The 60,948-nt window shown below is 33.7% G+C and overlaps 1 protein-coding gene and 2 pseudogenes across 1 annotated transcript; all 3 read left to right on the top strand.

Annotated features, from left to right (window-relative positions):
• Window positions 1–11,781: 11,781 nt before the first annotated feature.
• On the top strand, window positions 11,782–13,496 carry LOC115985694 (annotated as a pseudogene).
• A 14,393-nt stretch (window positions 13,497–27,889) lies between these two features.
• Window positions 27,890–29,641, top strand: LOC115985693 (annotated as a pseudogene).
• Window positions 29,642–54,417: 24,776 nt separating this feature from the next.
• On the top strand, window positions 54,418–58,224 carry LOC115986656 (receptor-like protein kinase FERONIA). Its single transcript, XM_031109886.1, has 2 exons — window positions 54,418–56,169; window positions 56,785–58,224. Exons 1-2 carry the CDS (start codon window positions 54,528–54,530, stop codon window positions 57,768–57,770), a joined length of 2,628 nt encoding a protein of 875 aa, XP_030965746.1. The 5' UTR covers window positions 54,418–54,527; the 3' UTR covers window positions 57,771–58,224.
• Window positions 58,225–60,948: the final 2,724 nt, after the last annotated feature.

Here is a 60,948-nt window from a genome sequence, read left to right as displayed (position 1 = left end):
GAGTATAATATGGGCATACAGGACGTCGGCAAGAACGCCCACAAGAGAGACACCGTTCCGCCTGACGTACGGAGGCGAAGTAGTCATCCCGGCCGAAGTTAGACTCACAAGCTACAAGGTGCACAACCATGATGAGAACAAAAACGACGAGGCCATGCGACTACAGCTCAACCTAGTGGACGAGATCAGAGCAGCAGCAGAACAAAGGCTCGCTAGGTACCAGGACCGCATGGCCAAACACTACAACTCTCGGGTCCGACACAGAGACTTCCAAGTTGGAGACCTTGTTCTTAGAAAGGTCATGGGCGCCGCTAGGGACCCTACCCAAGGGAAACTCGGCCCCAATTGGGAAGGTCTTTACCGAGTTTTGTCATGGCAGAGAAAAGGTACTTACCACCTAGAAACGTTGGAAGGACAGAAACTACCACACCCATGGAACACCGAGCACCTACGAAAGTATTACCAATAAGAGCGGCAGCATGAAAGACCAACCTCTTTTTTATTTCAGTAAATTATAGTTTTACTCCTCAGATTTATCATTTATTTTAGTTTTTTACAACAATACTTTTTAGCCAAAGGGACAGGATTTGCTTTTAATTACTTTTATTTAAATGCATGGCAATAAGAGGAGTTTATTCAGAAATTGCTGAAGTGTATTTTTTCTATGGTCCACTAAGTTCACGGCCAAAACGACCAAGTCCATAACACATGGACTAAAAAAGCTGACGAACCAGCGAAGGTGTCAAAGACATCAAGGCTAAGGCCAAGAAAATAACGGTCTGAAAAAAAGCCAAAGCTAAAAAGCTGACGGTCCAATAGATGAGATATCATCAAACGGACCATGCCTTAAAAACTGACGGACCAGCGAAGGTGTCAAAGACATCAAGGCCAAGGCCAAGAAAATGACGGTCCGGAAAAAGCCAAAGCTAAAAAGCTGATGGTCCAATAGATGAGCTATCATCAAATGGACCATGCCTTAAAAACTGACAGACCAACAAAGATGTCAAAACATCAAGGCTAAGGCCAAGAGAATGACGGTCCGGAAAAGCCAACGCTAAAAAGTTGACGGTCCAATGGATGAAAATATCATCATATGGACCAGGTCCTAGAACCAACGAACCTATAAGATTAACGGTCCAATAGATGACGGTCTGACCAAAAAATGAGACTTTACCTACAAACGAGGTTCTCAAACCAACAAGCCTGTAAAGATGACGAGCTAATCAAAAAAGGCTAAAAACATCAATATACATGTTCAAAGCAACGGATACCAAGTGCCATGAAAAGGGCAGATAGAGTTACAAGTAAAAAGCCCAATAAACACAAGGGCACTTAAAAACATTGTTCAAAAATTAAAATACATGGCCAAGATTAAGTGGCAAGAGCGTCCTTAGAGACCCGTCAGCTTTATCCTTGGCAATTTGTGCTTTATCTGAAGACTCGGCAGGAGTATTGGTGGCAGGCTGGGCTAAAACAACTCCGGCATCATTAAGCAAAAAGTCCAAATTGAGGGGTTCGTCATCTTTGTCAACAACAGTGTTGCCAGTAGGAGTCATCGGCACGGAGGCATCCATGGTAATTCCAGAAAGATCCAACTCCGGATAAAATGACGCTACTTGCTTCAGACAATCATCGAAACCAGTGCCATAATAATCAGCACAGGAATCAATGAATGACTGGATTGTCTTGAATTTTTGGACCGCGTCAGTCCCAGCCATCTCTACTTGTGCACGTAAAGACGAAAGTTCCTCCTCAAGCTTCTTCTACTGTTGCTCAGCCTCTCCTAACTTCTCCCTCACATCCTTCAGATCTGCATTTAAGAGACGGACGGCCTCCTTATATTGCGCCTGCTGATCCATCAGGTTGGAGTTATGTCTCCTAACCCGAGCGACGACGCCTTCTTTGGCCGCGCACCGGTCTTGGAGTGCTTTAACACGAACCAAGGCCTGAAAGAAGTACAATCGTCAACTATTAACCAAGGCAAGATCAGGTTATTCAAGGTAGGAAGCATACCCGTGCTATATCAAAGAAAGCTGACGCTCCCAGATCCTCTGTCCCCAGCTAAGCACAAGGATCTAGATCCGTCTGTTTTATAAGGGATTCTACCCCTTCAACAGCGTAATCCTTGTGAGTCAACAAGCAACGAGGCCCCTCAATGACAGGACCGGAAGAGGTCATCGCTCCTTTCCCAGCACCGTGACTAGACTTGGGGGGCGACTTCTTGGAGGGCACATCCCCGGGACTGACGGCCACCTTCTTAGAAGGAGGATCATCCTTTCCGTCAGCCTTCCTCTTAACTGAACCCTTCAAAGAAGAATGAGGGGTTGACACTCCTTCTTTTCCCTTGGCCTTCTCTTCCTCCTTCTTACAGGCAGCGGCGGCCCTCACCCTTTGCTTCGCAACTTCCATCTCTACGCAAAATAAACTGACGGATCAGTAAAGCAGACGGAATAAATAAGCCGACGGATTAAATGAGGCGTCCACTTACGTTTTCGGGAAAATTCTTCCAACCTCCGAGCTTCAGCCGTCGGCTCTAGACCCCCACAATACAGATGGAGAGTGTCTAGGGTGATCAAATCCCTACACTTCCGTTGCTCAAGCGGTATGCCAAGTATCCGACGGATGAATTCCCTTTGTTCGTCAGATATCTCCGGACGAGCGCTAGCTGAAACAAAAAGGAATAGACGGTGTTTAAAAAAAAAAAAAAAAAAAAAAAAAAAAAAAAAAAAAAAAAACTCCCCAGTAAGTGAAAAGAGACGGTAGAAAGAAAGAGAAGAGGCGACCTGAATCCCTAATATAAGCCCAAATGTTATCAAAATAACCACCGGGCAGCATATCCCACTCATCCGGACGGCACACCCAGTCCGTCCCCTTAACGAAGAAAAATCTACTCTTCCAATTCCTATTTGAGTCTGGCATATCGGACACTAATCTTAAGCTTTTCTCACGATGAGCAAAATGGTATGTCCCCTTGGCAGATACTTTATGCTGGGGTCTGTAGCAATAAAAGAACTCGTCTAGCGAAAGATGACGGTTCCCCCCACTCAATCGACCCCAAAGGATCTCAGCACCAATGAAGATCCTCCAGGCATTCGGAGCAATCTGGCTGACGGACAATCCCAAGAAATCCGCCAGCTGACGATGTAAAGCCGTCAATGGTAATTTAAGGCCTGCTGCGAACATGGCATCGTACATCCCCACATCAGCAGTCTTCCCTGTATAACACCTCTCGTTTTTTCTAGGGAGATGGATAGGAATGTGGTCTGGGATTTGGAAACGGATACGCAACTCATTAAAAACTCTGTTGCTCATCTTTGGAAGGAATTTATTGACGGCCCACTCCTCCGGAAGGATGAAGGGACGGTTACCTCCAGAACTCCCTGAAGTTCCCTCACAGGACTCTTCGTCACCTTCATCCCCATTCCCGTCACTACTAACCTCCTTGTCACCTTCATCCCTATTCCCGTCACTATCAATCTCCTCGTCATCTTCGTCCCCGTCACTGACAATTTCCTCGTCTCTCCCCCCGACCTTAACCTCACTTAACACTTTCTCCCTAACTCCCTCGACATGGTCTTCTACGTCAATACCAGGGGATTGGGCTAACGTTTCTTTTCCTGACGACTCAGAAAAGCCGTTGGACTCTTGACCTGAGCCAAAAAATTCGTCGTAGCCCGCTCCATCGCGGACTGACGACTGATCACTCGACGCGTCACTTGACATCTAACTACCTACAAGTGACGGATCCACTCTAAGTGCCTAGACTGACATCCTCAATAAATAAAAAATAAATAAAAATATTTCAGGCAAAAGTAAAAAAGCAAAGAAAAGGGAAGAAGAACTTACAGGTGAAACAGGTCTTGAATGGATGAAACAACCTTGGAAGTGACGGTATTGATAACAGCTGACGGATCAAATCGGGAGTAAGGGCAACAGGTTCTCTCTTGAAAAGTCAGCGAGGTTGAAATGGCAAAATGAGACAAGGGACATGGTATTTATATAAGAGGGAAAATGCACGGAAGGCGAGGCGACACCCGTGCTTGGAAACGAGGCCAACGATTTCGCGCCACGTATCCTTGCATTTAATAGCTCACGGCTCGAGGAGTCATTCATAATTGGTTTTTTCGTCTCTAAGAACAAAAGGACGGTTAAGTCATAACTCCACATGTTGACGGTGTTAGGCGTCAAGCACGTAGAGTAGGGGGCAACTGATGAGGATAAAAGATGAGCCTAGCCACGCGGAACATAAAACTGACGGGTTTAGTGCAATCCTTCGGACATAGTAGACGGTGTTATAGCTGACGGTCATAGGGTCAGCTGGCTCCAAGGCTGACGGCATTACTAGACCGACGCCCAAAAAGCTAAAGGAAGTAAATTGAGGCTGACGGACCGAGCATAAGTTTACCTGCTACCCACGTTACGTATAAGAAATTGTCTAGCTTCCCACGCTAGATAATATTCAAGGGATCCTTATAAGGAAAAGATCCCATAAAATACGCTCAAGATGACTCCTATAAGGAAAAGACTTCTAAACCAAGGAAAAGAGGGGTAACCCTCGCTACTATAAAAGCCTAAGCACCCTCACAACCCAAGGTACGCATAATTTACCCTCTCTAGCACTCTAAAGCAGTGAGAATAGTTCTAACTTGACCTTCGGAGGGTGTTTGGCCGGTACCACACCGGTACTCTCTAGGCTCTTCCTTTTCATTGTGCAGGTGCCATTTGCGACGTACGAGGAACATGTGACTCATTGGTGGTATTATTTTCGGCATCATCACAGAATAAAATAATTTAATTGCAATTGACCATATTTTGATTGTTTTCAACGACATAGGCAGAAGTACACGAAGTTGCGAACCAAAGTACAATTCTACTTCGAGAATATCGCTCTTAACATTTTCTGTGGTTTAATAATTGGTCTGTCATTGCTTCTCAATCTTTCCATCTGCCACTTTATCAACTTCTATAGTTCTACTATTAAGTTAATGGAAATGCCTCATGGAACTATGCACACGAGAACTCTTATGCGCGCTTGTGGATATTAGTAGTATGCACATAGGGAACCCTAAATAAATATCAATTTGTGATTGAGATTGCATTTATTTCAAAGTAATATGATTTTGATTAAAAAATATTTTCAAGGAAACAATTGTTTTATAGTGATTAATTGCATTCTTGAAAATGTACTGAAAAACATTTTGAAGTGCTTCGTTTGTATGGAACATTTAAAAAATAAAATAAATATCAATTTGTGATTGAGATTGCATTTATTTCAAAGTCAAATGATTTTGATTAAAAAAATTTCAAGGAAACAAATTGTTTCTAGTGATTAATTGTGTTCTTGAAAATAATATGAAAAACATTTTCAAGTGCTTTGGTTTGTATAGAGCATTTTTTAAAAAAAAATTATATTCAAGTAAAATTTATTTCCTTTGTTTTTCTTTATAATAAAAAAGTAAGCAATATCATTCTGAAAAAAAATAAATAAATAAGCAATATGTTGAGCTTTGAAAGTGTGCAATTGAGAATAAGGCAAGAATCATGAGGTTCTATCTACTGTGGCAAAGGATTAGAGTTAAAAATTGCAGGATATTTTATTTCTTAATAATAGACTAAATCAAAAGAATAACTTGAATAGCATTTCAATTGTTTTTCTTAAATTTCAAATCACAATGTTTAGAAAAACAACTTGAATAACATTTCTTGATTACCTTTTCCTAGTCCAATCTCAATGTTTAGAAAAATATTACCAACGAAATCCTCTCAAACATTTAAAATAATTTTAAGTAGTTCATTGGAGAAAAATGTCTTATCTTAATTTACAACAACAACAAAAAAAGACCATTATTTAGACAAAAATAAAAATATGCATTTTTGTAGGAAAAGTAATGGCACTCCCTAATCATACAACGTTACATTTTGTCGATTTTTCGGGTAGCATCCAATCTCTGGCCTACACATATAAATAACTTTTGCATCTTAGAAGACCCTTGTGCAGCATATATTTGTAGAGTATATATACAGTGGAACACAACAAAAAAAAAATGAAAAAGTGAAATAGATGATTTGTACTCTGAAAAGCTATGGCTTGATTGATAGAATATACAGCATTAAAAAACAGCACCAAATTACTATATAGTGCAATAAAAATGACAAGTTAGTAGTTACATTTGGATAAGGTTTTTATCAATAAAGAGAGAGATAGTAATTATTTAATTTTTTTAGCTTAATAATCTACTATGAAAGGGATGACCTTAAATGGCCAGCGAATTCCTGGCATCTTTAAATGGGAATTCTAACTTTTAATTACTCTTTCATTGATACAAAAACTTTGTTAGGAAACACCTAATATGTCCTCTTATCTTCGTCAAAAGCAGTTTAATTTTAATGCCAATCGGAGCACAAGAAGCTACTTCACCCAGAAGGCTTTGCAAGATATGGAATAGAAATCGAATCACTTTCCGAACTGGAATCTGCATAAGATGAAATTAACGTAGTGTTGAGGAGTTCAATTCCGTAGCCCAATGTCAAGGAGAGATTTGAAGTTCAAAGAGTTATACCAGTCCTGGAACAGAGGACCCAATTTTGAGCAAGGGTGTCAATACCGTACCAGAGACTGTACCGGTTTGACCAGCGGTACGATATATTTCGGATACCGGTCAATACCAACATACCGTTTCGGGTTTACCACTATATATATATATATATATATATAATATTTAAAGCCCATATATATATATATATATATAAATTCATAGATTAGACTAATTTGTAATCTTAAACCCCATACAAACCCAAGCCAAAGCCCAAGACTATACATTTGTATCTATAAAAATGAATTAAGAATTAAGTTAAATTTAAAATACCAAGCTTATCTCTCAATACTTTCACACGTGAACTACCAATACTTTCACACGTGAACTACCTAAGGGCTTAAAGAAAAAAACAAAAAAAATAGAACAACTGACATGTGATGATGTGAGAGGACTTTTGACCGTTTTAGGAGTTAAGAAATAATTAAAAAAATGAAAAAAACTGACATATGAAAGCTACTTTTGACTTTACTCATCACTTTTGCAGGCTATCAACTTTATTGGGTGTTTAAAGAGTTTGAAATTCAGGCTATTTGGCATACATTGGACGCAACCAAGAAAGAGGGAAGAGAAAGTAAATTTGAAAGAGAGTAGGAGAACGCCGGCTAAGAAGATCGATCTGGAATTTGAGGGAGGAAAGATCGTGCGCTATGAGTTTGACAAACAGCGAACGCCAGTGAGTGGAGAGATGAGAGAGTGAGAACGTTTTTTTTTTTTTTTCTTCTTCTTCTTCTTCTTCTTTTCTTGTTTCAGTCCGGTATGCATTTATCGGCCGAAACAGCCGGATTTCGCCGGTACGGCCGGTACACGACCGGTACGACCGGTATTTTTTCCGGTACGAAATAAAGGAGGTATCGGTACCGGTTTGCTGGCCGATACGATATATACCGGCCGTACTGACCGGTACGGTACGAAATTAACATCCTTGATTTTGAGACCCATTCTTTTTTCTTTTCTTTTTTTTGGCTGGGTAATTGTTTATGCAGGGGATAGAACCCCTGAGCTGGCGATCACCAAGTGAACCGGGTACCACTTAGGCCAGAAGGTCCGGTGGTGAGACCCATTCATTTGCTTCAACAGAATGTTATATATCAATCAAATATGGCAAAACTGCACCAATGAGCTAGATAATAAAAAGGTGGGAGGATAGAATACCAAGGAATGATAGAAAGAATATTACTGATTAAAAATTGATAGGGTAGAGAAGAAAAAAGTTGAAGGATGAAAAAATGATGTAAATTTCGTTTTATTTGGTTAAAGGTTGAAAAGAAGAATGAGAAAATGCAATTTTAATTTGTATAGACTTTTTGTTTTGCTCATGGGATAAGAAAAAGTAATAGTTTCCATTATTTATGGATTGTGCTGAAGGTTTCAATTTTATTACAACAATGCAATAGCTTATTGGTATTTACTACTTAATTATTATTAAGAGGAAGTTGCAACCTTGAAGCTCTCTCTCTCTCTCTAGAAATGAAACTATATGAAAACTGCATCATCGAAATGAGTCATGTGCAATAAGCCTTGAAAAAATAACAACAGGCTTAGGCTGGGTTCCATTGAGAACGCTAAAAAGCACAGGCCCTAGGTTTAAACATTTGGTCCTATCCACTGGGGTAGGCAGGTCTTCACACAATTGAGCCTGAATATAGGTTGAGACAGGCAGGCTAGCAAAATGAAAATGAACAGGCCTATTTGTGAGCAAAGACTTATTTATATCATAGATGTGTGGATATGACTGGAGCCCACAGTGCTCATCAAAAGACAAATTTGAATATGAGCTTGACTGCAATTGGCCTTTTGTGGATTGCAACTGATTTCATTGCAAAGGGGCTCATCCATAGGCCCTATGGAAGAAAAGAAAACTGATTAAATTGTCATTGTAAACTTATTAAAAGCATCAAATTTATTTTTTTTGTAAAATAGTATGTATTATACAATAATGACTATAAAATAATGATTTGTATGTGTAATACAAGGAGTTTCATAGAGAACATTGTAAGTAAATAGTTTCGTCTATATATATATAAACCCACACACACATACTTGCCAACAGTTTTTTATTCTCCCAAAAAAAAAATTAATTTTAATTTTCTCTCTCAAATTTATCATTAATTAACCAATTGTTTCACCCAAAAAAAAAAAAAAATAACACCAATTAGAAGAATACCTAAAAGTTTTCATAAAATACCAAAGTCGAGCACTGTTAGTTATTAATTTTTCACTAATTAAGGGTTTCAATTCTCACACCTAAAAATTAAAGATTTTGATTATTATACATTCACTACTTATTTGCATTAAAATATGGATATTTTCGCATTAAAATGTGGATATTTCTATACTAAATATGAATATGTGTGTCAAATAGTAGATATAAATAAGTGTGAATTAATATATAACCACTAGAATATTGACAAGTTTTGTCTTTTTCTCACTGCTTGTTGCTCTGGCATTAAAACTTGTAGCTGACTGGGCTACAGTGGCAACCCCACCTAGGACTACGTTGATTTACCTTCTTGCTCTAACCTCACTACCTGAATAGCAGCAACATCACTCCAGTCCACGGGCTTCTACCCTGGCTGTCTTGGCAGTGGCTTTGAGTGCTTCACCAATAGAGATTGCACCACAACGCCCACCACCATATTGTTCAAACATGGTTGGTGGCGCCAAGGGAGCTGGCTGACTGTATTGATCAACAACCTAGACACATCAAAATATTACACATTTCTATCAATTGGGTACCAAAAATTTATAAAAAAAAAGTAGTCGTGCAAAAGAAGCAACAGAATTACATTGTTATGCACAAAATAAGAAATGGAGAGCAAAGGCATACCCTTTTCAATGTGTGTTACAGGGTTTAAAAATCAATCATAACCACATCTCATTATTTAAGAGTAGTTGGAGGAAGGTGTAAACGAAAATAAATTAGATTATTTTCTATCATACTCACGAAAACGAAAGCTACAATCAAGGTGACACCCCACCTAAAAATAAAAAATGTTGTTTAGCTTCTATCGGTATTCCTTGCATGTAATAACATAGATTTAAAAAAATAATAATTTGATGGTTAGCATGGGAGCACGAGTTGGAAGCTATCGGTCTGGCCAAATTTGAATTTTATTTTCGATTTTTACCCAGGATCTCAAGCTGTTGTCCAAGACAAATCTGGCTGAGAATATACTTCCATGCAAAAAAATAAATAAATAAATAAAATTAATACCCACAAAGCCCAGAATTTCTCTATATGGACTAGACTTTCGTCCAAAGGTTTTTATATTTATTTAAAAAGTGGGCTTAGGTCTTTCTCGTTACATAGGATGGCTTAAAAGTCTAAAGTTATCACTTCATGGAATGGGTTTAAAAGCCCAAAATTGCCCACTACATGGAATGAGCTCAAAGCCCGAAAATTTGTTCCTTAATATAATGGACTTAGATCCTCCAAGTCTCAACTAACAATGGGCTCCACCTAACCTTGTCTTCACTAGTTTTCCGGATCCCACAATTATCACCAATTGCATCCACCATAGAATGGCATAACCCAATGCTTCCCAAAAACTCCAAAGCAACTCATAACACTCAGAATGGGTGTGGTTTGTGTTTGGGCAAAGAACATCTCAAAGGATATGGAATTGGAGAGGGAAGAGTATGAGGAAAACTAAGAGAAATGTATAAAGGATTGTAGGTATGTAATCTCTAACTCTCAAATGGATTTCTAGGGTTTTCTCTTTAAAACTCTCATTGTTCTTATTACAATTTCGTGAGTAATGTGGACTTATATAATGTAAGTAAAGAAATAAGGAAAGGCACACATAAAACAAGCTAGCAGTGCATCTCTTGAGTCAGGTTGTGAGTTGGCCAAGTCGCGAGACACTCCTAAGATGCCTTTGACACTGAGACCTTTGAACTTCCAGCATGTGCTCCTCACATGACCTTTTGCGATTGGCACCACTCGCGAGCCAGTCATGAGACAAGTCATGAGATGTCATGTATTAAAAGTTCTTCACCAAATTCTCACACTAAACCCATTACATTTAATCCCACAAAAATACAAGAAAATGATTGATGAATAACAATCAAATTTGATACAAAATTAAAGCCAACATAACATAATTGAAAATCACAACTTTACAGAACTAATCACAAGTGAGGTAAGTGTCACAATACAAAGCGTAAGAGAGATCAATATTAAAAGGGTAATTTCTTCTTCATTTTTTTTTTTTACATATAAAATTGCCACTTGGCATACGCATCAGCATCATTGCATTACTTTTATCTTTCCATTTGGCACCTCAAATTTTCCATTTGCTAGTTAACGACGATGACCTTTTTGATACATGAATAAAATATTAAGGATTAAAATGAAGAATTTGAAATGATAGGGACTATTTTAAAACATGGGGCAATGGTTGATGACTAAAAGTGAATTTTTTTTTTTTTTAAATTAATGAAGTGCATATGAGTAAGGCTTGAATCATCCTATGATCACATGAATAATCATTTATTTTAATTCATATGATGGCATCTTTACTTCGCTATGAAATGTTTGGTTGCTTGTGTGTTGCATGACATGAGTAATGTGTTAGGTGTACTTATGTGAGTGAAGTCCCAAATTAAATAATGATAAGAAGAATAAGTGATTAATACAATATAGTTGAGATTACACTCATTGGGATTAGGCTTTTTGGGTTAAGTGATGTCTTTATATATTATATTAACTACTTAAAGAGACTTTCCAAGATGCTTATCTCTCAAACATAATGACCATTAATTTCAAGTCATTGATTCTAGACTAAGCATTTTTCAATGTAATCTTACATTTTTAGAATTTAATTAAGAATCAAAGCAGTATATTTTCCTCAAGGGTGGCTCTACCCTTTGTTCAGGGCCAGGGGGTTCAAATGAACCCCCTGACTTCCCAAAAAAAAAATATATATATATATATATGTATTTTAAATTTTTTTTTTTTTTTGTAAGTTTAATAATTTAATTTATTCTTAAAAATATTTTAGTCGTGGAAGTGGTGTTGGCTTTTTAGTCGTGGCCGCTCTAGTGTGTTTCATGGTTCTCTATAAATTAAAGAAGACTGAGCGTTATGGTTCTCACCATCCACTAGTAAAGTGGTGGTGTTGGTCTAGGCCAGATTCTTACAAAAGAGAGTTCCCAAGGAGAATGGCTTCATCAGCCTAGATGAAATCAAAACAGCAACCAACAACTTCAATGAAGATCTAATTGTCGGTGTAGGTGGCTTTGGCAATGTTTACAAGGGTCTGATTGAGGAAGGTAATGAATAATACCATGATTACCTTTTAATTTTTAGTTTTTTCCTGAATTAGTCCTAATTGCAATCTAACTGCATATAATTTAGATTAGTGATACTATATTTTGCAGAGTTGTTTAATAATTTGATCAAATCTGACTTGTGTCGAGTTCCTATACATATTGGACATGGTCATATATGAAGGGAAAATATTTTCTTACACTCATTTTACGTACACTATTTTACATAATATCCACAACCAATGTGCTGACATACACATTTTAGAAGATAAAAGAATTATCCTCTTTTAAAACATGAAAGTGAGTATCATTGCCCATATATATAAATTGTTTAATGTAACCACCGTGTCCTATTTTAGGACGTCTTCACGTCTTATAGTTTCCAAAGAGCATAGAAACTAGACATAAGTCATACTCTTTGTTTGTGCACAATAAAACCAAATAAATGTGCTAGAAATAGTCCAAATTTTATCATATAAAATTTACAAACTGTAGTGTTCTAATAGATTGTTGAAATTTACAAACTAATGTGTTCTCATAGGTTGTTAAAATCCACAAATCACATTCATTACCACATTTATTGGATTTTGGAAACACAATAATACAATATTTTGTCCTTTAGGTAATATAATGGTGGCAATTAAACGCATGAAACAGGAGTCTCAACAAGGTGCTCGTGAGTTTATGACAGAGATCAGGATGCTTTCTAAACTTCATCATGTGCACCTTGTGTCTCTCATCAGATACTGCAATGATGAGGGTGAGATGATACTTGTTTACGAGTACATGACAAATGGTACCCTCTACCACCACCTCTATGACACCCCTAATGATCCCCTCACCTGGAAATAAAGGCTCCAGATATGCATAGGAGCAGCATATGGTTTACACTACCTATACACATGTACAAAGCACCCCATTATCCACCATGACATGAAGACAACAAATATTATATAGGATGAGAAATGAGTATCCAAGGTTTCAGATTTTGGGTTGTCCAAAATAGGTTTGGATAACACTATCGTTAGTATCCTAGTAAAGGGGACATGGGGGTATTTGAATCCAAATTATGCAAGACACCAACAATTAACTGAGAAATCAAATGTGTACTCATTTGGTGTAGTGATGTTTGAAGTGTTGTCTGCCCGGAAAGCAATGAACCAAAAAATCCAAGAAGAGGAACGAAATTTGGCAAGCTGGGCTCGAAAATGTATTGAGAGAAAGACCATCAGTGAAATCATTGATCCATATCTAACGAACAAGATAGTGCTAGAGTGTTTCAAGGTATACGTGGAACTTGCTGAGAGTTGTGTAAGTGATCATGGAATCGAATGGCCCACAATGAATAATGTGATGGAAAAGTTGGAGTTTGCATTAGGGCTCCAAGAGTATGCAAAAGCAACCAAAGATACCGATTCAGAAGTGGTATCATTTCGTGTTGCCACTACTAATGGAGCTCCTTGGTACAATAGTGTTTACTATGGACAGATGTTGGAGTCAACTAGCAAAACTGAGTTAAGTACAATTAGAATTGGATTAAGTTACCCTGGTCTTGATTCTATTACTATTAGTATCACAAGTCAAGATGACTCCTCGGCTACTAAAAATAGTAGTTTTTCAGCTTTATAATTATTGTTTTGTCTTTCTAAAAGTCAGAAGTAGTTATGTTATGGAGATGACAACCGGATTTGTAATATTTATTACTAGGAATAAAAAGTGTTGTAATTGAACAACTAAACTTATTCATAGGTTTGGTTGTGAATTGTAAAATAAAAATAAAACTTAAGATTTATTTTAGAAAATATCTTATTCATACAATTATATTTACTAAAAAATGATATTTTTTAAATTTAAAAGAGAGATAAGTTATGTTTTATGATTTTTTATTTCCATAATTGTTAGGTGAATAAGGAAAGTTTGTTTATTTTAAATTATCATCTTAGAGGAGCATGATGCCTAGTTAAAGGAAATCTAACACCAAATAACATTTTAAACGAATAATTAATTTTACACAGAGAATTAAATAATAAAATAAGCCATAATGGTTTGCTTTTGTGAAAGAAAAAAACTTCTACATTTATTTACTAATATTTAAATTAAACTAATTATTAAAACAACAATTAAATAAATGGTTAAAATATCTACAATAATTTCTTCTAGGTTGAATATTTTATGGTTCCTATAACGAAGGTGGTATGAACCTTCATTTCTTTTCATCTTTTAGAACATTAGAGCACTAGTATTTGAGAATGCAAAAAAGTGTCTATTTTATATCTTCAAAATCTACTTTATCTATTTTACTATCTCATTTTACAACTCATCCAATATCTTAATTTCTACTTTTACACACACCTCATTAAAATAAAATAAACTATACCAAAAAATAATATAAAAAATTTGGTTTCTCCCTCTTCTTTTCCATTTGTCTACCTTTTTTTTTTTCACTTTTTCCATTAAAATAATATTTTTGTTTTACATCCTTGTGAACAATTGGTAAAAAATAAAAAATAAAAACCCACCCCAGATGTGGGGCAATTTGGTCTTATTGGTTGCTAAAATAGCAACTGGGGTTTTTTACACCCCTCCAATGCTAGTGCTTTGAGCATTGAGGGTGTCCCCCAAATTCTATTTTTAGCAACAAACACACCCAAAACCCACTTTATACTAGTGTGTATCACTAAAAAAACTTGCCACTTTGTTACTGTTGGTTATTACTTAGAGCATTAGGATCCGGGTTTTTATAATAATTCTTATTTACCATTTGAAAACTTACTTTTTCTATTATACCATTCAGCTTTATAATACACCTAACATCTAGTTTTTATTTTTCCATACAACACATTAGAATAGTATAAATTACACAATTAAATAATATAAAACTATCTATCTCTCTTCTCCCTTCTCTCTTCTCTCTCTAATCTCTCTCCCTATCTCTGTCTCTCTCTCAACCACCCACCACTAAACCCAAACCCGAAACCACTAGGATGTGAAAGAAAAGAGAGAAGTCTAAAAAAGGGTGTTGCATCTAAATGAAAGAGAGAAAGAAAGATAGGTAGAGAGAGAGTTAACCTGGGTGAGAGAAAAGAGAGAATGTGAATCAAAATAATAGGATTTAAGTATACAACTCAGCTATAGTGAGTTGTGGTGGTGGTATTATAGTGAGTTGCGGTTTTTTGTTTTCTGTTTATATCTAAGTTTTGGTATGGGTATGTGATAATGGGGGCTACTGCTAGTTGTGGTTATAGTGGTGGTGATTGATTTTTTTTTTTTTGGGATATGTGGTTTGATAGGTGGGTGAAGAGAGAGACACTGCTATGAAGTGAGAGAGGTGGTGAGAAAGAGAGAGAGTGTGTGTGAAATTAATTAAAAAAAAATGAATAATATTTAATATGATGTGGAATATAAGAATCGAATGTTAGGTAAATTGTAAAACAGATAAAATAGTCTTTAAGTGTAAAATAATTTTTTTTTTTTTTACAACCTCAATTGTAAATGCTCCTAGAGTAAAAGAAAATATCAAAGTAATTGATCGGTGCATGACTTTTTGTCTAGACGGTGCGAGATATAATTATCTGTTTATTTAAAAAAAGTATTTTCTTTACAACCTCCATTGTAAATGCTCCAAGAGTAAAGGAAAATATCAAAGTAATTGATCGGTTCATGACTTTTTGTTTAGACCGTATGAGATATAATTATCTATTTGTTTATCTGTTTCAGAGATTTTTCTATTAGAAGAAAGATAAACCGTGACCGCAATAGTGGGCCATACTTCATAGATGAGACATTGAATGCGGAAAGACCATCATGAGACCAAATTAAATGATGAGAAACAATGGGAAAAAGAACCATTGACTAGGCATATGTTGTACTCTCCTCCAGTTCCAAGAAGTCTAGCTCGAAACACTTTTCCAATGGGCCATAGCCTAATTGTATTCCATCCTGACATGTGGTGTGAGTGTGAGGTCATGGATTCATTGATCTATCAACTATTTGTTTCCCGTTTCTTGATTCTTCATGTGAAATGTTTCACATGACACCTTCTTTTTTTTCTTTTTTTCTTTTTCAACATGAATATTAGATAATCATGTTAGGGAAAATACTAGTGCACCCGAATTATTATACACAAGTTTATACATACTCATAAACTTTTATTTTTTATTCTTTATCACACATACTTGTAAACTTGTGTATATTAGGGTGTGTATAATAAACATAATCCATTATATTATACAAATGTGAAAGAGTATGGAGATGGTGTAATATGAAATCATCTGAGCCTAACTCAAAATATCAATAAATGATAGTGTTAAATCAATAATATAATAAGTAAATAATTAGTTTTTTTTTTTTTAATTATAGCAATTTCATAAACACAACAAAATTTCACAATATCTTTACAATAATCTTATTTTGAACTGTTGTTGGTTTGGGTCTAATTTTATTTTTATTTTAACGTATGGTAAATTGACATCTCAACTTGTTGAAAAAATATTATGAGATTTTTTATTATAATAGTAGGACTCTTTACATTACGTGTTTAGAAATGATGAGTCAGTTTGTAAGATAATAAAATTTAAGTTTAAATATACATTTAATGTCTGTTTGGGTCCGGTATTTTGTTCATTTTTTAGCTTTTGTGCACAAACTTTTAAATCCTTACTTTTTCTTCACTCTTTTTCAAAATACAAGTGTATTTTGGCACACATTTAGTAAATAAAAAAATATAAAATAAAAAATAAAAGGCAAAAAGGCAAAAAGTAAAATAAACTGATCTCAAATGCACCCATAATCCTTAACTTTTATCATGTATTTTAAGATGGTATTCATCTATTGAAATGTTTCTTTTTGTTGTTGATTCTTCCTACAATATGGGCAATACTATAGATATAACAAAAGGTTACAATAATTTCATAATATTTTTTAAATTAGGATGCCAATTCATACATGAGTCCATCACAATTTCTAATTTAAATTAGTGGCTTGCTAATTGGGGAATGTTTTTAAATTTTACCTTTTCTTTTTCCTTTTTTCCGTGTACATTGCATTCTATATGCATAGATCTTTTCACTCAAATAACACCAAGAAAACTTTTAGGCTTTCATCATAGACATTCATTTCTTTGGTCCCCAAACCCATCCCATGCCCCATTTCTTACCCATACACTTTATAAGTGATTATTGCTTTTATGAATGGTCATTGTCCTCACTTGATAGGGGTGGCTTTCAAAGCTTAAAATCGAATAAGAGATGAGGATGGATTAGGAGATTCCCTTTCCAAGCATCTACCTCCAACTCCAACTTATATGTCATTTCTTTTCCACATTTAGAAATTAAAGCTTCCAAACAATTTTGATGAAGTTCACGTATAAAGGTTACATTATTGATGGGGCCACCCTATCTACAATCAATGGATAGAGTTAAACTTGGTAAATGATTTGGGTCAAGCAAGTTCAGATTTGATTCAATTGGGTTTAAGGTAGAAATCAGTTAACCCTAAATGGGCTTTTAAAACCTATTTCACTTATTCGATCTTTCACAAATCAGATTTTCATGTATATTTTTATTTTCAAAAATTTATAAATTTTTTAAAAAGTTTAAACATATTCTATTTATCTTCTTTTTGATTAAAATAAGAGAACAATGACTTGAAATAATACATAAATAATATAGAATAAGAAATAAAGTCAACAGAATAATGACCAGAATTTTAACTTTTTACCAAAAAAGAAATAATCATGGTAAGATTATATGTGGATTGCATAGGACAGTTTTTGTTTAAGCCATGTAATTTAAAAATATTTTTAAAAAGACAATAATATCTTATTATAAAAATAATAATTAAACACTAAAATTATACAAATTCCATATAAAAATAACTTTGACATATTTAATATTTATTTACATTATAAATAGTTTAGCATTTTTATGTAATATGAATCACTAAAGAATATTAGATATAAAAATCGAAAACAAATAAAATAAACGAGTAATTGAAACTTCTTGCTATAGTTCATGTAACATACATATTCATATTTTTGTTAGAGAATTTAGAAAATAAGTTTTTTTAGCATGCATTTTCACTTCTTTTTTTTTAAGGTCAAGTAGAAACAATCTCACAAAATGTGGGTGTTTTCAATGGCTGATAAGCAAGAGTGCAAGACCAAAAAAGTAGAAGACACTCAACTGCCATAGAACATCCCAAAATGCCAAATTCCTAAATCTTCAAAATCCTAGATAGTGTAATTCTAGAGATTAGTGAAGTTATGGGGTTCTTAACCTAAAAACTGAATGAACTCATTTACTAAACTAGATCCTAGAATTCATTGAAACTCAACCTCTTTATTTTTTCTTGAAATTTAAAATAAGTATTTAGTGATGGAAAGTTATTTACAACAGCCATTTAAGTATCTTTTGAATGTAAATATATTTCTTCTACATAAATACGATAAAATTTAAATCAATGACATCTGTTTCATAATGATTTTTTTTTTTTTTAATCATTTAAGCCAAAATATCAATTGGTATTTGGTAATTAAACACTAATTGATTTTGGTGTAAATGAGTTTTGAACTCAAATATCTTATTCAATGACAAAAAAATCTTACTAGTTAAATTTATTAGATTCCAAAATATCATTGGAATACTGTTTGAATGGCAAGTGGCACATGCATAAACATAATTGCAATATAGTATCCAAAAGTCTCGCGTGCAGCACAAATTCTCTATTTCCTTCCAAACATTACTGGACAACTTGCTTAGACTAATTATTATTTTTTTTGTGGGAGGGGGGGGGGGGAGCGCTGAATAAATTATTTCAATAGAAGAAAAAACAAAATACATATCAAGCATTACAAGCATTACAAGGACAAAAGCCAAAATGGACTAACACATCTTAATCTTTAACAAAAACCTAATTATATATATTATGAAATGGGAATAGACCCCAAGCATTACAAGATGCTGCTTAATAAGCTAGATTATGAGCAAGAGAATTAGATTGTCTTGGGGGGAAGGAAAAATACCAAGCAACAAAAGAGTTAAGCATAATTCTAATATCATGAATAATATTAACAATCTCTCAATCTTGATGGATTTCTTGATCGATTGCCTTCAATGTGAGCTAGGAATCCTCTTCAAACAAAACACAGTTGAAGTTAAGTCTAGATGCTTTAGATATAGCTAGAATAGCTGCTGTACATTCTGGGCATAGAATACTTAGTTACTGGTGTTTCAAAACATGTCCAACCATATAATTTGTTTGAGCTGGGTCCACATATTAACATCAGTGATACATTTTTCCGAATAAGACTATAGTCTATATCTGTTTTATTTTTTTTATTACGATTTTACCAACATGTACTTTTTCATGTCTTTATTTATCACGTGAAATGTCATTTCGAACTTTCTTGTGAAGTTTTTTCAAGTCTTTCACACCTTATTGGACTTGGTTTGAGTTCAGTGTCAGCATTAGACTGTAAAGATGTCGTAAGGATTTAGTTTGAGTTCAGCATATAAAAGCAGGGGTGTTCACCGAATCATAAAATCTGCACCAAAATCACCTACAAAATTAGTGGCAGCTCCAAGAATATTTTTTAGGGGAGTCATTCAAATTCGTGTTGAAGAGGTTGATAAGGACCTCTTTGTAAATATATATATATATATATTTTTTTTTCATCTTGATCATTATGATAATAATGATGAGATCTTTCGTATCCTATGATCCAAAGGAAGGAATTTTTTTTTTTTTTTTTTAAGTCAACACGAGCTCTTTTAGATAATAAATCTTAGTAAGGAGATAAATATTGCGAATATGTGACTTCCTTATCAAAAATTAATTCATAGTATTAGCAAGAGAATTAAAGATAAACTATAAGTTCATTGTGCATATATTTTCTTAGTATAATGAAGATATTAATTATTATTACTAAGATTAAATCTTATAAATTATCTATTCTCTATTACTATAATAAAGTTATTAATTATTGTTGTTAAGTGAATTTTAATTATTATTACTTAGAATACTCTAATTCATTATTTATTAGTTTTTGTTTTTACTCTTTTCAATTATTTTATTTAACAATTCAACTCAATTGTGACAACTTACAGGTCTTTGTAATTCATTAAGAAGAATTTTGCTGTGTTTTTTACATTACTCTATCAAGAATTCAACGCAACAATATAATTAGTAAAAAAAAAATGTCTTCATTCTCCACTATCTCATGCCCCACTTCCATTGCCTCACACTTAATTTTCTTTTAATCTTTACACTTTACAGATCATTTAATTGTCTTTTTTTTGAGATTTAAGATCAAAAAATTACTAATTTTTGTTGCTAGACTTGCTATTTTTTTTCCTTAGATTTTAGATCAAATTGGTTTGATGTTGGGTTTTTTCTTTTTGTTTAAGAAGACCAAGATAAATTTTACATTAAATTGATTTGTTCTTTGAACTTATTTTAGGGGTTTTAAAATTTTATTTTAAGGTGTTCAAAACAAAAATATTTTAAAATATTATATGTAAAAAAAATAAATAAATAAATACAAGTCAAGGGGTTCATTTGAACCCCTTGAACACCATGTGGCACCACTATTGCACAAAATGGAATAACTGAACAGCACCCTCTTTATATATTAATATATTTATTTATTTTTAATATCAAATATATTATTAATAGTTTAATAACCCTAGTTTTCAAAAAAAAAAAAATTTATAACTTTAGCTAGTGTTGACTTGGAAAGCCAGCCCAAAATAAAGAAAAATTAGCTCAATAGTTTAAAACTTGGCCCAAAATAAAGGGAAAATTAGTTTTGGACTGGGTAGGAAAAGCCAAATATTTGAAAAATATATTGATTTCAAACCATTCATATCGCATCTTATAAGGCGCACCACACATGTAACTGCAAAATAAAATAAGGTGCAATACAGTTATGGTTTTAGCTAAACTATCAACTACACTGCATCGCATCGCACATGTGATCGCAAAAATAAGATGTAGTGCAGTTATGGTTTTGGCTAAACCGCACCACAAAATGCGGTGCTCAAAATATAACTTATTTTTTGACCAAATAAACTATTTTTGGAAAATAAATACCAAGAAAACTCTAGGGCATGCATACACATACACGCATGCTCAAGCTCTACATGCGCATGATTCATGCATGCGTACGCATACACGTGCATGCGTGCACATACTATGGTTCTAGAAACTATGTAAGGCAAGTTTTTTTTCATTTAAACTAGGTTTGGAACGAATCCCTTATCGTTTAGGAGCCACCTCAAACCCTTAATTTTCAACTATATAAAGTCATAAATGATACATTTTCAAGGAGGACAAATTCTGGTGGTAAAACACATGAGATTCACTAAGAAATTGTGAATCAAAGAGAGAGTTTTTCATAAAACATCTTCAGGTCAAGTTTTATTTGATTGGAACCTTATTTGGTCATGATCTTAGAGTTCTGAAGTTTACTAACTTATTTTAAATTGGTTGTGACTGGATTGATTTAGGCGAACGATCAAAATCAAGTTCTACATAGTTCTAGTATTAATGTAAAGTTTCTAACTTTGGCTCTTCACTTTTTCTTTTGATTTTGTGTTCTTATATATGTTTTATTTGTTTTAATATGCTCGTTTAGTTTAGGTTTACTTTATGTTTGTGTTCTAAACTTGTTAGGTTGTTAGATTTTCTATTTTCTGAGTTTTTCTGTTCTAAGTTTTTGGGATAGGGTTTTGGATGTGTATGCGTGCGCATGATTCTTGCATGCGTACGCATACTCGAATTATGCATACACATACAGTTGGGGTGCGCACGCATTCCCTATGTATGTGCACATATACTCAAGCCTGGAAACCCTAATTCGTTTTCCATATGTTGTTTCCTTTGTTTTATTCACATGTTTTAACCATTGTTTAACCTGTTTTGTCTGTCTTTGAGTCTTTGTCTCTTCGTTTTATCTTTGTTTTGCTTTGTTTTATCTCTTTGTTTGTATGTTAAGGATTGTTTGAATATCATGAACATGCATAAAATATGAACATGCATTGATGCATAGGTGCTATGATGTAGTAAGGTAAGTCATGCATTCACATGAACATGCATTGGTTTGAATATAAGTTTGTTTTGATTAAGTAACATGAATATTCTTGGATTGAATGCTATGCCTTTGATGTTTGGATGTCATAATATTCTTATTTGATTTTGCCATGTGATGTTTCTGCCCTTGGAGATTTGTGTTTGTATGCATTGATAGATGAATGATAGGTTTGGGGATGCTTATGCCATGTTGTGTGTCGTAGATTCATGCTAGTGTATGTGTGGGTTAAAATGACATATTAAAATTTTCTTTAATGAAATTAATATTTGGAACACAATAAGTGGAGGTCAACCCACAAGTCGGGTGGGATTGGGTGCCTAACACCTTCTTATCCCCATACCTAAACTTCGGACACCTGTTTTGGTAAAAGATCAGTCCTTCCACAAATGGTGCTATATTTATGGTTCTTATACCTAAATTAGGTGGCGACTCCATTTACACCCTTAGCCATGGTCCACCATAGGCCAAGGCATACTTCCCAATCGTGAGGATGACACCACATTGCGGGTGCTTATGCCCACAAAGGTCATTATGTGTTAGCTAAGACTCCTAAAATTCTGTTCCACTCACATTTAATGAGACACGACATCGTTGGCCAGGTCGTGGCCACGTGTCAAAACATTCAAAGGTTGGACGTGCTATGCCTCTCAACGTGCCCTTTGGTTTTCCAACATTCCAATTTTTGGGACATCTTTTAAGCTCTTTTTTTGCCTATTTCTTCTTTCCTTCTTCTCTTTTACTTCCTCTATAATGTTTCTTCCTCCAAGCCTAAGCTTCTTAGCATCCCTTCTCAAGTACGACTCTCCTCCTTCCCACACTTTTTTCTTTGTATATGCATTGATGGTAGATTATTTTAATATCAGGCATCTTTTCTCTTTTGATTCCTTCTTTTTTTCTTGTCTTGGAGCTTTTCTTGAGTCTTCGAGTGGTCATTGCCCGAGGGTTAGGCTTTTTGCATCTCAAAAGAGTGCTCTTAGGCTGGTTTTGACTGAGTTGTATCTAGGGTTGTCCAAGTGAACCGATGACCCATCGGAACCGACCGACCCGGCATCAGCTGAACCAAGGCCAACTCGTTTAAAGCAACTCATGACCAGCGGCGAGTCTCCAACGTCAAAACCCAAGGGGCGCGGGTCAAGTGGCAGCTTTGGGTTTTAAAACTTGATAGAAACTGAAGTGACCAACGATATCTCTCTCTTATCCTCAATCTATCAAGATTCGAACCAGATTTGGTGAGATTTCGTTGAGATCTAGACCATATCTGGCAAGATCTTGACTGATCCAGCCAGTATTGGCCAGATTTCGATGGATCTGACCAAATATCGGCTAGATCTCGATAAATCCAACCAAATCTCAGCCTCGATGACAAAACCTGAAACTGACAAGTATAACCCGAAAAGACCTGAACCGGTCAATCCAACGAGAATTTCAGGTCAGTTTTGGGCTTTGTTCTTATCCATCTAAAAATTTTGGGTCGAGTCTAGGTCAGGAACAACCCGACTTGGCCTGACCTGTGGATAGCCCTAATTGTATCCTTTGTTGCATTGATTTTGGGCTTTGTTTTTTTTACGTCCACATCATTAATTTTCACAACAAATCTTTGGTAAAAAAAAAATTATTACTGGTTTTAAAATTATGCATTAAAAAAAAACAAAACAAAAAGACAACACAAGAAAATTGTGTAAAACTGTGAATTTTGGCTCACCCAATTTGACTATATATACTAAAAGGGAAGTCTAAGAATACAACAAAATATCACAACATTTTCACAATACTTTTATTTTTAGGATCTAAATATATATTTTTTATTTTATTTGAGAGAAATGTTACATCCATAACATATTTAGAACAAATTCTAAATGAGAAATTGTTATTAGTTTTATACTGAGCCCACTACTAATATCATTTTTTTTATCCATCAAAAATATTTTGTCACATAAAATTTGTTGTGAAAATGTTATAGACATAGTATTTCTTTTTTTTTTTTTTTTTTTTTTTTGATCTATAAGGAAATGAGATCTCAGTGATTGTGAAAATATTGTGACAAGAAAAAAATGTTATAATATTTTCATAATACATTTATTTTCAGTTATAATTGGTCTCAGTCTCTTATTTTATTATTTTATTTTGACTTTTAAAAAATTGACACCTCAATAATTGTAAAAATATTATAAAAATTTGTTATGTCAATGTAATTGTATATGCATGTATAAATATTTAAAGCAAAAGACAAAAAAGCACAAACAAAACCGGCGTGCTCCGAAGAAATTAAAATTATAAAAAAAAAAAAAAAAAAAAAAAAACAATGAACAGTATGGGTTGAACAAACCAATGCACGATAACAAATTACTGTTTGCACATTGTAAAAATATTATAAAAATTTATTGTCCCAGTGTGACTATGTATGAACGTATAAATATTTAAAGGTAAAGACAAAATAGCACCAGCAAAACTGGCGAACTGTTAAAAAAATAAAAAGGGCCGATGAACAATGCAGATCGTCAAAAAAATTGTGAGAATTTATTAAGTCAGTTACACTGTATTTGCACATACAGCTCATACTAGAATTCATCGAAAATTCCAAAGAAATTTGCTTTAATTGGGGGGGTGGCTGGGGGTGGGGTCCATATATTAACAAAGGATTTTAGTACGACATCAGACAAGAAAAATACTTTTCAAGTATAGTACAATGCATGTGATTCAGTTTGTGGAGACTCACTTTTCGACCTATTCTAGTTGTCGGCCTTTTTTCTTTTGCTACACATACCTTTTTATATATAAAATGATATATATATCCCCCTAGGTGGACAGTGTGTGAACGAATTGTGGAGGGAGATCATTTGGCAGTGAAATGGAAGCTTATACTAATAGGAAGGGAGGTGTATATCTTATGGCATTCTTAGCGATACTGATTCTTAGTGCATATTGTTGTAGTTCGGCTGTCCATGTCGAGAGCAACTCCACTCCGCCGTGCAATGGCGAATGCCAGCTGCTTGAGGATGACATGAACCCTTACATACGCCGGAGGCTTTATGATCTAGGTCCTGCACCGAGGGCTACCACGAGACCCGGTGAAGCAGCTTTATCTCCTTGTGGGAGACCTAACGACCCCACTCGTTATTGCCTCCAGGAAAATTGTAATGCACGTTCAAGTCCGTACAACCGCGTGATCCAGTGCCAATAATCTCACTGCACCGTTCAATCTTGGAAATGTGTTCCCCTTCAGCTGCACACTTGTTCTCTTATGTGGAATTCTTTTCGTTTTTTGTTTTTGGTTTTGTTGTTGTTGTTTTGTTGTTGTTTTTTTTGTTCTATTAAGGATATGCTATATTACAACCAATATGGATATTTGTGAATCCGTGTATATGCGTGTTTATTAGTGAATGTATCGTTTGTTTATTGGAAAACAATTCCTGATTAGTGATTACCACAATGTGCTAAGGGTAACGTAAATTGATGCAAGCTCAAAAAAGTCTGGAAAAAGAATAATTAATGAACTAAGATAAAACTGATATGAATTTACAATCGCGAGACAGGGTGGATGGGGCGGCGTGTCTGGAGTCTTCAATTGCTCTGCCCAAGAAGGTTCAATTAATTATTTATGTCTGTAAAACGTTTATTGTGATTTTCAAGTTTCTGGAGTCTTCAATTGCTCTGCCCAAGAAGGTTTCAATTAATTATTTATATGTAAAACGTTTACAGTGATTTTCAAGTGTCAGGAGTTGTCGATTGCTCTGCCCAAGAAGGTTCAATTAATTATTTTCCTATACATTTCCACTCAAACTTAGGCAGAGCAATTGGACAATTCAGTCATCAGTGGGTGAATACAGAACAGGAAGCATCTCTGGCACTGAACAGCATCATTCTAGAGTGAATGCGGTCTTTCAAAATTTAAGAGAGTAGGTAGGAAAAAAATTTTCAAAGTACATCATTTATTTTTTTTTTAGTTTGCAGAGTCACGAGTTGAAGAGTTGAATATGCTCAAAATATCTTTCTTTTTCTACGTTTGAGGTTTGCTTTAGTCAGGCATATTTATTGGAGTAGTTAGGACCAGGATTCAATAATTCTAGGCTCAATCTATTATGGCCAGTTGGCTTGGATGGAGGGGTCATGTCTACAGGGTCTTTTTTTTTTTTTTTTTTTTTATGGGACCGGGTCTCTTTTGTATCTTCATTTTCGGCCAAAATTGGGAATTAAATTGGGTCAGCTCATAATTATTTTCCTATCCTATTAAATTGGGCAATTCAGTCATCGGTGGGTGAACACTGAACAGAAAGCATCTTTGACACTGAATAGTATCATTCTAGCAGATAGCAAAGCTACAGTGGATAGAGAAAAAAGTTAGTGAATGCTATTGATTTGTCTTGCAGAATTTAAAAGAGTAGGTAGGAAAAACAAAATTCAAAGAACATAATTTATTTTTTCTGAGTTTGCAGAGTCACGGGGTGGAGATGCTCAAAACTTCTCTCTTTTTCTGTTTTGAGGTTTGCTTTAGTCAAGCATATTTATTGGAGTTGGTAGGACCAGGACTTAATAATTCTAGACTCAGTCTATTGGGAATTAAATTGGGTCATCTCATCAATCAAGTTTTAGAGACTTGATTTTCATATGGACATCATTCGTAGCATTAAAATCGAGTTTTTGAGACTTAATTTATAAGTCTTAAATTGAGTCTTTTAAACTTTAAATGTTAGTAAAAAATATAGTTTTATAATAATGCCTATTAATTATATTGTTTGACAAATAGGATTAATCCCAATTTTGGCCCACCCATGTCTACTCTCTTATACACGTAATCTTGTCTATTCTCTACTTCCTCCATCCCAATTTATTTTTCCTGTTTGAAAAGTCAAACTTTTTAAGGTAACATCATTTATTATCTTGTCTACCTTATAAAAATGAATAAGTTTACAAAATTACCCTTAAATAAATTTATTAGATTTTTCTTTTAAAGAGTTATTCTTAATGAGGCAACTAAAAAAGTGCCCCAATTAAATTGATTTTTTAAATATTTGTTAGTTTTCTTTTCAAATAGTTTTGAAAATAAAATAGAGGTATAATAGGAATATTAGCAAATTAATAACTTTTACTTTTAGAAACAGGACAATATTTTGAGACATCTTAAAATGGAATAGAGGACAAACAAACTGGGAAAAAGGAAGTATATATTAAGAAATGAGGGATTTTCAGGTATAGGATTGACACAGCAGGCCCAAGATAATTTGATGCCTAAGCCGAAAATTTATTTTAATTCATATGATGGCATCTTTACTTCGCTATGAAATGTTTGGTTGCTTGTGTGTTGCATGACATGAGTAATGTGTTAGGTGTACTTATGTGAGTGAAGTCCCAAATTAAATAATGATAAGAAGAATAAGTGATTAATACAATATAGTTGAGATTACACTCATTGGGATTAGGCTCTTTGGGTTAAGTGATGTCTTTATGTATTATATTAACTACTTAAAGAGACTTTCCAAGATGTTTATCTCTCAAACATAATGACCATTAATTTCAGATCATTGATTCTAGACTAAGCATTTTTCAATGTAATCTTACATTTTTAGAATTTAATTAAGAATCAAAGCAGTATATTTTCCTCAAGGGTGGCTCTACCCTTTGTTCAGGGCCAGGGGGTTCAAATGAACCCCCTGACTTCCCAAAAAAAAAATATATATATATATATATGTATTTTAAATTTTTTTTTTTTTTTGTAAGTTTAATAATTTAATTTATTCTTAAAAATATTTTAGTCGTGGAAGTGGTGTTGGCTTTTTAGTCGTGGCCGCTCTAGTGTGTTTCATGGTTCTCTATAAATTAAAGAAGACTGAGCGTTATGGTTCTCACCATCCACTAGTAAAGTGGTGGTGTTGGTCTAGGCCAGATTCTTACAAAAGAGAGTTCCCAAGGAGAATGGCTTCATCAGCCTAGATGAAATCAAAACAGCAACCAACAACTTCAATGAAGATCTAATTGTCGGTGTAGGTGGCTTTGGCAATGTTTACAAGGGTCTGATTGAGGAAGGTAATGAATAATACCATGATTACCTTTTAATTTTTAGTTTTTTCCTGAATTAGTCCTAATTGCAATCTAACTGCATATAATTTAGATTAGTGATACTATATTTTGCAGAGTTGTTTAATAATTTGATAAAATCTGACTTGTGTCGAGTTCCTATACATATTGGACATGGTCATATATGAAGGGAAAATATTTTCTTACACTCATTTTTTTTTTTTTTTTTTGAGGGGATTCTTACACTCATTTTACGTACACTATTTTACATAATATCCACAACCAATGTGCTGACATACACATTTTAGAAGATAAAAGAAATATCCTCTTTTAAAACATGAAAGTGAGTAACATTGCCCATATATGTAAATTGTTTAATGTAACCACCGTGTCCTATTTTAGGATGTCTTCACGTCTTATAGTTTCCAAAGAGTATAGAAACTAGACATAAGTCATACTCTTTGTTTGTGCACAATAAAACCAAATAAATGTGCTAGAAATAGTCCAAATTTTATGATATAAAATTTACAAACTATAGTGTTCTAATAGATTGTTGAAATTTACAAACTAATGTGTTCTCACAGGTTGTTAAAATCCACAAATCACATTCATTACCACATTTATTGGATTTTGGAAACACAATAATACAATATTTTGTCCTTTAGGTAATATAATGGTGGCAATTAAACGCATGAAACAGGAGTCTCAACAAGGTGCTCGTGAGTTTATGACAGAGATCAAGATGCTTTCTAAACTTCATCATGTGCACCTTGTGTCTCTCATCAGATACTACAATGATGAGGGTGAGATGATACTTGTTTACGAGTACATGACAAATGGTACCCTCTACCACCACCTCTATGACACCCCTAATGATCCCCTCACCTGGAAATAAAGGCTCCAGATATGCATAGGAGTAGCACATGGTTTACACTACCTACACACATGTACAAAGCACCCCATTATCCACCATGACGTGAAGACAACAAATATTCTATAGGATGAGAAATGAGTATCCAAGGTTTCAGATTTTGGGTTGTCCAAAATAGGTTTGGATAACATTGTCGTTAGTATCCTAGTAAAGGGGACATGGGGGTATTTGAATCCAGATTATGCAAGGCACCAACAATTAACTGAGAAATCAAATGTGTACTCATTTGGTGTAGTGATGTTTGAAGTGTTGTCTGCTCGAAAAGTATTGAACCAAAAAATCCAAGAAGAGGAAAGAATTTTGGCAAGCTGGGCTCGAAAATGTATTGAGAGAAAGACCATCAGTGAAATCATTGATCCATATCTAACGAACAAGATAGTGCTAGAGTGTTTCAAGGTATACGTGGAACTTGCTGAGAGTTGTGTAAGTGATCATGGAATCGAATGGCCCACGATGAATAATGTGATGGAAAAGTTGGAGTTTGCATTAGAGCTCCAAGAGTATGCAGAAGCAACCAAAGATACCGATTCAGAAGTGGTATCATTTCGTGTTGCCACTACCAATGGAGCTCCTTGGTACAATAGTGTTTACTATGGACAGATGTTGGAGTCAACTAGCAAAACTGAGTTAAGTACAATTAGAACTGGATTAAGTTACCCTGGTCTTGATTCTATTACTATTAGTATCACAAGTCAAGATGACTCCTCGGCTACTAAAAATAGTAGTTCTTCAGCTTTATAATTATTGTTTTGTCTTTCTAAAAGTCGGAAGTAGTTATGTTATGGAGATGACAACTGGATTTGTAATATTTATTACTAGGAATAAAAAGTGTTGTAATTGAACAACGAAACTTATTCATAAGTTTGGTTGTGAATTGTAAAATTAAAATAAAACTTAAGATTTATTTAGAAAATATCTTATTCATACAATTATATTTACTAAAAAATAATATTTTTTAAATTTAAAAGAGAGATAAGTTATGTTTTATGATTTTTTATTTCCATAATTGTTAGGTGAATAAGGAAAGTTTGTTTATTTTAAATTATCATCTTACAAGAGCATGATGCCTAGTTAAAGGAAATCTAACACCAAATAACATTTTCAATGAATAATTAATTTTACACAGAGAATTAAATAATAAAAAAAGCCATAATGGTTTGCTTTTGTGAAAAAAAAAATACGTCTACATTTATTTACTAATATTTAAATTAAATTAATTATTAAAACAACAATTAAATAAATGGTTAAAATATCTACAATAATTTCTTCTAGGTTCAATATTTTATGGTTCCTATAACGAAGGTGGTATGAACCTGCATTTCTTTTCATCTTTTAGAACATTAGAGCACTAGTATTTGAGAATGCAAAAAAGTGTCTATTTTATATCTTCAAAATCTACTTTATCTATTTTACTATCTCATTTTACAACTCATCCAATATCTTAATTTCTACTTTTACACACAACTCATTAAAATAATATAAACTATACCAAAAAATAATATAAAAAAATTGGTTTCTCCCTCTTCTTTTCCATTTGTCTACCTTTTTATTTCACTTTTTTCATTAAAATAATATTTTTGTTTTACATCCTTGTGATCAATTGGTAAAAACTAAAAAATAAAAACCCACCCCAGACGTGGGGCAATTTGGTCTTATTGGTTGCTAAAATAGCAACTGGGGTTTTTTACACCCCTCCAATGCTAGTGCTCTGAGCATTGAGGGTGTCCCCAAAATTCTATTTTTAGCAACAAACACACCCAAAACCCACTTTATACTAGTGTGTATCACTAAAAAACTTGCCACTTTTTTACTGTAAGTTATTACTTAGAGCATTAGGATCCGGGTTTTTATAACAATTCTTATTTACCATTTGAAAACTTACTTTTTCTATTATACCATTCAGCTTTATAATACACCTAACATCTAGTTTTTATTTTTCCATACAACACATTAAAATAGTATAAATTACACAATTAAATAATATAAAACTATCTATCTCTCTTCTCCCTTCTCTCTTCTCTCTCTAATCTCTCTCCCTATCTCTGTCTCTCTCTCAACCACCCACCACTAAACCCAAACCCAGAACCACTAGGATGTGAAAGAAAAGAGAGAAGTCTGAGAAAGGGTGTTACATCTAAATGAAAGAGAGAAAGAAAGATAGGTAGAGAGAGAGTTAACCTAGGTGAGAGAAAAGAGAGAATGTAAATCAAAATAATAGGATTTAAGTATACAACTCAGCTATAGTGAGTTGTGGTGGTGGTATTATAGTGAGTTGCGGTTTTTTGTTTTCTATTTATATCTAAGTTTTGGTATGGGTATGTGATAATGGGGGCTACTGCTAGTTGTGGTTATAGAGGTGGTGATTGATTTTATTTTTTTTATTTTTTTTGGGATATGTGGTTTGATAGGTGGGTGAAGAGAGAGACACTGCTTTGAAGTGAGAGAGGTGGTGAGAAAGAGAGAGAGTGTGTGTGAAATTAATTAAAAAAAATGAATAATATTTAATATGATGTGGAATATAAGAATCGAATGTTAGGTAAATTGTAAAATAGATAAAATAGTCTTTTAGTTGTAAAATAAATTTTTTATTTTACAACCTCAATTGTAAATGATCCTAGAGTAAAAGAAAATATCAAAGTAATTGATCGGTGCATGACTTTTTGTCTAGACGGTGCGAGATATAATTATCTGTTTATTTAAAAAAAGTATTTTCTTTACAACCTCCATTGTAAATGCTCCAAGAGTAAAGGAAAATATCAAAGTAATTGATCGGTTCATGACTTTTTGTTTAGACCGTATGAGATATAATTATCTATTTGTTTATCTGTTTCAGAGATTTTTCTATTAGAAAAAAGATAAACCGTGACCGCAATAGTGGGCCATACTTCATAGATGAGACATTGAATGCGGAAAGACCATCATGAGACCAAATTAAATGATGAGAAACAATGGGAAAAAGAACCATTGACTAGGCATATGTTGTACTCTCATCCAGTTCCAAGAAGTCTAGCTCGAAACACTTTTCCAATGGACCATAGCCTAATTGTATTCCATCTTGACATGTGGTGTGAGTGTGAGGTCATGAATTCATTGATCTATCAACTATTTGTTTCCCATTTCTTGATTCTTGATGTGAAATGTTTCACATGACACCTTCTTTTTTTTCTTTTTTTCTTTTTCAACATGAATATTAGATAATCATGCTAGGGAAAATACTACTGCACCCGAATTATTACACACAAGTTTATACATACTCATAAACTTTTATTTTTTATTCTTTATCACACATACTTGTAAACTTGTGTATATTAGGGTGTGTATAATAAACATAATCCATTATATTATACAAATGTGAAAGAGTATGGAGATGGTGTAATATGAAATCATCTGAGCCTAACTCAAAATATCAATAAATGATAGTGTTAAATCAATAATATAATAAGTAAATAGTTATTTTTTTTTAATTATAGCAATTTCATAAACACAACAAAATTTCACAATATCTTTACAATAATCTTATTTTGAACTGTTGTTGGTTTGGGTATAATTTTATTTTTATTTTAACGTATGGTAAATTGACATCTCAACTTGTTGAAAAAATATTATGAGATTTTTTATTATAATAGTAGGACTCTTTATATTACGTGTTTAGAAATGATGAGTCAGTTTGTAAGATAATAAAATTTAAGTTTAAATATACATTTAATGTCTGTTTGGGTCCAGTATTTAGTTCATTTTTTAGCTTTTGTGCACAAACTTTTAAATCCTTACTTTTTCTTCACTCTTTTTCAAAATACAAGTGTATTTTGGCACACATTTAGTAAATAAAAAAAATTTTAAAAAAAGGCAAAAAGTAAAATAAACTGATCTCAAATACACACATAATCCTTAACTTTTATCATGTATTTTAAGATGGTATTCATCTATTGAAATGTTTCTTTTTGTTGTTGATTCTTCCTACAATATGGGCAATACTATAGATATAACAAAAGGTTACAATAATTTCATAATATTTTTTAAATTAGGATGCCAATTCATACATGAGTCCATCACAATTTCTAATTTAAATTAGTGGCTTGCTAATTGGGGAATGTTTTTAAATTTTACCTTTTCTTTTTCTTTTTTTCCGTGAACATTGCATTCTATATGCATAGATCTTTTCACTCAAATAACACCAAGAAAACTTTTAGGCTTTCATCATAGACATTCATTTCTTTGGTCCCTAAACCCATCCCATGCCCCATTTCTTACCCATACACTTTATAAGTGATTATTGCTTTTATGAATGGTCATTGTCCTCACTTGATAGGGGTGGCTTTCAAAGCTTAAAATCGAATAAGAGATGAGGATGGATTAGGAGATTCCCTTTCCAAGCATCTACCTCCAACTCCAACTTATATTTCATTTCTCTTCTACATTTAGAAATTAAAGCTTCCAAACAATTTTGATGAAGTTCACGTATAAAGGTTACATTATTGATGGGGCCACCCTATCTACAATCAATGGATAGAGTTAGACTTGGTAAATGATTTGGGTCAAGCAAGTTCAAATTTGATTCAATTGGGTTTAGGGTAGAAATGAGTTAACCCTAAATGGGCTTTTAAAACCTATTTCACTTATTTGATCTTTCACAAATCGGATTTTCATGTATTTTTTTTATTTTCAAAAATTTATAAATTTTTAAAAAAGTTTAAACATATCCTATTTATCTTCTTTTTGATTAAAATAAGAGAACAATGACTTGAAATAATACATAAATAATATAGAATAAGAAATAAAGTCAACAGAATAATGACCAGAATTTTAACTTTTTACCAAAAAAGATATAATCATGGTAAGATTATATGTGGATTGCATAGCACAGTTTTTGTTTAAGCCATGTAATTTAAAAATATTTTTAAAAAGACAATAATATCTTATTATAAAAATAATAATTAAACACTAAAATTATACAAATTCCATATAAAAATAACTTTGACATATTTAATATTTATTTACATTATAAATAGTTTAGCATTTTTATGTAATATGAATCACTAAAGAATATTAGATATAAAAATCAAAAACAAATAAAATAAACGAGTAATTGAAACTTGCTATAGTTCATGTAACATACATATTCATATTTTTGTTAGAGAATTTAGAAAATAAGTTTTTTTAGCATGCATTTTCACTTCTTTTTTTTAAGGTCAAGTAGAAACAATCTCACAAAATGTGGGTGTTTTCAATGGCTGATAAGCAAGAGTGCAAGACCAAAAAAGTAGAAGACACTCAACTGCCATAGAACATCCCAAAATGCCAAATTCTTAAATCTTCAAAATCCTAGATAGTGTAATTCTAGAGATTAGTGAAGTTATGGGGTTCTTAACCTAAAAACTAAATGAACTCATTTACTAAACTAGATCCTAGAATTCATTGAAACTCAACCTCTTTATTTTTTCTTGAAATTTAAAATAAGTATTTAGTGATGGAAAGTTATTTACAACAGCCATTTAAGTATCTTTTGAATGTAAATATATTTCTTCTACATAAATACGATAAAATTTAAATCAATGACATCTGTTTCATAATGATTGTTTTTTTTTTTTAATCATTTAAGCCAAAATATCAATTGGTATTTGGTAATTAAACACTAATTGATTTTGGTGTAAATGAGTTTTGAACTCAAATATCTTATTCAATGACAAAAAAATCTTACTAGTTAAATTTATTAGATTCCAAAATATCATTGGAATACTGTTTGAATGGCAAGTGGCACATGCATAAACATAATTGCAATGTAGTATCCAAAAGTCTCGCATGCAGCACAAATTCTCTATTTCCTTCCAAACATTACTGGACAACTTGCTTAGACTAATTATTTTTTTTTGGGGGGGGGGGGGGGGGGAAGCGCTGAATAAATTATTTCAATAGAAGAAAAAACAAAATACATATCAAATACAAGGACAAGGACAAAAGCCAAAATGGACTAACACATCTTAATCTTTAACAAAAACCTAATTATATATATTATGAAATGGGAATAGACCCCAAGCATTACAAGATGCTGCCTAATAAGCTAGATTATGAGCAAGAGAATTAGATTGTCTTGGGGAGAAGGAAAATACCAAGCAACAAAAGAGTTAAGCATAATTCTAATATCATGAATAATATTAACAATCTCTCAATCTTGATGGATTTCTTGATTGATTGCCTTCAATGTGAGCTAGGAATCCTCTTCAAACAAAACATGGTTGAAGTTAAGTCTGGATGCTTTAGATACAGCTAGAATAGCTATTGTACATTCTGGGCATAGAATACTTACTGGTGTTTCAAAACATGTCCAACCATATAATTTGTTTGAGCTGGGTCCACATATTAACATCAGTGATACATTTTTCCGAATAAGACTATAGTCTATATCTATTTTATTTTTTTATTACGATTTTACCAACATGTACTTTTTCATGTCTTTATTTATCACATGAAATGTCATTTCGAACTTTCTCGTGAAGTTTTTTCAAGTCTTCCACACCTTATTGGACTTGGTTTGAGTTCAGCGTATAAGAGCAGCACTAGACTGTAAAGATGTCATAAGGATTTAGTTTGAGTTCAGCATATAAAATCAGGGGTGTTCACCGAATCATAAAATCTGCACCAAAATCACCTACAAAATTAGTGGTAGCTCCAAGAATATTTTTTAGGGGAGTCATTCAAATTCGTGTTGAAGAGGTTGATAAGGACCTCTTTGTAAATATATATATATATATATTTTTTTCATCTTGATCATTATGATAATAATGATGAGATCTTTCATATCCTATGATCCAAAGGAAGGATTTTTTTTTTTTTTTTTAAGTCAACAAGAGCTCTTTTAGATAATAAATCTTAGTAAGGAGATAAATCTTGCGAATATGTGACTTAATTATCAAAAATTAATTCATAGTATTAGCAAGAGAATTAAAGATAAACTATAAGTTCATTGTGCATATATTTTCTTAGTATAATGAAGATATTAATTATTATTACTAAGATTAAATCTTATAAATTATCTATTCTCTATTACTATAATAAAGTTATTAATTATTGTTGTTAAGTGAATTTTAATTATTATTACTTAGAATACTCTAATTCATTATTTATTAGTTTTTGTTTTTACTCTTTTCAATTATTTTATTTAACAATTCAACTCAATTGTGACAACTTACAAGTCTTTGTAATTCATTAAGAAGAATTTTGTTGTATTTTTTACATTACTCTATCAAGAATTCAATGCAACAGTATAATTAGTAAAAGAAAATGTCTTCATTCTCCACTATCTCATGCCCCACTTCCATTGCCTCACACTTAATTTTCTTTTAATCTTTACACTTTACAGATCATTTAATTGTCTTTTTTTTGAGATTTAAGATCAAAAAATTACTAATTTTTGTTGCTGGACTTGCTATTTTTTTCCTCAGATTTTAGATCAAATTGGTTTGATGTTGGGTTTTTTTTTTTTTTCGTTTAAGAAGACCAAGATAAATTTTACATTAAATTGATTTGTTCTTTGAACTTATTTCACGGGTTTCAAAATTTTATTTTAAGGTGTTCAAAACAAAAATATTTTAAAATATTATATGTAAAAAAAATAAATAAATAAATACAAGTCAAGGGGTTCATTTGAACCCCTTGAACACCATGTGGTGCCACTATCGCACAAAATGGAATAACTGAACCGCACCCTCTTTATATATTAATATATTTATTTATTTTTAATATCAAATATATTATTAATAGTTTAATAACCCTAGTTTTCCAAAAAAAAAAAATTATAACCCTAGCTAGTGTTGACTAGGAAAGCCAGCCCAAAATAAAGAAAAACTAACTCAATAGTTTAAAACTTGGCCCAAAATAAAGGGAAAATTAGTTTTGGGCTGGGTAGGAAAAGCCAAATATTTGAAAAATATATCGATTTCAAACCATTCATACCGCATCTTATAAGCCGCACCACACATGTAACTGCAAATTAAAATAAGGTGCGGTACAGTTATGGTTTTAGCTAAACTATCAACCACACTGCATTGCACTACACATGTGATCACAAAAATAAGGTGTAGTGCAATTATGGTTTTGGCTAAACCGCACCACAAAGTGCGGTGCTAAAAATATAACTTATTTTTTGACCAAATAAACTATTTTTAGAAAATAAATACCAAGAAAACTCTAGGGCATGCATACACATACACGCATGCTCAAGCTCTACATGCGCATAATTCATGCATGCATACGCATACACGTGCATGCGTGCACATACTATGGTTCTAGAAACTATGTAAGGCAAGTTTTTTTCATTTAAACTAGGTTTGGAACGAATCCCTTATCGTTTAGGAGCCACCTCAAACCCCTATTTTTCAACTATATAAAGTCATAAATGATACATTTTCAAGGAGGACAAATTCTGGTGGTAAAACACATGAGATTCACCAAGAAATTGTGAATCAAAGAGGGAGTTTTTCACAAAACATCCTCAAGTCAAGTTTTATTTGATTGGAACCTTTTTTGGTCATGATCTTAGAGTTCTAAAGTTTACTAACTTATTTTGAATTGGTTGTGACTAGATTGATTTAGGCGAATGATTAAAATCAAGTTCTACATAGTTCTAGTATTAATGTAAAGTTTCTAACTTTGGCTCTTCACTTTTTCTTTTGATTTTGTGTTCCTATATATGTTTTATTTGTTTTAATATGCTCATTTAGTTTAGGTTTACTTTATGTTTGTGTTCTAAACATGTTAGGTTGTTAGATTTTCTATTTTCTGAGTTTTTCTGTTCTAAGTTTTTGGGTTAGGGTTTTGGATGTGTATGCGTGCGCATGATTCTTGCATTCGTACGCATACTCGAATTATGCATACACATACAGTTGGGATGCGCACGCATTCCCTATGTATGTGCACGTATACTCAAGCCTGGAAACCCTAATTCGTTTTCCGTATGTTGTTTCCTTTGTTTTATTCACATGTTTTAACCATTGTTTAACCTGTTTTGTGTGTCCTTGAGTCTTTGTCTCTTCGTTTTATCTTTGTTTTGCTTTGTTTTATCTCTTTGTTTGTATGTTAAGGATTGTTTGAATATCATGAACATGCATAAAATATGAACATGCATTGATGCATAGGTGCTATGATGTAGTAAGGTAAGTCATGCATTCACATGAACATGCATTGGTTTGAATATAAGTTTGTTTTGATTAAGTAACATGAATATTCTTGGATTGAATGCTATGCCTTTGATGTTTGGATGTCATAATATTCTTATTTGATTTTGCCATGTGATGTTTCTGCCCTTGGAGATTTGTGTTTGTATGCATTGATAGATGAATGATAGGTTTGGGGATGCTTATGCCATGTTGTGTGTCTTAGATGCATGCTAGTGTATGTGTGGGTTAAAATGACATATTAAAATTTTCTTTAATGAAATTAATATTTGGAACACAATAAGTGGAGGTCGACCCACGGGTCGGGTGGGATTGGGTGCCTAACACCTTCTTATCCCCATAGCTAAACTTCGGACACCTGTTTTGGTAAAAGATCAGTCCTTCCACGAATGGTGTCATATTTATGGTTCTTATACCTAAATTAGGTGGCGACTTCATTTACACCCTTAGCCATGGTCCACAATAGGTCAAGTCATACTTCCCAATCGTGAGGATGACACCACATTGCGGGTGCTTATGCCCACAAAGGTCATTATGTGTTAGCTAGGACTCCTAAAATTCTGTTCTACTCACATTTAATGAGACATGACATTGTTGGCCAGGTCGTGGCCATGTGTCAAAACATTCAAAGGTTGGACGTGCTATGCCTCTCAACGTGCCCTTTGGTTTTCCAACATTCCAATTTTTGGGACATCTTTTAAGCTCCTTTTTTTGCTTATTTCTTCTTTCCTTCTTCTCTTTTACTTCCTCTATAATGTTTCTTCCTCCAAGCCTAAGCTTCTTAGCATCCCTTCTCAAGTACGACTCTCCTCCTTCCCACACTTTTTTCTTTGTATATGCATTGATGGTAGATTATTTTAATATCAGGCATCTTTTCTCTTTTGATTCCTTCTTTTTTTCTTGTCTTGGAGCTTTTCTTGAGTCTTCGAGTGGTCATTGCCCGAGGGTTAGGCTTTTTGCATCTCAAAAGAGTGCTCTTAGGCTGGTTTTGACTGAGTTGTATCTAGGGTTGTCCAAGTGAACCGATGACCCATCGGAACCGACCGACCCGGCATCAGCTGAACCAAGGCCAACTCGTTTAAAGCAACTCATGACCAGCGGCGAGTCTCCAACGTCAAAACCCAAGGGGCGCGGGTCAAGTGGCAGCTTTGGGTTTTAAAACTTGATAGAAACTGAAGTGACCAACGATATCTCTCTCTTATCCTCAATCTATCAAGATTCGAACCAGATTTGGTGAGATTTCGTTGAGATCTAGACCATATCTGGCAAGATCTTGACTGATCCAGCCAGTATTGGCCAGATTTCGATGGATCTGACCAAATATCGGCTAGATCTCGATAAATCCAACCAAATCTCAGCCTCGATGACAAAACCTGAAACTGACAAGTATAACCCGAAAAGACCTGAACCGGTCAATCCAACGAGAATTTCAGGTCAGTTTTGGGCTTTGTTCTTATCCATCTAAAAATTTTGGGTCGAGTCTAGGTCAGGAACAACCCGACTTGGCCTGACCTGTGGATAGCCCTAATTGTATCCTTTGTTGCATTGATTTTGGGCTTTGTTTTTTTTACGTCCACATCATTAATTTTCACAACAAATCTTTGGTAAAAAAAAAATTATTACTGGTTTTAAAATTATGCATTAAAAAAAAACAAAACAAAAAGACAACACAAGAAAATTGTGTAAAACTGTGAATTTTGGCTCACCCAATTTGACTATATATACTAAAAGGGAAGTCTAAGAATACAACAAAATATCACAACATTTTCACAATACTTTTATTTTTAGGATCTAAATATATATTTTTTATTTTATTTGAGAGAAATGTTACATCCATAACATATTTAGAACAAATTCTAAATGAGAAATTGTTATTAGTTTTATACTGAGCCCACTACTAATATCATTTTTTTATCCATCAAAAATATTTTGTCACATAAAATTTGTTGTGAAAATGTTATAGACATAGTATTTCTTTTTTTTTTTTTTTTTTGATCTATAAGGAAATGAGATCTCAGTGATTGTGAAAATATTGTGACAAGAAAAAAATGTTATAATATTTTCATAATACATTTATTTTCAGTTATAATTGGTCTCAGTCTCTTATTTTATTATTTTATTTTGACTTTTAAAAAATTGACACCTCAATAATTGTAAAAATATTATAAAAATTTGTTATGTCAATGTAATTGTATATGCATGTATAAATATTTAAAGCAAAAGACAAAAAAGCACAAACAAAACCGGCGTGCTCCGAAGAAATTAAAATTAAAAAAAAAAAAAAAAAAAAAAAAAAAAAAAAAAAATGAACAGTATGGGTTGAACAAACCAATGCACGATAACAAATTACTGTTTGCACATTGTAAAAATATTATAAAAATTTATTGTCCCAGTGTGACTATGTATGAACGTATAAATATTTAAAGGTAAAGACAAAATAGCACCAGCAAAACTGGCGAACTGTTAAAAAAATAAAAAGGGCCGATGAACAATGCAGATCGTCAAAAAAATTGTGAGAATTTATTAAGTCAGTTACACTGTATTTGCACATACAGCTCATACTAGAATTCATCGAAAATTCCAAAGAAATTTGCTTTAATTGGGGGGGTGGCTGGGGGTGGGGTCCATATATTAACAAAGGATTTTAGTACGACATCAGACAAGAAAAATACTTTTCAAGTATAGTACAATGCATGTGATTCAGTTTGTGGAGACTCACTTTTCGACCTATTCTAGTTGTCGGCCTTTTTTTTCTTTTGCTATACATACCTTTTTATATATAGGGTCCGGTTAATGTGTATCCTTAGGGCATTTATTAAACTATTCAATTTTAGAAATATTTTATCGAGAATTGAAAAAATTGTTAATACTTTTTTAATTTTTAAGAAAATATTTTCAAATATAGGTGGCTTAATGTATGTCTTTAGGACACACATTAATAAAATCCTTTTATATATAAAATGATATATATATCCCCCTAGGTGGACAGTGTGTGAACGAATTGTGGAGGGAGATCATTTGGCAGTGAAATGGAAGCTTATACTAATAGGAAGGGAGGTGTATATCTTATGGCATTCTTAGCGATACTGATTCTTAGTGCATATTGTTGTAGTTCGGCTGTCCATGTCGAGAGCAACTCCACTCCGCCGTGCAATGGCGAATGCCAGCTGCTTGAGGATGACATGAACCCTTACATACGCCGGAGGCTTTATGATCTAGGTCCTGCACCGAGGGCTACCACGAGACCCGGTGAAGCAGCTTTATCTCCTTGTGGGAGACCTAACGACCCCACTCGTTATTGCCTCCAGGAAAATTGTAATGCACGTTCAAGTCCGTACAACCGCGTGATCCAGTGCCAATAATCTCACTGCACCGTTCAATCTTGGAAATGTGTTCCCCTTCAGCTGCACACTTGTTCTCTTATGTGGAATTCTTTTCGTTTTTTGTTTTTGGTTTTGTTGTTGTTGTTTTGTTGTTGTTTTTTTTGTTCTATTAAGGATATGCTATATTACAACCAATATGGATATTTGTGAATCCGTGTATATGCGTGTTTATTAGTGAATGTATCGTTTGTTTATTGGAAAACAATTCCTGATCGGTGATTACCACAATGTGCTAAGGGTAACGTAAATTGCTGCAAGCTCAAAAAAGTCTGGAAAAAGAATAATTAATGAACTAAGATAAAAACTGATAGGAATTTACAATCGCGAGACAGGGTGGATGGGGCGGCGTGTCTGGGGTCTTCAATTGCTCTGCCCAAGAAGGTTCAATTAATCATTTATATCTGTAAAACGTTTATTGTGATTTTCAAGTGTCTGGAGTCTTTCAATTGCTCTGCTCAAGAAGGTTTCAATTAATTATTTATATATATGTAAAACGTTTACAGTTATTTTCAAGTGTCAGGAATCGTCGATTGCTCTGCCCAAGAAGGTTCAATTAATTATTTTCCTATCTATTTCCACTCAAACTTAGGCAGAGCAATTGGACAATTCAGTCATCAGTGGGTGAATACTACAGAACAGGAAGCATCTCTGACACTGAACAGTATCATTCTAGAGTGAATGCGGTCTTGCAAAATTTAAAAGAGTAGGTAGGAAAAAAAATTTCAAAGTACATAATTTATTTTTTCTGAGTTTGCAGAGTCACGAGTTGAAGAGTTGAAGATGCTCAAAATTTCTTTCTTCTTCTACGTTTGAGGTTTGCTTTAGTCAGGCAAATTTATTGGAGTAGTTAGGACCAGGATTCAATAATTCTAGGCTCAATCTATTATGGCCAGTGGGCTTGGATGGAGGAGGGGTCATGTCTACAGGGTTTTTTTTTTCTTTTTCTTTTTTTTTGGGACCGGGTCTCTTTTGTATCTTCATTTTCGGCCAAAATTGGGAATTAAATTGGGTCAGCTCATAATTATTTCCTTTCCTATTAAATTGGGCAATTCAGTCATCGGTGAGTGAACACTGAACAGAAAGCATCTCTTACACTGAATAGTATCATTCTAGCAGATAGTAAAGCTACAGTGGATAGAGAAAAAAATTAGTGAATGCTATTGATTTGTCTTGCAGAATTTAAAAGAGTAGGTAGGAAAAAAAAAATTCAAAGTACATAATTTATTTTTTCTGAGTTTGCAGAGTCACGGGGTGGAGATGCTCAAAACTTCTCTCTTTTTCTGTTTTGAGGTTTGCTTTAGTCAAGCATATTTATTAGAGTAGGTAGGACCAGGACTCAATAATTCTAGACTCAGTCTATTGGGAATTAAATTGGGTCATCTCATCAATCAAGTTTTCATATGGACGTCATTCGTAGCATTGAAATTGAATTTTTGAGACTTAATTTATAAGTTCTAAATCGAGCCTTTTAAATTTGAAATGTTAGTAAAAAAAATATAGTTTCATAATAGTGCATACTAATTATATTGTTTGACAAACAGGATTAATTCCAATTTTGGCCCACCCATGTCTACTCTAAGCCTTATACACGTAATCTTGTCTATTCTCTACTTCCTCCGTCCCAATTTATTTCTCCTGTTTGAAAAGTCAAACTTTTTAAGGCAACATCATTTATTATCTTGTCTACCTTATAAAAATGAATAAGTTTACAAAACTACCCTTAAATAAATTTATTAGATTTTTCTTTTAAAAAGTTATTCTTAATGAGACAACTAAAAAAGTGTCTCAATTAAATTGATTTTTTAAATATTTGTTAGTTTTCTTTTTAAATAGTTTTGAAAATAAAGTAGGGGTATAATAGGAATATTAGCAAATTAATAACTTTTACTTTTAGAAACATGACAATATTTTGAGACATCTTAAAATGGAATAGAGGACAAACAAACTGAAAAAAAGGAAGTATATATATTAAGAAATGAGGGATTTTCAGGTACAGGATTGACACGGCAGGCCCAGGATAATTTGATGCCTAAGCCGAAAATTTAAAAGAGACCATTTTTATATTTAAATATCACATAAACAATATTTAGTTTATTTTTATATTATAATTTTTTATAAAAATTTATTATTAATTCTTATTAATTTTTTTTTTGAGAAAAATTAATTCTTATTAATTAATAAGACTAATTCACCCAGAGTAAGTTAATGATACTTACTATATAGGTTTTATAAATTGACATGCCACAAATAAATAAATAAAAAGTTATTCAAAACATTCGTTTATTATATTGTTTGAGTGGCACCAATCTTATTCTAGTCACATCAATTTGTAAGTTTTTTGTCATAAAGTTTATATTAGTTTTAGCATTTTCCATTCACTTAATGGTGAATTGGTAATTGTGTTATGTGTGTGTGTGTATATATATATATATATAAATTCATAATTTTTGTGTATATGGAAAAGATGCTAAAGTTACTACAAATTTTACTATAAAAAACTTACAAATTGATGTGACATTTCAATAAAAAAATTAAATGAGTATTGAATTATTTATTGTGATGGATGACATATCAATTTATAACACTTATGTGATAAAAAAAAAAGCAAATAACTTACTCTTTTTTTAATTAGGAAAAATAAATAACCTTATAAAAAAAAAAGGAAAAAAAAAATACTGCCCCATATTAATTTGGGGTCCTTTCTATGTTAGGGGGCCTTAGGCCATGACCTAAATGGCCTAGGCCTAGGCCGACACTAAGGTTTGAGAGGAAGATCTGTTGGAGATGAATAATAATAATAATAATAATAAAAAAGAGGAAAAACATGTGTTAAAGGAAGTGACTAATGAGTACTGTGGATGGGTTAATTTGTGGGTTTTCTTTTTTGATGGGATTTTAAACAATTTCTAAGTGTTTTGAATTGGAGGTGATGGGGAGCATTTATACTGAGAGTAGGGGAGGTAGGGTTAGGTTTCAAAGCAATAAAGAGACTTAGGAAAATTAGATTTTTTTTTAAAGAAAAAATGTAGGATCCATGGTCAACTTGTGTGGGGAGCAAGTCAATCGGCACTTGGTCCTTAGATCCTCCAGATCTTTCTTGTTTCATTTTGTCTGTTTCCATTTCCAATTCAAACCTAATTTCTTCTGAATTTTGACTTCTTTTTCTGATTTTTATGGTCCACAAGTTTAGCAAATTAATTCCAAATATGTCTAATTAATTAATTAATTATTTATTTATTTATTTAATCAATTTTTACTTATTTTGTAATGAATCAATAAATGTTTTCACTTGGACTAGATTTGGTGCATGCAACCTTACAAAAACTCTACCCTTAGTTAATAGGATCACAACACATCACCCAATTTAAATTGGACTAAAAATAGGCCAATCAGGATTAAAATATTATAATTACCCATGGTAAGAATCTAATTTATGCAAGTGCACCTTATCGTTAAATTTTTTATTTTTTATTTTTTTTTTTGAGAAAATAAAACTTGTTTATTTGATATCTTTTAATCCGATGGTCTGATTAATGCTCATGAATTGTCATTTTTTATTGTTATGACCTTAAGATTTGTTTTGCGAAAAATATTTGGAGATCAAATAGCCAAAATTTTGGTCTTATCTTGGAGACATGTAATGGTGATGACATAGCACTGCAATGCGAGTTAGGTCAAATAGGAGTTGCAAAATGGGATGTCTACACTCGCCATTGAGAAATGACATCTTGACATCTATCTGAGATAGAGAATGTTGGAGACATGCGGAAATGGAAATAAATGATTGGATAGATGAAAGATGAGCAACTGGGCAAAGGTTTCCTCAAACTCAATCCCATACTCTGGAGTAAACCCCTTTGGCAACTAGGCGGGACTTGTAGCAATCTATACTGCCATCTGAGCAAGACTTGATCCTGTATACCCACTTTCAACGTATACCAGATTTGCCAACTTGAAGATCAACCATATTCCAAGTTTGTGTCTTATATAGTGTATCCAATTCTTCTTTCATAGCTTGTTGCCACAATGGGTCTAAGGAAGCCTCATGAAAGTTCTGAGGCTTATGAAGGGATGCAATGATAGATAAACAATAATAGTCACAAAAGGTGAGAGGGAAAATTTCTTACCCAAGTAGATTGATGAAGCTTAGGGTTATGAGTAGTTGCAAGATCTGCAAGTAGGGCAAATGGTGAGGGCCTAGCAAGAATTGCAACGATTGGCTCATTAGGAAGTGAGTTGGTAGATCGGATCTCAAGGAATATGTCTGGAATAGGATCCATATTGAAAGTTGAAGAAGTAGAATCCATGAAATTGGACAAAGTGTAAAACATTTTGTGTTGCCAAAAGACCACATGACGAGAGATCCTAAGCCGTTTGGCAATGGGATTGTAACACCTATACCCCTTTTGTTCAATTCCATAACCAAGAAAACAACATAATTGTGAGTGGGGTTGAAGCTTTATGCGTTCATGGGGCTGAAGGAGAACAAAACATGCATAAACCAAAAACTTTAAGAATGCTCTAATTATGAGTTGTGTCATGCAACAAATAGGGCGTTTGGTGTTGTAAGATAGGTGTAGGACACCTATTAATGGTGTAGACAACATTGAGGGAGTGGAAGTGGTGGTGGTGAGTGCCCTAATAGTGTCTAGAATGTGAAGAAGTTTACCTTCAACACGACCATTGTGTTGAGAAGTGTCTGGATAAGAGATATGGGAATGGTGTCATAATGGTGAAAAATATCGAGAAAGTCATGTTGGCGTTATTGTTGTGTATTTTTTGTTAAAAAAAATTTGATAAGTTTTGAAAATTAAGTCTTAATCATTTTGGAAAAATTACAATAAATTGTAATAATTTCATAACAATTTTTCATTAAGTAAATCCAAGTGTAACGAGAAAAGTCATCCACAAAAACAACAAAATATCATGAACTTCCCATTGTTGGAACAAGAAAGGGAACCCATACATCAGAATGAACAATATCAAAACGTGTTAAGGCATAAGAGTCACTTTTATTAAAAGGAAATGTAAGTTGCTTGCCAACTTGACATGCCATACAATCGAAAAGACTATTGGATGTCGTGCTTAATATACCCATAGACACTAGTAATTGGACAGGTGAAGTAGAAGAATGACCTAAACATGAGTGCCAAAGCTCAAGAGATGATGAGGTGGAAGGAAAAACTGTAGATGCTAAAAGGCTAGGTGAAGGAAGATAGAGTGAATGAATCTCAAACAATCGTCTAACCTTACGGGCGGTCCTAATGATCTACCCCACTCCAAGGATCTTGTACAATAATAGCATTAGAAGAAAATAACAAAATTAATCCAAGTTCAGTCATTTGACCAACAGATAAGAGATTGTGAGCAAGATTGAGAATTCGGTAAACACTAGAGACAGACAAATTGGGAGCAAAAATGGAACCTACTTGACTAACAATCATGAGGGAACCATTGGCTGTGTAAATAGTATGATGAATAGTGGGTGTGTGCCGCTATGAGAACAGGGTTTAGGGCTATGTGATTACCATATGCAGAATCAAGGAGCCACTCAGAAGAATTACCTGTCATCATAGAGAGGGCTAGATTCACTAGAAGGTCTAGATAAAACCTGGTTGATGAGAGCTTGCACATCTGCTACAAAGAAGATTGAAGGAGTCAAAGATGTAGACTTGACAAGGTTGGATACTAATGCAACCCGTGGTGGAGTAGCTCGGAGGTAGCCAAGGTTGTCATATTCTGAAGTATACAAGCACGAGTGCAACATTGCTCCAGGGTGTGTCCATTATCCTTACAGAATTTGCAGTTGACATGATTTTTATTGAATCATTTGTTATCATTTCTCTTATATTGGGAAGGGCCAAGAGGCATTGCGAAGTTTGTATCAGTAGTAGTGATAGAGGCTGGAGTAGCAAGTACCATGGGCAAAGGAATTTGGTAGAGTGAGGAGATAGTAAGAGAACCTCTTCACGATCCAGTTTATTGACCTCTTTATTAACTGAGGGAAATAGAGTGAGATGCAGCTAGCTACACACAAATTCAAACCCATGATGTATACCCATCAAGAATTGATGTAGTTATACTCTTTCACGATTTGCACTTACAAATTTAACCTCAAATAGAGTCTTGATGAAACAGTCAATTGATCCTAAAGAAAATCCAAGCGACTATGAAATGCATTAATAAGCAACCATGAGGTTATGATCTCTTACGCCATCAGATCTAGAATATTGGGAACAAAGTATATACCAAACTTTGTTGGTTGTATTGTATCCCCCAAATTCCATGTGAATTGTAGGAGTGGAGGTGTTGCAAAGCCAAGTAATAATCCCAATCTTCAAAGTGAAGAGCATATGCATCATCAGCTTCACCCACTTTGCATTTAGGAACTTTGCGTTGCCTAGTCACATAAAGCCATAACTTGCAACCTTTGAGCTAGAAAGCTGCGTATGGCTTGTGCCTAGTGAAAGTAGTTGTCGCCAATAAGGACGACTTGAATCGAACGAGAAATATCTTGTTGTGCCAGTTGTGCCATAAGGAAAACCCAAATACAAAAATGGATTGCAAAAATGAAATTAGGAAGAAATAATTAACTAGGAAGCACTTGATTGAAAATTCAAACCTAGGATCAAAGTCAACACCCTAGTCAAAGTCAAAGTTATCCTATGTTGGTCAAAGTCAACCTATCAACCCAGTTGGTCAAAGTAAAAAAAAATTCAATGTGTCAGTCAAATGGTCAATTTGCCTAACGTGGCATTTTCAATTGGCTAGTTGATGTGTCAGGTGATGTGGTAGGTGACATGGAATTAGGGCTAACGTGGCTTGATGATGTTAGCAATTCTATGTTGGCGCGTGTGGCATGTGAAATGAATAAGCGGCATATGAGCATAAGAGCAGAGGCTTTGGTCAGCGCGTCCAGGTGCGTGGACTGTCAGATGGTCACCAGACTTCCTTCTTTTTGTAGATCTGAGGATAAAAATCATGATGGTTCCAATGATATATTGATTGGAGAGTTATTTTTGGTGGTTGCATTGCTGGAGATTCGATTTGATAAGCGGTGCATGTAGAGTCTTATCGATGTGATTCTGGGGGAATTGAGATTGCAGTTTCATGACCTAGAGACCCCTGTTTGTGGTTATACGAGTTAAAGTAAGATCAGACTGAAACAGCAGGGTGATCGTTTGTTTGGAGTCGTTTTTCGCCAGCAGCTATGGTGGTCGACTGGTGAAGAAGAGGCAACGGAAAAATAAACTAATTATTGATGAAAAACTAGTAAATCAAATATTGGCTCTGATATCATATGAAAGTCTAAAAGACTGTGTATTAAACTGTAAGAAATAAAGTAAATAGTTTGCCTTATATATAGGTAGACAATATGCGATGTATTGGTGACTTACTACTGGCCTAAGCCCTTTGGACTTATACTCTAAGAGTATTCTAACATAGACAAAGATACATGGGGTTTATGATCAGTTACTTAGCCTACATCGTCATCATGGATATATCAAAATTTGTCTATGTAATATTCAAATGGGGTAACAAATTGTAAACCATTAGTTATATTTTCTAAAATTGCATCAATATTACCAACTTTAGTAAAACTTTTTAAAAGCATTTTTGTAGTTTGAATTCTTTTTTATTTTTATTTTTTTATATTTAAATAATAATAAAATTAAGAGCTAGAACCTATAAGTATTTTGCTTGAAGATTGTTGAGGGGGAAATTGATGCCTCTGAATAAAATGTTGGGAAACCAAGCCGAAACTCGACTATGGGCTCTTGAGATGGCACCCAAAGGTTTTCAGTGTGATGATAAGCCTATCCAAGCAAGAAAACAAAGGCTGCACTTAACAAAATAGCAACAAAAGCCCAATGAAAATACTTTACAATATTTAGTTAGTACATTAGTGGTCCTGTTCTGATAGTTCAAGGGAAATAAATTCTCCAGCGGTAAGGGTGAAGTTATGCTTAAATTCAGAAAGATAAATTGTCCAACGGTAAGGGTGAAATTACACAGTCCAGCAATCAATAATTAGATAAATTTAGGAAAGTGTTAACTTTTGGGGGTCCTTGTATGTCTCGGTCAAGAGGAATTTATTGTACTTTCGGCCATCATTAAATCAATGTGAGAGAAGAGTTCGATCGTATAAATACATCATATTCTTCGACAGTAAAATAAAAAGTAAAAATTAAAGGTTCCATAGGAAGAAGAAAAAGGATTAATTGGCATGGTGTGAAGGGAGAGAGAGATCCTAACTTAGTGCAGCAAGTATTAAACTAAAATTTTGGTGAGTGTGTCTTTATAAGGCATGAATGAGGTGAATGTGGGCTGTTTTGAGTGAGTGAGATAGGATTAATACTGAGATTAAGGCTTTTTGTGAGTATTGGGCTGTTTGTGACTAGTTGGAAGACATTTATGAGTTGTGATTGTGTAAATGAGGGAAAAGAATATCTGAGATTAGATGAGTGTGGGCTAAAGATAATGAGTGGTGAGCTTAAGGGGAGCTAAACCACCAGCAAAAATGGCAAACGAATCCAAAGTCTCAGAGGGGGGGTAGCTGTCCCTTTGGGCAGAGGTGCTTATGTTTTTATAATGGAGTTTTAGAAAAGCATTAATTAACAAGAATCCAAAAATTGTATGACTGATTAGAGGTAGTGAATCAAGGTTAATCTTCCTAGGATTTTGGTTAGAAGTAGGAGATTTACTTTAGGGGCTGCCTTGCTTCTTTAGGTAATGATGGAATTTTAGAGTGTTTTGCATTAAATGCCAGGAATTCTGGGGCTAAGCTTAATCAATGGGATTAAGGCGTGTATCAAGAATGAATTCTAATGCTGCAACTGAGATTTGGACCCCCAAGAAGTAGGATTCAACACCCCAAGCCAGGTGTTAAACTCTAAATCCACTTCAGGGAGTTCCGTTGGAGGTCCCTTTATGCCCTCCAAATCACATGTTCCCAATTTTTCACCTTTGGGATTCATGGGCTTGGCACATGAATCACATCTTGAACATTTTTAACATTTATAGCATCAATTTGTTGAGGTTTGGATAATTTGGTTTCAACTCCCCTTCCGCTGGAGGTACAGTCTTGAGGAAGATGATGGAGTTCCATCATCCTTTAAACTTCAGCTGATATGACAGCCTTCGGGCACTATTCACGTCAGGTAGAGGGTGACAGAAAATTGATGGGACAGCCCATAGTTCACCCTTAAAGGCTTGGTTCTCTTGTAGGTGTCTCTAGTTGTTTTTTGGTTAGGGATGAACAAGGGCTGGTTGTCCACTCTCAATCCTCTGCCTCTTGTTGGGGTCTTTTGGATTGGGCTTGCTTACATGGGCTGGTTCCTTTGGGTCGGGTTGTATGCATCTTACAAAATGGACATTAACAACACATGTTTGCCATGAGTTTTCATTCCTCATAGACTTTTATTAGTAAATATTTTGGGTTTTTTCATAGATACTCATAATGGGCCTTTGGGCAATTAGTTGTAATTTTTGAAACAATAAAACAAGCTTCAAAATGCCTTTGTAAATCATTTATCATGAATTTTGTATTGTAAATAATGCTCGTAGTTTCTAATAACCGCATCATAATTTAAATGTTTGAGCTTGTGGGTTTGAATATTTACCATGAGTGTTGATGTTGTGACACAAAAGATGATCATGCACTTCATGGGTTTATAACATGAGATCATAATCTTCAAGATAACTCCCAATGAGTTTTTATAAAACGATTGCCATAGCAATAAGCAACGATTATACCATGATATTTTTTTTCTTTGCCAAGCGTTAATAATCTTGGGCTCTTTGATAAAATAGTGCCAATGAAAAATGGTTTTTGGATATTGCCAGTGAGAACTAGACTTTTGATATTGCCAATGAAGATTGAGTTTTTGATATATTGTCAGTGAGAACTGGGCTTTTTGACAAATACTTTGCCACGGGTTTTAATCATAGGCTTTGATCATGGGGTTGAATCCCATTGGAAAAGATAGTATTGCCATGAATTTGCATCATGGGTTTTTTTCGAATATTTGCTAAGTATAAAATTCTTGGACCTTAGAAAGGATTACATTTTATCTCACTCACTAAATAATTCGGACTTTTACAAGAAAATATTAGGTCCCATAGTGTCTTGCATTTGTAGCCTAGTTTTGTGATAGAGAGGAGAAAGGTTGTGGGATAGCATAGTAATAATCACAAAATATTTAGGCATGCCTAATAATTTGTTTGTGACATTTGGAAAAGAAATAAATAGGTGTTATTTAAATAATATTAGGTGTAAAGAAATGTACCCAACAAAGATTATAAATTAATGAATGATAGACAAATAGTATAAGTTGCCTAATACTAAAACGCCTCTCAATAGTTGGAAAAAAATTCAATTACAAACAAAGCAAGATCCCATCAAAAGATTAATTATTTTTATTAACAATCAAAGATTTCGTTATATATTGTGAATTTGTGATTATATCATTAGATAAAAGTATAAATTTTGAATGGGACTGATTAGAAGTCATTGAAAAAATTTCTCAAAAAAAAAAGGAGTTTGAGCATTCACATAGTGTTAAAACTGATAAAATTTGCTCAAGGCTTAAGGAATTATCTGCTGGGCAATCCAATGGTGGAGCCGGTCAACAAAGCAAAGAGATAGTTGGTAGCTATATTGAAGGTAGTACAAGCACAGTAGCATCATCACTAGCAGACAAGGACAGCCACAACAATAAACAATTGTGGAGCAAACGTGTAGCAGATGCATCAGATACCGAGCACCAGTGGGCTTGCAGGGATGTGCTAGAAACCATTGAGGCAATACTTTATCATGAAGTCTTTATACATAGCTTTGGAGACTATGATACACATGGCTTGTAATAATTAGGCTGTCATGTATATAATGAAACACTATTGTATAATTAGCATAGTTAGTAATTGATTTACTATTTTTTAGGGACTTAGACGTTTATATATAGAACAGCCTTACTGTATTGGGATCAGTTGCTTGTATCAATTCATTTTTTTCTGATTCAATAAAACTCTGATCTTCTATTTAGAAAGAGAGTTCCATATTTTATACATAGGGTTTAGTGTCATTAGTCCAAGAAGCTTTCAATTTGACTAATGTTCTAAAAATGAATGATAATTATGTTATACTACCCTAATCACGTTTAGAGGCTTTTTTTTTTGGTTTAATGTCAATTTTTTTCATTCATCCCAATTTGGAGTCAATCTGTCTCCCACTAATTTTATGTGTTTTTGTCAATTACTTAAATAGAGATAAGTGTATGAGATTTTTGTTGGATAAGGATGAAACCTTGCTTCATATCTTCACCAAGACTAATGGAATTAGTTTTTGTGACAAACAATTTTAAAATGATTTATTTTTATTACCACGTCATTCAGGTAAGCTCTTTTTAAAATGATTTACTTTCTGAATTTTTTTCTTTCTTTCATTTTAAATCCCACTTTTCTTCGGTTATTCACTACTTGGTTAGCCGAAATCACTATTTTGTTTCTTTCTTCTTCACCTCTTTGGGTGTTTTTTTCCCCATCAAGATGCAGAGGCATGTGAGTTTTGGGCATTTTTATTGTGGTGTAAAAAATTATTATTTTTATTATTGAAATAAAGAGCCTAAATACGTATAGGGGATTTACAAAAAAAGAGTTAAAAATTAAATTTAAAAACTAAGATTAAAAAGAAAAAGAAAAACCTATGAGCACAAATATTTTAAAAATTCTGTTTCTAATTATACTGTTTTTTCAAAAATTAAACAATTGACAATCAAATTAGAAGTAATGCAAAAATTGGATGATATTTATAGTATACTAGTCTCATCATACCTGCTACGTACATGCTAAGAGGCTTTTTTCCTTTTTCTATTTTGGTTTAATGTCAAAAAAGTTTCACTCATCCTAAATTGAATTGAAGTTTATATGTTTGTCCAATAATATTATGCATTTGGGAACTACTAAGTACTGATAGAGTCAGGAGTGTAAGGCTAGTACCAAAAAGTGAATACTCCATATACAAACATATGGTTTTAATATAATTTTGGTGTTCATTTTTTTTGGAGCTAGCCTTATCACACTCTGATTATGTCAATAGTTTGCAAATGTGCAACATCATTGGTCAAACACAAAACTTCAAATTGGGATAAATGAAAAATTTTACATTGAACCAAAAAAAATTAAAAAAAACCTATGAGCACGTATGTAGTGCATGCAATGAGTTTGTATAAGATACCAAGATTCAATAAGATAATTACATAACAATGATCTATGGTAATGTGATTTTTTTTGGTAATTTTATATTACTATAATTTTTTATACAAATAAATGAACCAAACACTATAATGTCAGTGGTAGAGACATGAATTTTTCCTAGGGGGTCAAACTATTATGACTAAAAAAAAAATTTATTTCATAAATTAACTTTAAGTCAACATCTATTTGCTCAATCATGTTCTAGAGAAGCAATATCTATTTGCTTATGTTAACATTTTTAAGTGTTTCTAAGGGGTTTAAAATATAATGTTTGAACAATAGCTTTTCTCTTAAAATATTCATTAATTATGGATGGTTTTTCCATAAATTACTTACATTTTGAATTCTAATTATTAAATTTTATAAACTGATTACAGTTATATAGCCTGATTAAAAAGAAAAAACAAATTGTATAAATATGAAATGTAGCTGCTATATTATATAATATTCAATTTTTTTTTTTTTAATAGAGAATATAACATTCATTTTTTAAACTACAGTATAATTTGACAGCCACACTCCATCTACAACTGTAAAGCACACTCCATAAAATTGTCGTAATTTTTTTTTTTTTAAATTTTTTTTATGGGAATGTTGTCGTAATGTTTGTCTCGAACCAAACGTCCCTAAAAGTAAGTATGACCGAGTCCAAAACCAAAAGCAAGCACAGGTCTCCCCCATTAGCAACTTGAGAGTCAACTTGCTATACTCAAGTCTCTGTCTCCCCACGGCCCCCACCCCCACCCGCTTATTACCCCCAGCATTTTTAACTCTGTACAGAGTACAGACCTAAAAGCTACTCAGGAACCTCTTGCTCCCATGAAGAACCACTCAATGTTGACACATTTCTTCTTCATCTTCTTCCTCTCTTTTTTCCTCCTTCACCATATCACAGTTGCTACTTCCACACCCCCTTACATAGCTGTTGATAATATTACCCTCGACTGTGGCTCTTTTGACAACTCAAAGGCTACCGATGAGCGTGACTGGATCGGAGACATGGGTTCCAAGTACGGTCCCATGGAACAAAACAACGAATCTTATTCCTCTGAAGCCCAACGCCAAGCATCATCCGTTGAGTCCATCCCCTACAGTACAGCTCGGTTGTCTTATTCCCAATTCACATATGTGTTTCCGGTCACACCTGGCCCGAAATTCGTTCGGTTGTACTTTCACTCAGCTGCATACTCAGGTTTTAAAGACTTTTTTACTGTCAAAGCGGGTTCGTACACCTTACTTAGAAACTTCAGCGCTTCCATTTATACTGATTCTTCAGACGAAAAGTCTTTTGTTAAAGAGTTCTGCATCAATGTTGAAAAAAATAAAAAATTGAACTTAACCTTCATTCCTTTTACAAGTGATTCTATTAGGTACTATGCTTTCATTAATGGTATTGAGGTTGTCTCCATGCCTATGGACCTGTACTATACCTCAAGTAGTTCTATTATAGAAGGTAAAGTTCCTGTTTATGTTGGCCAGGCTCCTCAGTTCTACATAAACGACAGCATGGCACTCGAGATGGTTTATCGATTAAACATTGGCGGGAGCTCCATACCCCCAATGGAAGACACTGGAATGTTTAGACAATGGTCCGAGGGCATAAAGGATAATTTGTTGAGCCACGGTACAATCCCTCGTGATCCATCTTTGGAACTCAAATACTCAAAAATACCAAAATACATTGCACCTGAAGCTGTCTATCTGTCTGCAGCTACAATGGGTCCCAACAGGACTAGGAACTCAATGTCTAATTTGACATGGGGATTTCCTGTCGAGACGGGATTTAATTATCTGGTGAGGCTCCATTTCTGCGAAATAGAATCTAGGATAAACGTCTCTGGCACAAGGGTATTCACCATCTATGTAGATTATCAGCTAGCAGAAGAAACGGCAGATGTAATATCGTGGGCTGACAATAGCTATACGCCATACTACAAGGACTACGTAGTAATGATCCAAAACAAGGGCGAGGACAGTCATACTCTGGCCATTGATTTACACCCTAGAACAGATGCAACTTTCCGCGATGCCATTTTAAACGGTGTGGAAGTGTTCAAATTGAGCGACCCATCTGGCAATCTTGCTAGACTAAATATGGTCCCTCCACAGCAACCTGCTCTGGCAGCCAACAAGTCTAAGACAAAGAAAACAATGTTCATTGCTATTGGAAGTGGTGTTGGCTTTTTAGTCGTGGCCACTCTTGTGTGTTTCTTGGTTCTCTGTAAATTGAAGAGGACTGAGCGTTATGGTTCTTACCATCCACGAGCAAAGTGGTGGTGTTGGTTTTGGCCAGATCCTTACAAAAGAGAGTTCTCAAGGAGAACAGCTTCATCACTGCCTGGAGAACTATGCCGCTACTTCAGACTAGATGAAATCAAAACAGCAACCAACAACTTCAATGAAGATCTAATTGTCGGTGCAGGTGGCTTTGGCAATGTTTACAAGGGTCTGATTGAGCAAGGTAATGAATAATACCATGATTATCTTTTAATTTTTAGTTTTTTCCTGAATTAGTCCTAATTGCAATCTAACTGCATATAATTAAGATTAGTGATACTATATTTTGTAGAGTTGTTTAATAATTTGATCAAATCCAACTTGTGTTGAGTTCCTATACGTATTGGACATGGCCATATATATGAAGGAAAAATATTCTCTTACACTCATTTTACATCCGCTATTTTACACAATATCCACAATCAATGTGCTGATATACACATTTTAGAAGATAAAAGAAAATGGCCTCTTTTAAAACATGGAAGTGAGTTTATTGCCCATTTAAATAAAATGTATAATGTAATCACCGTGTCCTATTTTAGGACGTCTTCACATCCTATAGTTTCCAAAGAGCATAGAAACTAGACATAAGTCAAACTCTTTGTTTATGCACAATAATACAAGACTGGTGCTAGAGGTGGTACAATTTCATTATATAAAACTTACAGATTAATGTGTTCTTATAGATTGTTGAAAGCTACAAATTAATGTTATAGGTTGTTAAAATCCACAAATCATATTCATTGCTACATTTATTGGGTTTTAGAAACACAATAATACAATATATTTCGTCCTATAGGTAATATAGTGGTGGCAATCAAGCGCATGAAACAAGAGTCTCAACAAGGCGCTCATGAGTTTATGACAGAAATTGAGATGCTTTCTAAACTTCGTCATGTGCACCTTGTATCTCTCATTGGATACTGCAATGATGAGGGTGAGATGATACTTGTTTACGACTACATGACAAATGGTACCCTCCGCCACCACCTTTATGACACCCCTAATGATCCCCTCACCTGGAAACAAAGGCTCCAAATATGCATAGGAGCAGCACGTGGTTTGCACTACCTACACACATGTACAAAGCACCCTATTATCCACCGTGATGTGAAGACAACAAATATTCTATTGGATGAGAAATGGGTATCCAAGGTTTCAGATTTTGGATTGTCCAAAATGGGTTTGGATAACACTGCCGTTAGTACCCTAGTAAAGGGGACATGGGGGTATTTGGATCCAGATTATGCAAGGCGCCAACAATTAACTGAGAAATCAGATGTGTACTCATTTGGTGTAGTGATGTTTGAAGTGTTGTGTGCTCGGAAAGCATTGAACCAAAGACTCCAACAAGAGGAACGAAATTTGGCAAGCTGGGCTCGAAAATGTATTGAGAGAGGGACCATTAGTGAAATCATTGATCCATATCTAATGAACAAGATAGCGCCAGAGTGTTTCAAGGTATATGTGGAACTTGCAGAGAGTTGTGTAGGTGATCATGGAATCGAACGGCCCACAATGAATGATGTGATGGAAAAGTTGGAGTTTGCATTAGAGCTCCAAGAGTATGCAGAAGCAACCAAGGATACCGATTCAAAAGTGGTGTCATTTCATGTTGCTACTGCCAATGGAGCTCCTTGGTACAACAGTGTTTACCATGGACAGGTGTTGGAGTCAAGTAGTGGAACTGAGTTAAGTACCGTTAATACTGGATTAAGTTACCCTGGTCTTGATTCTATTACTACTAGTATCACAAGTCAAGATGACTCCTCGGCTTATGCGTGAATCCTTTGAGTTCTGCTCTTTTAAGCATGTAAATAGAGTTTTTAATGTTGTAGCGCATGAGCTTGCTCAGCTGGCGCGGTGTGGTGAATCTTCATGCTCGTGGTATGGGGTTTCCCCCCCTGCTGTGTCTGTGTTAGTCCAAAATGACTTGTTGTATTTGGCCTAATGCCCTGCTGTGATTGTCCCTCTGTTGTGTTGTTGTTGGCCTGCTGAGTTTGTTCCTCTGTGGTGTTGTATTTGGCCTACTGCCCTGCTGTGTTTGTCTCTCTGCTGTGTATTCCTTTCAGGTTTTAATGATATATTCTTCCACTTCAAAAAAAAAAAAGATGACTCCTCGGCTACTAAAAATAGTAGTTCTTCAGCTTTATAATGTTTTGTCTTTCTAAAAGTCGGAAGTAGTTATGTTATGGAGATGACAACTGGATTTGTAATATTTATTATTAGGAATAAAAAGTATTGTAATAGAACAACTAAATCTATTCATAAGTTTGGTGGTGAGTTGTAAAATTAAAATAAAACTTAAGATTTATTTTAGAAAATATCTTATTTATACAATTATATTTACTAAAAAATAATATACTTAAATTTGAAAGGGAAATGAGTTATGTTTTATGATTTTTTTATGTGAATAAGGAAAGTTTGTTTATTTTAAATTATCATCTTACACGAGCATGATGCCTAGTTAGAGGATATCTAACACCAAATGACATTTTCAACGGATAATTAATTTTACACACAGAATTAAATAATAAAGATAAGCCATAATGGTTTGCTTTTGTGAAAAAAAAAATCTACATTTATTTACTAATATTTAAAATTAATTAATTATTAAAATGACAATTAAATAAATGGTTAAAATATCTACAAAAATTTCTTCTAGGTTCAATATTTTATGGTTCCTATGACGAAGGTGGTATCAACCTTCATTTCTTTTCATCTTTTAGAGCATTAGAGCACCAGTATCTGAGGATGTAAAAAAGTGTATATTATATTTTTAAAACTTACTTTATTTATTTTACTATCTTATTTTACAACTCACCTAATGGTGTGGTTTGGATAGGACTAATGGCATTTGCATTTTAAGTCTGCGTTTTCTCTCTTTTTCTTTTTGCTTCAGCCGCAGTTGTTGACCAAGTTAGCAGTGAACAGTGCATCCGTGTACTGTTCACGGGTTTCACAAACATCAATTTTCAACAACTTTTTCATTAAAAATGGGTTCTACAGTACTACTTATACATTTAAAAATTATTTTACTATAGTGTTTTTAGTTTTTAGTTTTAACAAAAATAAATAATCCAAATGGACCCAATATCTCAGTTTCTATTTTTACACAACTCATTAAAATAATATAAACTATACCCAAAAAATAATATAAAAGGTTTGGTTTATCTCTCTTCTCTTCCATCTGTCTACCTTTTTGTTTCTCTTTTTTCATTAAAATAATATTTTTGTTTTGCATCCTTATGAACAATTGGTAAAAATAATATAAAACTATCTTTCTCTCTTCTCCCTTCTCTCTTCTCTCTTCTCTCTCTAATCTTTCTCCCTATCTCTGTCTCTTTCTCAACCACTCACCACTAAACCCAAACCCAGAACCATTAGGATGTGAAAGAAAAGAGAGAAGTCTGAGAAAGGGTGTTGTATCTAAGTGAAAGAGAGAAAGAAACAGAGGCAGAGAGAGTTAACCTGGGTGAGAGAAAAGAGAGAATGTGAATCAAAATAATAGGATTTAAGCATACAACTCAGCTATAGTGAGTTGTGGTGGTGCTATTATAGTGAGTTGTGGTTTTTTATTTTCTGTTTATATCTAAGTTTTGGTATGGGTATGTCATAATGGGGGGCTACTGCTGGTTGTGGTTATGGTGGTGGTGATTGATTTTTTATTTTATTTTATTTATGGGATATATGGTTTGATATGTGGGTGAAGAGAGAGACACTGCTATGAAGTGAGAGAGGTGGTGAGAAAGAGAGAGAGTGTGTGTGAAATTAATAAAAACAAAGAATAATATTTAATATGATGTGGAATATAAGAATCTGATGTTAGGTAAATTGTAAAATATATAAAATAATCTTTTAATTGTAAATTTTTTTTTACAACCTCGATTGTAAATGCTCCAAGAGTAAAAGAAAATATCAAAGTAATTGATCGGTGCATGACTTTTTGTCTAGACGGTATGAGATATAATTATCTGTTTACTTAAAATAAGTATTTTGTTTACAACTTCCATTGTAAATGCTCTAAGAGTAAAGGAAAATATCAAAGTAATTGATCAGTTCATGACTTTTTTTGTTTAGACCGTATGAGATATAATTATCTATTTATTTATCTATTTCAGAGATTTTTCTACTAGAAAAAGATAAACCGTGACCGCAATAGTGGGCCATACATCGTAGATAAGACATTGAATGCGGAAAGACCATCATGAGACCAAATTAAATGATGAGAAACAATGGGAAAAAGAACCATTGACTAGGCATATGCTGTACTCTCCTCCAGTTCCAAGAAGTCTAGCTCTAAACACTTTTTCAATGGGCCATAGCCTAATTGTATTCCATCTTGGCATGTGTTGTGAGTGTGAGGTCACGGATTCATTGATCTATCAACTATTTGTTTCCCGTTTCTTGATGTGAAATGTTTCACATGACACCTTCTTCTTTTTCTTTTTCTTTTTTCAACATGAATATTAGATAATCATGTTAGGGTAAATATTACTGCACCCGATTTATTACACACAAGTTTACACATACTCGTAAACTTCTTCTTCATTTTTTTTTTTTTAATTACACATACTCATAAACTTGTTTATATTAGAGTGTGTATAATAAACATAATCCATCATATTATACAAATGTGAAAGCGTATGGAGATTGTGTAATACGAAATCATCTGATCCTAACTCAAAATATCAATAAATGATAGTGTTAAATCAATAATATAATAAGTAAATAGTTAGTTATTATTTTTTTATTAGAGAAATTTCATAAACACAACAAAATTTCACAATATCATTACAATAATCTAATTTTGAACTATTGTTGGTTTGGGTATAATTTTATTTTATTTTAATGTATGGTAAATTGACATCTCAACTTGTTGAAAAAATATTTTGAGATTTTTTATTATAATAGTAGAACTCTTTACATTACGTGTTAAAAAATGACGAATCAGTTGGTAAGA

The sequence above is a fragment of the Quercus lobata genome, chromosome 4 (assembly GCF_001633185.2).
Source record: "Quercus lobata isolate SW786 chromosome 4, ValleyOak3.0 Primary Assembly, whole genome shotgun sequence".
NCBI classification, from domain to species: domain Eukaryota; kingdom Viridiplantae; phylum Streptophyta; class Magnoliopsida; order Fagales; family Fagaceae; genus Quercus; species Quercus lobata.
Note: the sequence above shows the minus strand (reverse complement) of the source record. Positions and strands in the feature narration are given on the sequence as shown.

Coding starts and splice junctions, on each gene's coding strand:
- LOC115986656 (XM_031109886.1), top strand. CDS start 54,528: ATGAAGAACCACTCAATGTTGACACATTTCTTCTTCATCTTCTTCCTC. Junction 56,170..56,784: donor CAAGGGTCTGATTGAGCAAG/GTAATGAATAAT, acceptor TTCGTCCTATAG/GTAATATAGTGGTGGCAATC.